The following is a 51,170-nucleotide window of genomic DNA, read 5'->3' as shown; positions in this document are numbered from 1 at the left end:
GATCTGTCATTTAGAAGAAAAGCATGAAATATGATTGATAGGATAATTGATAGAAAGCGTGAGGATACCCGAGTGGGCGCGAGGGTTAGGACGCGCTTGGTGGATGATTGATCGCTCGATATAGTCGCGATCATGTTGGCCTTACGTCCAAGGTCATTAGTCTGTGTGCGTAGTAGACATTCGGACACATGTCATTCGTTAGGGCATATGTGGCAAGTTATCCTCACGAGATTTCTATCAACTATGAGGGTGCCCGATCTGGATGGTTGTTGATACTCTTAGTGGATGACAGAGTATGATTATATTTGAGATACTCCTTGCAGATGGCAGAGTATGCTCTGAGCCTTCAGGCATGATGTTGAGACCGGGTACTGGGTGTTGACTGTGCACAGTGGTCTAGTACGATGATATGATACCGAGATGTCGGTGATGATTGTGATGTTGAGAAATGCATATGATTTTATTATCATTTGGTTATCTGATTATCGAGTGATCAATATGCATCATATATAGTTATATTTGATATCATAGTATGGTCATGGTCGGCATGTATCATTTGTCATATTAGAGAGAGAGTTATGATGATGGTATGACTTAGAGATTTATTTATACATTGTCGATGACTATGTATTTTATTAGTTATGACATGACATGTTATGTATTTTTCACTTATGTATTATTAATGGATATTCATATACTCATTCATAGCATGATGCTCTTCCTGATTCATATTATCCAGTACTTGATTTACTCTATGTTTGGCATCACTGATTCGGGGTAAGGTCTATTCACTGAGCCTTTAGCTCATGACTCTTTTGTTTTCTCCTTTCCAAAAACCCAAGTGAACTAGAGGAGCAGGATACTCCCTTAGAGATCTTGTCGGCCAATGAGGAGTAGAGTGTGATTAGTGTTATACGCCAGAAGAGTTATCTTATCTGATGTAATAGTTAACATCCTCCAAAGTGTATCTGTATTATTGTCTTATATTTTAGCAAGTGACATTGTACTTGTATAATTACGTATATACCACCGTTGTATATATGTCATTGTGAAAAGCTCTTGATGATATGTTGTGGTCTGTGTGGGGCCCATGTAGAGTTATTTGTATGATGTTGGTAGTTAGACGTGTGTTATTCTTAGTTTAAATGTTGTGGATAAAATCATGATGTTACTATAGGTTTATTTGATTGTCAGTATATAACCGATTGGTCAGGTGCTATGCACGTGCCGTGTGGGCTCGTGCCATGCACATGTTTAGAGTTTGGGTGCCACAATCTCAATCATATAATCATACCCTGCCAACCGTTAAGGGTATCATCATCAACTAGGCCAGGATACTCAACTAACTTGTAGAAATCACATAAGGATAACTCGCTACATATGTCATAGCGAACATCATGTGTTCGAATATCTATTGCTTACACAAACTACTAATCTCGGACGTAAGATCACATAATCGCGACTATGTCGAGCGATTAATCAACTCCAAGCACACCCTAACCCTCGCACCCACTCGAATATTCTCATGCTTTGTGACCAACTATCCTATCCATGAGAACTCATGCATTTCCTTCTAAATGATAGATCATATACATTTTATCTAAGAATTATAACAAGTCATGTATATTAGAAATTTAGGTGGTAGAGAAGTCAAAAGAAATATATGATGCGATGAAATATCTAATGGTACATGTATCATATGCATACTCATACTACAAATCAACTCGACATAAAGTATAGATAATCTATTCATCTCCGAACATCTCCATATATCATCAATATATTCATATTCAAGATCAGTCTAATCAAATACATGATAAAATATGCTCAATTTTAATCATCTTTATATATGATCATATAATTATGCTGGAGGTCAAAATATGTGTGTACATAATAGATAATATAACCTAATTTGAGAAATACGTCTACGGGATAAAATTACTCACCACAGATTAGAAGACCCGACACATGTATCCCTCACTTCCATCAATCAACCGTCATTCATCATTAATAAGGTTCACGGGGTCTCACATAAGTGGGTTAGGATCTAAAAATATTTAGGTAACATGAAATTAGACATTTATCTAATTAAAATCCGTTCATGTAAAATATGATGATTTATTAGGTTTTAGAATCTCTACTTATCTCTATAACTAGTTATATTTATAATTATAAATAAAAATAAAAATATAGATAAAAACTTAATTATAATTAAATTGTAGTTGTCACTCTATCTTGATTAATTAGGAATTATGTAGTCTTTACTTTATAAAATAATAAATAAATAAGCCTAGTATTTCATTTGTTACAAAATAATAATATATAATAAATGATTAGAATTACTTAAAATGCATATCATAAGAATATTAGTATATAAATTTAATAATTAATATCTAAATAATCTATTTGCATTAACAAAGAAAGAAATACCTAAATAAATAACAGATTATTGGAACCAATGCTGGGCCGAGCCTAGTAGTGTTGCAACTAGGTAGAAGGGATCGAGAAAAGAAGAAAAAGAAGAATAGGAGAAGAAGGAGAGGAAGGAGAAGAAAGGAAGAAAAGGAAGAAGACAAGAGAAAAAGGAGAAAGGAAAGGAAGGGAAGGGAGGAAGTGCAGACCAAAGGCTGGTAGGGAGGGTACTGGCCGCTCTTGACCAACCAGCAGCCGGCCTCTCGCTAGCGACTCGGCTCCGGCGAGCCTGAGCCCAATGGTAAGAAAGAGGGAAAGAGATAGGGATAGAGAAAGAAAGAGAGAGAGAGGGAGAAGAAAGAAGAAATGATGTATGGGCTATCACCAACGGTGACGACGGTGGTAGACTGGCATTAGCAAGTGGGGGAGAGGGAGAGAGAGCTCGAGAGGAAGAAAAGTGAGGGAGAAAAGTGACCAAATTAAAGAGAAATTGAGAAAGGGAGAAGAGAAGAAAGAGGATCAGGGAGAAGAGAATAGAGGAAATGAGGCTCACCTTGGCCATCATGGCGACGACGGTGATGGCAGTGGCGGCGATAGTTGCGGCAGTAGTGGCGGGTCGGCGCGGTAGTATATATATAGAAAGAGAGAGTTTGAGAGAGAAAGAAGAGTGAGATAGAGACTAAAAGAGAGAGAGAGAGGAGAGAAGAAAGAGAGAGAGAGAGAGAAAGGTAGTGGAGGGAAAAAGGCAATGCCTGTGGCGGCACCGAGGCCCGCCGCGGCCAGTTGGTTGAGGCAGCGGCGGTGGGGTGTATGGCACCCCCTACTGCAAGCTGCCTCATGGAGCTGTATGGGTACGAGGTTGGCCATAGTGTGGCCGGCCACATCCTGCTCACAAATTTTTTTATTTTAGGCTAAGTTGTTATAATTATTTTTCTCCATGAGTCACCCTACTTTACGGTTGTCTACCACCACCCTTGGCTGTCCGTCTTCCTTCGACATCTGCCACAATATCGAATATTTACTAATTTATCTAGTTCATCATGATATTTTACGTTCCAGAAAATTGCATACAATCACGTAAAAACTTATTTCCTCAAACATCACAAAGGCATTAACCAAACTAAAAGAAATATTTCTCAATTTACTGCTGTGTTTGATTATTAGAAGTGGAGTTTAATAAAGTGATTGATTTCTGTGAAGAGACTTTTTCTAAGGAAGTAAAAATGAGAAAGTCAAGCTACTTTGATATGTAAGAAAGTCAATATTTTTTTATGCAATAAAATATTTAAAATAGAAAAGTTTTACTATATTTTTTTCTCCCTCGGTATCTATTGTGGTAACTCACGGGCTAGTGGTGATAACGGGCTGAAATATGATAGCCCGGCCCGATTGACCTATACTAACAGCCACCGTGCTCCTTTTGCCCTAAACCCCTCTTCCACCACCTTCCAGTTCCTCCCTCTCGAAGCTTCGTCCTTCTGTTCCTGGAGCTTGCGCTCCATTAGAGGAGGAGAACAAGCTCGATTCGACTCCCGCCATGCCTCGGTAATCTCCACTAACATTCTCTTCTGATCTCGTCTCTGAACAGATCTCGCTTGTCCGTCTTTGTTTCTAAATTCTACTCTAATGTCGTTCTTTGATGCAGGTACTACTGCGACTACTGCGATACTTACCTCACGCACGATTCTGTGAGTCCTGACTTTTTTTTTTGCTATCCTTATTGTTATTAATCTTTTTGTCGAATGGGTGGATGATAATAACTGTTAGGAAACAATGGTAGTTATACCTGAGGTAACATTACAAGTGATCCTAAGAATTATTTTTATTCCTAATGTTGCAGGGATAAATTTGTAGCCATCTCTTATTAATATTTATTATCTTTACTGTGTATTATTTCTTTACTCTAATTAATATCCACTATCTTAGACATTATGCTCTTACATGAATTCCTTTTAGTTTTTTTACATAATTTCCATTGAAAGCTTTTAAAGTATCATAATTTTCATACATTCTTTAAATATCAATATCCCATGATCTTTTGATTTTTTTTTTTTTTTACTTCAGAATTTAAATTATGGTTCATTTTTTAAGAACTATTCATAGAATACGTCTAACAAATGCTATGGATGACCAAGACACCATTTTTCTTGAAGTCTAAAGTGTGAATTATCTAGTTGAAACTTTTCCTGTATTAAAGAAAGATTTTATTTTCTCGTGTCATGATATCTGGTAATACTAAATATTATGTGCTTCTCTGTCTATTAGTTTGTTGTAGCTCACTTTTTGGGAAGATTGATTCAAATTGTCTACTTTATATATTGGAAAAGGCTGACCTTTTTGTGCAGTAAAAAATGAGTGAAGGATCACTCTTATCATGGAGAGATCATAAATTTTTTTCATGTTTTGTTCCAATCATCATATTGGAAAGATTCCAAATCAGCAAAAACGGTGTCCCTTTAAAATAATGCACACTGTTTTGAAAAGCGGAAAAGGCGGCCACCATGGCGGGGCAGCGCACCGGCCGCCCCACCATGTTGAAAGGCACCAACAAAAGGCGGTCAAGCGCCTTGGCAAGGCAATGCACCGGCCGCCCCACCATGTTGAAAGGCGCCAACAAAAGGCAGCCAAGCGCCTTGGCGGGCTGCCTAGTCGCTAAATAGCGCTAGATGGGCCACTTGGCCAAACTTGGTGGGCTAGCGCTTCGGCCCGCCAAGTCCACATGCAATTATTAGTGAGCGGGTCAGATTTTATAGCAAATCGGGTTTAATAATACTAACCAATATAAAAAAATCCAAACGCCACATTGATCTCTCTCTCTCTGCACATCTCTCACCGGAAAATCCTAGAACAAACTCTTCCATAACCGACGGTAGCAAAAGGCGGCGACCACAGCGAAGGCAACAAGCGGTCGATGGCATCGGGCGACACCATGTGATGCTCTCTCTCCTACTCTCTCTCAGTTAATCTCTCTCACAACGATACTCATCTCTCCTCTTTCTCACTCACTCTCTCCCACTCTCTCCCATTATGAATCAATGGGTTTACTTTTTTTTTCCCAAGCTTAAATGTTCCAATTTTCCCTAGATTAATTTTTCAATTATTCTTAATCTACTATGATATATGGTTATAGGAATTAATTAGAAATTTAGAGGAGTTAATTGCTAATTGGTTTATGAATTACTGAATTAAGATTACAAGAAGGAATTTTTTTCACTGGCATGCATTATTAATTGGGGGAATTACTAATTGCTTGCTATTTAAGTATATAATTTCTGATTATAGGATTTTGAAATGTGATTCATGTGAATAAACTAGAGTTAGTAATTAGATTTCTCAGTTATTCAGTTATCACTAATAAGCAATTAGCCAATGTGATTATGTTATTTGGTGTTTTGGTTTAGTGCACTATTAAAATTTCTGTATATATTATACTTATTTATATTAAAAATGCTAGATCGCCTTGTCATCCGCTTTGTCGCTTGCCTTCTGCTTAGGTGCTAAGCAATGGGGTGACCGCCCACCACCCGCGGCCGCTTTTCAAAATATTGATAATGCATAATGGTAGTTCTTTCTTGCAAGGCGATCCTTCCCATAACTAGTAGTTCTTACATAAATTCAGGCATGCAAGCCTCATTAATAGAACAACCTTAATACTTTTTATGGTTCCATTGACCATGGGAATTCCCTTCCTCAAAAGAGATTAATTCACCAAGTTGAGCATTATTCATCCTTTTCTTTTGATGAATTATAAAATCAAGAATATTACTTATTGAATTATAGATCAAGAATATCACATACTTCGGACTAATACACTACATGTCTTGTTAAGAAAGCTTTTAATATTTCCTATTACTATCACTGTAGAGATGCTAGAAGAGTGTAGGTTAAGCTTGTTGTAGTTCATTAGCATTATTCTTAAATGCTTTGGAAGAAAAATAAACATATTATCCTAACCCCAATCAAACTATGAGGTGATATGTGTATTGGAATCTTCAAAATCAACTAAAGAACTTGTCTTAGGCGGTGATGTCCTTGTCTTTTGATGAATAACTGTGTTTGGTTGTGGGATAAGGAAATATAAGGACAGGTGTAGAATATGGACTTGTTACAGGATAAAGGATAGTGCTATCCATATCTTTTTACTTGGTTTTTGGTTAGAATAAAAAAGGATAAAACATAATTATGTTAGATAAGAGAAAAGATTAAATAGAATAGAACTAACAATCAATTTTGTCAAAACATAATATGTTCTCCATCATGCGCCACCTCCCTTTAAATAGATAACAATGCCAAACAAATAAAACTCCTAAAACTAGAATCCAATCTAGAAAAGATAGTAAAAACAATTAGGAAACTAAATATTAGGAAAGACACTAAAATTAGAAAACCTACATCGGAAACCTTTTGAGATTGGTAATCCTATGAGAGTTATAAAACATTTGAGAATAGAAAACTTCTATGAAAATTAGGGAAGGTTATGTATCCTACAATTAATACTACATCAAGATAAATGTTGCAGAATCATGATTTCACAATCATTGTTTTAGAAGTCCATGTTTAATAATTGATCAAGGTCTCTCTTTGTCATTGATGCATAGTTGAAGAAGAATATGTCACACTATTGTTTGACATTAAGCCCAGGTTCATACTTGTACCACCCAAAGTGAAATAGGGTGATTTACTGTGCTTAAATAGATTAGCAATAAGTGCACCTTGTTGTGTCAGTTTAGAGGGCCTTCAAGCCTTTAAGATGTCGACGTTGAGCTGATCCACATTTTCAGAGCAGCTATTCTAGATTTGAAAAGATTTTTGATTTTTTTCCAGTTGTTTTTTATTTTATCATGGAGGGTTGATGCAGATATAGTTAGAAGTTTTAGACTTTGGGGCAAGAATGCTAGCCTTTCAAAAATGTTAATGAGTGACCATCTTTACTTGTTGACTTGAGTAGCTTGATGAAAATTTTCTTTTGTATTGAGTGTATCCTCAATTTCCCTTTTCAGAATCCGTTTATATTGTCCAAATTCCCCTCTGTAATAAGTTCTGTTGAAGATCTTTTTCCGAGGTCTTGGCGATAATGATGGTATGATGCAATATCCTCTACCTGAGTACCTTTTCTTTTGCTGTACTAATGGTTTGCCAACTCAGTAAGACTAGTACCTTCCTCTAAAACAGAACCTATTTCATGTCTAATCTAATGAATAATAATACTTATAGAACCAATATTTAGTTCTGTAATCTCTATGGCTTGGGTATTACAAATATGAGCTAGTTTTTGTCGATCAAATTACCAATGTTTGTCAGTTAGCTCCTACCTTCTTGTAATTATCCTCCTGAAGCTTGTACTACATTTTGATATTCCACAATTCTCATCTAATGACAATAACTACCCTTTCGATATTCAGCTACTTATTAGATTCAAATGTTGGGGCTATAACTATTTTGTATTTTAGCTTCCATTGGTTATTTAGTTCTGCTATTGATGTGCGAGGTTTTCCATCTGCTATTCCTTGTGATTGGTATGGCATTCTCTGCTCAGATTTCATAGAATTGATATTTAGATTAGCTAACCTTGCTCTTCATGGTGCAGCCATCTGTCAGGAAACAACACAATGCTGGATATAAGCACAAGGTCTTAACGCTTTCATCAATATATTGTCTCTTCTTCAGCCTTTGGCACTCTGCTTCCATTATCTAATATTTTGCTTATTTAAATTCTATCAGGCAAATGTACGTTCCTATTATCAGCAATTTGAGGAGCAACAAACACAAAGTTTGATTGACCAAAGAATCAAGGAGCATCTGGGACAGGCTGCAGCTTTCCAACAACAAGTAGGTGCCTCTTTTAATCAACATCTTCTCTCTCTCCCAGGAAATGTGCAGAGGCCTCGTCTTCCAGTTTTGCCCCCACCAATTTTGCCAATTGGAGCATCTTCTGCACCTTTAATTCCAGGAGTCAGACCCCCTGTTTTGCCAACACCAGTTGGTGCTCCAGGTAGATTTGAAATATTTGTTTCTTTTATCCTTCCATGCTGTTATTCAACTTTGTGCCCTGTTATTTTCTGGGCACTTCAATGTATCTGCCGCTTTATCTTTTATTCTGATAATTCATATGGGTCACACTGCTAGAATTTATTTGGGGAATTTCAAATATTAAGGAAGCACATGATGGAAACACTAGATATGTTCAGTTAGCCGATAATTACACCATAATTTTGTTGATTTTTATGCTTTTATAAGATCAAAGTAACAATGTAACCAAGGAACACGTATGCTGACTAGCCAAGGCATTAGCTTGGTTTAAGGATGTTGCAAATGTATCTGCACCAATGTTTTAAGAAGCGTGTGGCGGGTACATAGTGGCCAAGCGGTTTTATGGCGTGTGGTAGATGGCGAGCACCATGGCAGGTGATATAGGTCCAATGGGGGTCTCAAATAAAAATCTTATAGAAATACTTTTTCTCCTATCTAATTAATAATAATTGACAAATTGTCAATATTCAACACATAATAGATATAATCAACAGATTGTGTAAAATTTTTGAAACATTTGCATATGGCATCTGGATGATGTTTCTACACTTTTGGAAATTAAACTATAAAAAAGAAGCATTAGCTGTAGTAAACTTTTGCATTTTAGCAACAAACTCAATTGTATTTCTTTACTTAGGCTTTAGAAAGTGGAAATTCAAAAGATGGAGAGAATAAGTTGGTTATTATTGGTTGGTCTTGAAGTAGTGCTGCCATTTAGCTCGCTTTGGCGAGCCTCTATCCACTAAAGCAGTCGCTTTAGTCCAAAACGTATTTCAAGCAAGCTTCGAAAAATCTGGATCAGAATTGGGATCAGCCTTCGGAAAAATGATACGTATTTGCCGTATCGGCTAGATACGACCGATCGGATCGGATCGGATCGGGCTATTTTTAATTACATAAAATTTTAAATATTAGTTTAAAATGTAGAAAAATTTCTAAAATAAAAAAAAAATGAGAAAAATGACAATAATAATTACTCACATATGAAGCCTTAAAACTAAAAAAAAGTACTAACTTACTTAAAATTATTACAAGGAAGGAGAGAGAAAAAGTGGAAGAAACGAAAAGAAAAAAAATTGTCATAGTGAAGGAGAGAGAAAAGAAAAAATTATAGTGAAGAAAAGAGAGAAGAGAGAGAGAGAAAGAAATAAAATAAAAAAATCACATAGCCAAGGTCATCAATGTTGGATTTGCGTCAGTGGAGTTTGTCTAAGCTGAATTTTTACGTCAAAGAAACAATAGCTATGGTATAGAGTGAAAGAGAGAGTGAGAAGGAGAAATAGTGAAACAGAAGAAGAGGATCGTTTGATCCTTCGAACTAAGCTTTCAAGGCCTAAAGTATACGCATTGGCCCTTTAATGGGAGAAGAATTTCCACCAAATTGGCACAATAGAATGAGAAATCTCTTGGCCACCAATAAGTGAGAACCGAGGAAGATTCGCTTAAATTGCGACTCCCTTCCCTTGGTCTCAAATACCTTTTATTTGAAGTCTTATCGAGTTGGCCTGTGTGCATCTACCTAATGCTTTTTGCCGCCTTGCCCAAAAAATTTTGAGCACTCAAGCAGACGCATTGTTGCATTCAATTGAGCTTTTTACATAAGATCAAGAAAGTACAATCATCTTTTGAAGATTTTCAAATCTCCTCCAAAAAGTTCTTCTTTAGAGCAGTAAATAGAGGGCATAGAGCCTGTTTCAGGACATAAATTGCACGATGGATCTAAATCTAGAATTGGAAAGCCTTCGAGGTGAAAAAGAGGTCTCTTGAAGGGAAAAACATATAATGCAGTTAGACTGAGAGTCAGCAAGCTACCAGAACCGAAGCTTCTGTTCTGGCTTCCCTATTTTAATTTAGTCTCAATGAAGACAAATCAGATCCTTGGCTTTCTTAGTTGACCTTGGATATTGTGCTGAACCCGAACATGAAATCTGAATGATTAGGAATTCTTTTTCAATTCCATATATCAACTGTCCTCTGTGAGGAAAAAGCATAGGTTGGCCTCCATCTATACTTCTTGTTCCACCCACAAAAATCTTTGGTTCCCTTTTGTGTTGATGGAAAATCATGATCCCAGTCTTGTACTCTCATTTCACTTGGAAAACTTGGGGAAGTCAGTCTGAAACTTTGCTGGACTGCCTCGGCATCAAACTAGAGGCTAAGTTGGTCAGGCAGGTGAAGTTCCAGCTAAGAGAAACAGCCCCAAACATGAATGCAAACTCCCCTACTGGAAATGCCAAAGGGCGCCCTTTCTTATTATCATCATTTTGAGTTTTGGGTCATAGGGCGGATGCAGAAAAAGAGAATGTCATGATTTGGGTGGTGAGGGAAGTTGGAAATGACAGAAGTCGACGAGCCTATCATTCTTCAGGTGTGCTTGAGAAATAGAATTCCACTAAGTTCTATTTTTTGGGAGGGACATAAAAAACTAAAAAAGGTACAATAACAAAATGGTCAAGTGTCTGTTTCGTTTTCCTTACCAGTGTCTGAGTGGGCATTGGTGTGGGTATTGTGATGAAAGGAATTCCTTGCCCAAAATGGTGTATGCCTTAAGACTTAAGCTAGACAGATTATGCCTTTCAATCCATTTGTGATGCATCTTGTTCAATTGTGAGCCCTTGTAAGTAATAAATATGAATAAAGCAACAATTAATAGTCATTGGCTAGGCATCAAGAATTTGCTAAGAATTCCAGATCATAGAAGCGGAAGATCCATCGGTGGAATAAAAAAGAACTTCTGGTCGGACCAAAGATTGGCTGCTGCAGTCAATCGCATCAAAGACAATTTCACTGCCAACAAAAAAGACAGGTTTAAGATTTGACGTCAATATGCTCTAGCCCTTTACCTGATGAGATGACACAAACTACGAGGATGTAGGTTATCGTTTTCTATGTTCTCATATTTATTTCTACCCAACACCAATCCGAGAAGGATAGGGTGGAGCACCTCCTCAAAGTTGAAGAATGTGCATTAGGTCCAAGCCCTCCCCAGGGATGAAGCTAAGCTTTCCTAATGGGAGAGATGAAGGTTTAGATTGCTCGTGGCTAAATATGAATTGAGCCGAAAGCGCTCCACTCCTTCACCATGCACAGGCCCTAAGCCCATCATTGAGTAATCTCTGGAAAGAGCTTGAACTGGCCTTCTTAAATCAAACTAGAGATAAGCTAGGGTTCAGGGTTAAGACACTAGGTAGACATGACATCACCATTTCTTAGTACATGAATTTCATGGCCAGCATCTGAGCGGCACGAATAGGTTGACATGAACGAAATAGCCCATTAAGTAGAGGCAGGTACATGCAGGAAAGGCCTTCAGTTCAGAAGGTGATGGCCAATAATAGGTCGACTCTAGTATCTCGCAAATCTGTCTCAATGCCCTCTTGGTAGGCTAATTTTTTCTTTTTTGAGATAAACACGTCTTCCTATTCCATCTTTCCCCGAATGTCCCTTAAAAGAAGAAATAGAAGCTCATTGAGCTGTTGCCGTTTCATGGTTAGTCTATTTCGTGACGCAGCATATTCCCAAACAATCAAATTCTTTGTTGAAGGCAAAAGTTTGCCCAATTCCTGGAATGGTGAAAGGCATATTTACTGAACTAATTTGTCGATAACTTTTTAGTCTGTTTTCCATTCCCCCATGCCTTCTTTTTGCGGTTTTGGATGAGATTCCCCAATTTAGCATTTGAGCGGCTTTCGCCCGTTTGAGTTTTGGCCCATGGCTTGGATGGGCACAGCTAGATAGGCGTGTGGGCAAACCCGAAACTTGTGTTACGATGGCATTAACTTCTAAGGAGCTCTTGAAGGAAAAGAAAGACATCAAACAAGAACCAAAGTACATGGGGTTGGCACCCATTTATATACTCAAAAAACAGGAAAATACAATAGATCCACTTTGCAAACAAAAGGCCCTAATTGCTAGTCCGTCACAACCTTATTTTGGACCACTAGTCCGTACACCAGAAAAGTTACTAGCCGATGAAGGTTTATGATGCTCATTAAAATTTGAGTTTAGCATTTAAGTTATATCTAACCTTGGCTTAAGCTAAAAGGTATTTATATGATATCTTCAAGATCTTCAAGACTTATTTATGCTGGTCTTGTGGGAAACTAATTGGTTTTGGCTAAACCATTGACTGGTAAACTTATGCGAGCAGATAATGTCTAAATAATTTTGGTCAACCAAGGATCTTATAATTGCTTTTCTCAGGACATTTACGTCAAAACTTTGTATTGGAAAATGTTATATTCTTTGAAACTTTTGATCGTTATTTACAAAAAATGACTGTCTTACCACTTACCTGTCCAAGCTAGTTCCTGTTTTAGTATGTAAGTTGACAATGAAATTCAAATTCATTGTATATGTTACTAGAGTTGTGAATTTTAATATCTTACTATGGTTCTTAGTAAAGATGCAAACTATGTACATTGATTTATGTAACTAATTTTAACTGTTCTTTTAAGTCTATTATCTATATTCTTTTGTTTGTTTATTTTTAATCTGCCTTGATTTTTGGGCATCCGCTTATGTATTGGGGAGTGCCTAAGCATTAAAGGGCTCCTTATCCACTTATGAACGGCCTGTAATTTCTTAAAATCTTGCTCTTGATATAAATCAAATATTATATTATTAAAGGTCAACAGTGATACAGTCAATGAACCAAGCAAACAAGAGATTAGGCCACATTTAGTTGCAGGGAAGTGATAGAGATGGCTATGTTCCAAAAATCCTACAGTATTTTTGGCCAAGGAAATAGACTTGGAAGCAGCTTTACTCATGAATGGAAGCCAAATACTTTTCATTCTTAATCCAATCCCATTAGAGATATAAATAGAAGAAAATGAAATTGGGTTTTTAGACCATAAATCTAACTTGTACTTATAGTTATCAAAGGGCCGATGCATCTTTAGGTGGCAAGCCCCTTAAAGAATGAGCTATATAGATTTGTGTAGACAGCTAGTGGGGTGCCTTCATGTGGAAGCATCTTGTAGTTTAGAGGTGTTTGCATTATTCTTTTATAAAATACTTCAATATAGCATAGTAATAGGGACATAGGAAATCAGATTCTAGAAAAGAGTAACAATATGTCTTGTTGTTTCTTAAAGTCAACAAAATGTGTACGTAAACATTAGTTCTCATATCAAGATATGAAATGTGAATGCAAAGAAAATACTTCGACAAATATGGTCTTTTTAACATATAAAATTTATGATAGCCAAGCAAAATGTCTATCACAATAATTTTGTAATTTCAGTGTTAAAGGAAATAGGTGCCTAGATTCGAATAATTTGGAAATCAGTTACATTCATAATCACATTAGCAAACATAAACCATAACTTAATGTTCTTTGCAAACAAGGTTTATTTATTGTAATCATATGTTGCATAAGTATGCACTACATACAAACAAAATGTGTATTGCTTGCAAAAATGAAATCATTGTGTACAAAATGTATATATTGCTTACATCAATGAACGCATTGCACACAAAAAGTACATACTGCACATGCAAAAGGATCTATATTGGACACAGTAAGTAAATGTTGCACATACAAGAGGATCTGTTACGGTCCTTGTTAATATGGGCTGATACACACAGTAAGTATATAGGTCACCTGCCATGATCTTGGATATCACAGAAAGAAACTGTGGTATACACTGTAGTGGAAAATGCCGCAAACTATCATTACAATTTCTATGACCTTTCTTTAGTAGGATACCATCAACGGTGTCAACTATTCAATTCTCTACAGCCCATTTTTCTTTACTTTGAATTTCTATTTGTTTGTTATTTTTACTGATCTTCACTGGCAAGATTGACTTGGTTGAGTTCAATTTTAAATGTCATCTGAACTTTTAGATGAAATAAAACTTCATTGTCATCAATAGGTTATGCTGGTGCTCCAACTATGTCACCAACAGTTGTACCCCCCGGTGCTACTTCAATGCCAATGTCAATGACAAATCTTCCGAGGCCCCCGACATTGATGCCTCCGGCTTCAGGATCCCTGACAACACCTAACAGCTCAGCACCTATGGGCAATCCTTTGCTGTATCAGTCCAGTTCATTGCCCTCCGCCGCAAGCTATGATGGTTATGGTGTTTCTACTGCACCAGGATCACAAGGAGCTGCTCCTGCTGCTTCCCAATCTGGCTTTTCATATTCCCAACCCTCTGAGTCGAACCACTGAGCCTTCGGCCGTACTTGTACAACTACACCTTCATGTTATGCACAATGTTTTTCATACCAAAGCAGATGATCTATTGTGCATTTCTTTCTGCTGCAAAACTGTGCTTTTTCTGTTCCAGCACCTCGTGTTTCTTAGGATATGAGTTAACAGCCCTTACTGAAACTTAATATGTAGATGGTGCTTGATTTGCAATTTGAAATTTGAAAAACTAATTTCTTAAAATGCAAAACAGAAATTTGAAAGTGCTTATGCTTTTCAAGATACATATTAATAGGAATATGATTCTTTTAATATCAAAATTCGTTACCAATATAGTTTAGCATGCCCACAAAGGTGTGAAAACTATTCTATTATTTATGTATTCTATGGAGAAATCTTGTGTGACAAAATTATAATACCTCGCCAGAACATTAGTCTTGCATAGCCACTTGTATATCTTAAAATTTGTTTGCTAAACATTGTTCTTATCTATAGTCGGCAAAGGTTTTGTTTGTTCATGTTATGCTATTTTATTTATTGCATGTTTCAGCTGTGATCATGTACTATTGGGTCTGGCAGATGAAAAATGCCATTAACTGATCTTGGTTGATTCAGAGATTGAAGTTAAGGTTTGTATCTATGATATACTGAAGTGGTGGCAAATGTACATTCTTGCTGAGCTCCGTGTGTAAATAATAAAGGGAAAGTAGGTAGAAGTTCTGCTCAAATGATCGTTTACTTTCTCAAACTAGTATTGTTCTTTGTTACAGGCTTTGTCAGAATGTGAAGAGTTGTACTTTAAACAGTACATACTTTAGCTTGTAGTAACTGTTCTTTTACATCGTACAACATAGTAGATTTGTGAATTGAAGTAGAAAACGATTTAGATTTTAGAATCTGATATTCTTATGCATTTTTGGTGGCAACCAAAGTTCTCTCTTTTGAGATGGTAGCTAATCGTCCTTAGTGATAGATATCTCTTTGTCAACTCTTAGGTAGTGTTTCACTCTTTCATCACTCTGGTATACAATATAAATAGTAAAAGTATTTTACTTTCTCAAAATTGCAATAGGATTTATCTGATCTGGCCTTTTGTCTGGCAATCTATATAATAATCCAATTCAAACAAAATGAGTACAATATGTATCTGTTTCTTGTATGAGGCATTGGGCCGATAAGAAGAGTTTTTGACTAAACTAGCCTTTTCCATTTTTTTTTATCAAAATAGACTACTAATTAAACTTATTACCAAATGGGATTTAATTTACTGTAATTCTAATAAAAATATTGATCAGTTCAGCGTTTTTGCCTAGTCTTAAAATAATTCGTGAGGTATATAAATTTTTTTAACTTAACCTCAGTTGTTAAGAAAAAAAATTGCCTGGTGATAAAAATGCTAAACTGATTAGCGTTTTTATCAGAGCTACAATGAATTAGATCTTATTTGATAATAAATTTGAGTAGCGATCTATTTCGGTTAAAATAATAAAAAAATTCGTCTAGTTTGGTCAAAAACTCCCGATAAGAATGCCCATCTGGTAATGTCTGTATAATCTGTGCATTATTGTTCAGCTATTTTTTAAGTTCCGTATACATAGTTATTTTATATTATTTTGCAGGATCGGGCATCTTTGGCTGAGGAAGACTGAGAAAGTCTGTCAAGAAATAGACAATTTTAAGAATTAGACACTGATTTTTTTCACTAAAGGCCTGTTTGGTTTGTTGTACTTGATGATGCTGTCTACTGTGAGACCCATCATTTGATTTCACTACCCCCAAAACAATTCTTTCCGGCGATTATTTACCAGTGTATATAGAAAATGACAGTATAAACTAATCTATATTAGCGCTTGGAATACATGATTAAGGTGCAGTACTCATTATTTTGTTCTAATATATATGGTGGTGTTTGATGAAATATTAATGAACATCAGAGACTATCCGGATGTTTGCAATTAAAAGAAAAACGTCAAGATAAATTAAGGAATATAATGGCATTTATAGAAAATATTGGGAATAGATTGACGTTTATATAAAATGTCATGAAAAATCACATAATATAGTGACATTTGTATGAAACATTAGCATAAATGAATAATATGGTGGTGTATTTTATAAAACTGTTAGGATAAATTAGAGAATATACTGGTAATACAATTTAAACCGATTCAATTAATCAACAGTAAATCTATTGATCAACATTTACGCAGCTAAAGAATTTCTTCTAATAGATAAACCATAGGGCCAAGCAGTATGACCAGCATTTACATGTATATATCCCCGCATCTGTGAACACTTCGGTAAAAAACCTTTACCAGCTAGGGTTTGGAGTGCATTTATATAAACACTAGAAAAAGTTTTTTCGAACACTAAAATGACTATAAAAATGCTAGCAAAAACTTATTTTGGCGTAGTACTTGTACTATCTCAAGATCTCAACACCCTTTCAATCTTATTTCTTATCTAAATATCTCTTTCCTCAACATGAAGATACAAATGACATGCCATGGTATTGATAATTGGCTACAACCATGTAGATGGATTTATATGACCTGCTAAGAAGAAGAAGCAGGTGGTGTCGTATGGCTTTTGACAGTGGAAGTTTACATTGAAGGCAACTAGATTGTCTCATAACTTTGAAATGTTTATGTGAATGGTAAGGTAAATCTAACATGAAATTTTATCTTAATACATTATAGTTAGGCCTAAATTTACCTTAACCCTGTATAATTCTATCTGCGTCACTTTATTCCATTATAGTTTATTCAAATTAGAATTATTTTTTTTCTTTATATTTAACTATATCACAGGTTGAGCTTAAAGATACTTATTAAAAATAAAATTGAAAATATATAACAGCTTTGTGAAACTGAGCCAAACCATGAGTCGGGTAAAATGCAACTTCTCCAATCCTTTTAGGAAGCCTAAGAAGTTTACTGTTGAAAATCTTAAGAAAAATAAGTACTTTGAAAAGAAGAAAAATATGGTAGGTTCAAATTCTAGGGTGGACAATAATGTTTCTAAACAAAAAAAAAACACTAAATTTAGAAAGAAAATTACAAATGTTATGATTGTCGGGGATTTGAAGGTCTCTTAGGATGACTCGAAAGAATTAGATGATAATGATTCAGAAAAAGAACAAGGGAGCTACTTAGCTTTTTACTACTTCTTTGTTATATACTGACCTATATCTTGATTCTGATAGTACAGATGAAAAAAAATCGAAGTTGCAAAAGACTTATGATGAATTATATCAATAATCTTTTAAAATGATCAAGTTGGACCATTAGAGTTGTAATCAACTCCAAGCCTAGCCCAATTATATCAAAAATCTAGAATAGCTGAATGGAATAAAATTTCTTGTCCTAAACTACAAATAAATAGGGCAAGCAAGTCAGGTCAAATAGGTCGGACTATCTATGCTCAGGTCTTCTTAAAGGCTTTAAACAGGTTTCGGTTTAATAGAATCAAGTTCAACATAAATGGGTTGACCTACTTAATTTGATTATTAAATTAGTTGTGTTCATAATTATTATCTTAACTCATTTAATACATTTATGACTCGTCAACCCGATTATAATTCAAATAATCTATTTATAACATGAATAAATCCGTTTATAACCCCGGACAATAAAGCACTTATAAGTATTTAATTCATTTAATAAATAGATAATGTTTGTGTTTAATATTACAACCCATTTAGCAAATGAGTCTATTATTTTCGTCTTGACTTGAACTTGATCCGTACCCTGCATGATACTTAACGACTAAAACAAAATGCTAAATTGTCCATCCAACTTAACAGAGCTATCACAAATTACTAAAATACCCCAGCTCTTCTTCTTCCTCATGCAGCCCTCCCACCCCCGTACCGAGCCCCACACCCCATATTAATAGTTCCAGAAAGGCTTGAGGAAGTCTGTACAGAAGGCCAGCAATGCCCAGAGATTTCATCAAACACCAAAACTTCCTAGAGACCAACTTGAGGGCACTAGCAGATGGAAGAAGAGATCTTGGTCCATAAAATATAATATAAGCAATGGAGTGAATAGAGACAGCCAAATACTTCAGGAATATATGTACTAATACAGAGTAAAGTTTAGTTAAAAAAAAAATTGGGTAAAGAGTAAAGTAATTTTAAGCTAAATACAGAGAGTAAAATGTATTTAACCTATTATTAATATATTAAGTAGAATTTGAGGCTTAGATACTAGATATATCGATGCACTTCTTTTATACATAGAATAAAACAATTCATTCACAACGTATATTTCAAAATCTCAGCGAATAATGACTAGACCAGTTCGGGTTAATTCCCTACAAGCAAACATTAATCAATTCAACGTACCAAAACTTTAATTAAAAACATTTAGACTCCTGTTCCCAGGCATCACAAATCTCAGTACTCAAACCATCGGCTCTCCAGCAACATTATCTTGGACTTCCTGTCCTGGTGTACTAAAGCCAAAAGCCTAAAAGAAAGATATGCCAACAACATAATGCATGCCAAAACATTTATTCTCAAAGACTATTATGGTTTGTTGCTATATAATAAATTCATGGTTGGATGACTACAATATCTAATATAGTTAAAATTATTGTCTTCCCTCTCCTTCTCTTCTATCTCCTAGCCTTTTGGGAAGTCCTTCAGCCTCTTGCCTATTGAGGCTTCACCTACCAGTGTTGCTGCTAGCCTAAGAGGTAATAAAAAAGAGGTACATCTGACTTATTAAGCCACAACTTCTTATATTTCACTGACTTAGATGAAAAGTCTTTAGCTTGTGTATATGTTTTCGAATAAATAGTCATAAACATATGCTGAATCTTCTTGGTTAGACCCTTCCACTTTTAGCTTCATTACTTCAGTGTAGAGATCATCAATGAAATGCCTTAATTTAGAGCCGACAAAAGCCATAATAACTTTTGCAATATACGTTGCAACATTTTCCATTACCTTTATTTCAGCATTCCTAGATCTCTTGGTCCAACTCTTATAGCATGTCGAGCCAAGACGAGGGAACTAAACCTCGGCCTTGAAGCCCATGTATTAATACTTGCCTTATTTGGGTCAGAACAAAAGTCCCAGATCCACTTTTCCTCGACATGCCTACTACCATTCCATACAGCAAGAAAAGACATCATGATTTGAGTTCTTCGACACCAAACATGGTGCTGCCCAATCCAACAATGAAACTCGAGATTGAGGGCTTCCACAAGGATACGCCAACCGCCCCAGCTCCTAATCTCATGTCCCTGATAACAATGATGCTCCGCCCACATCGAGTTGAAGATGGCCATCATAAAGAACACTTGCATTCTCCTCGAGATGAATAATTTAGACGGATCCAGGCTAGTGATCGGATTGCCAGTAATGGCTACCTTAGCCCCACCTGTCTGTAGTCTTATGCCACCCTCTTCACTGCTGTACCAGCATGAAGATATGATTCTTTCACCCATAGGACTGCCACCACATGCATTGTTGTTGCCCGCACTATATCTAAGAGCAAACAACATACCCGAGGGCAGATATTGCGTACCTATGGACTTACACAACCTGGGTGGATAATTTATTAGTTTAGCATATTTAGCCTTGGAGACCGTACCAAAGGATTATAGATAGAACTTACCATGGTTGAGGAGATTTTGGATGAGGGGATGCTGGCAGACTAGCGTTCCAAGATTTGACTTAGATTTTCGAAATTAAATTTAGCGGTCTGCTTGATTAGGTCTATCATGTGAAGTAGTTCTTTTTATACCTGGGCACATCAAGGGAACAAAAGGTGTTGCTTGCCTTCTTTTGTTTGGAGGACATCGCAATATGATGTTCCAAGCGGCACAACAAAATCGTTAGTTTCGGATATGGGACGAGTTTGCGAAAGTCATTTGCTAATGATTCAGATAGTGGGAAGGACTTTAAGGGAAATTCTCGAAGCTCACGCAAATCACTTGTATCTAGGTCTAGCAAGAGAAATTTTAGAGGATCTCCAAATGAGTTTAAGGGTGTCCTGACTCTACTCTTTGAAGTACTTTCATTAGCGTATGATACGATTCGGACTTCACCGACGTCGTCTCGAGCTTGGATTTACCTTAGGATAAGATTGAGTTTTAGGATAAGATTGAGTTTTAGGATAAGATTGTGTTTTAGGATAAGATTGAGTTTTAGGATAAGATTGTGTTTTAGGATAAGATTGAGTTGTTGGTTAGCCTATAAAAGTATGTGTAGGGCAACCAAAATTAGGAATTGAAAATTTGAGAATTGAGTTTGCCTTGCCTCCTTCATCTTCTTCGCTCCCGTTCCCTCAATCTCCCCGGCGACGCCGCTTCTAATCTCCCTCGACAGGCCAATCACCCTAGTCCCTTAGGAGTGGCCCTCTTCTCCCCCTTCTTCCAATTTATCCATCGCTATCCCTAACTTTTCCATCATCCATAACCCTTCCACCATCACTTTTACACCGGTGCCACCCCATCAACACCGGCCCTCCACAATCCACCATTACCCAGGATTTCGTGCCTTCATCCACGGAATCCAAAAACAGAGTATCCTGACGTTCGTCTACTAAACGAACGATATCTCGAGATCCCCAACTCCGATTCGCCTCAAACTAGATCCGTTGGAAAGCTCTTTTCCGGGCCTACAACATATCAAAATTTCACAGTGATCCAACGGCGGGATATTTCGGGATCTTATCTTAAAGTTCCGTGCAAGATCGTAACAATCTGGTATCAGAGCCATAGCACCAAAAGAGGGTTCGTATCAAGCTGGTATCAGAGCCTATAGCCGAGGAAGGATCGTATCAGCGTACTCTACTACAATATCCAAGTTAAGGTGAGGTAGCCAGGCTGATTCTCTCATGAGCACCTTCACACAGCTTGAGTGATAAAGGAGAGGCTTCAGACACTAAAGAATTGTTGGAAGTTACTATGGACAATGACAGACAAGTGGGAGCTGCCTCTAGTATCCACAGCCCCACTAGCGACCAAATTTGATATCACACCATTTTAAGAATAATTGCAAGCTCCTAAATAATGTCTTATAATAGCTCAAGTTGAAGAGCAAAAGGCCTCCTACTATTGCTATGAAAAGTTTGTCCGAGGGCATAAATGTATAAGACCGACTACTATTATGCTGATGGAAGAGCCAAATGAGGACGACTCCAGAAATGATGTGACTTAGATGGTTGAGCCAAACTGCAAGGCTTGGTTTCTTGAGTTCCCACCTTAAGGACAAAATGTGCGGAAGCATGGTAGAATGTTATAGTTTGGGTTGAGTCCGAGTCTTAGTTAGCTTGACTCAGTGGGTCAATTAAGTTGAGTCTGAGCTGTCATTTATCAATTATATTTTAGATTAGTCATTTGCTATTCATATTAGTTCGAGTCCATGTTTTCACGTTTTCAGTTTGAACCACTTTATGGTTGACGGAGAGAGAGATCGAAGTCTGTCATGAAGTATTTACAACTCTCTAGACAAACTTTCATGTAAGTATTAAAATTTGTCTCTTTCTTGAAGTCTATCTCAATTAGATTGCATTTACATCTATGTTTGTCTAAGATTGGTAGCTTTGTAGAGTAGAGAGGGATAGGGGTGAAAAGTGTTGTGAGTGGCGATGGCCAAAGTGAGGAGAGCTCACGATGAGTGGTAGTTGTGCTCGGCTAGATAGAGACAAAGGTTAGGATTGATGGTGGCCAATGACTATAGAGGTAAGAGGCTAGTGGTAATGTGCATCTAGCTTAAATCTAGGTTGATGGTAGAAGAAGAGAGTAAAATGAGAGACAGAGAGAAAGATTGGGAGGGAGGAGATCGATGGGCAGGAAGGGGGTCATCCACACTTATGTAGAGGCTAACTTGACTCAACTAGAATAGCTTACTCGGCTATGACCTAACTAAATTAATTAAAGTAAGGGTGACATTTTTTCAATGGTAAATTCATGGACAAAATCACATTTAATTTAGTTGCATAAATAATATGCAAGTATATGATCAAGTCACATAGTTTATGGAATGTCAACATATGCAAATATTTCAATCAATAAAATAGAATTAAATTCAGAAAATAAAATTTTAGAGTCTCGTATGGACAAGACTCAAGGTGCTCAGACAGCCAACATATATCACTTAAGAAAACTTAAGCGACGTCCAAACAGAGTAAGTGGGATAACAAAGGAAAGTTTAAATTCAAAAATAATTCTAGAGATCCATTTAGTGTCTTGTCTTAGTACGGATTTAGATGTTCCTAGCCTCCATTTAGAGAGCTAAAAACTAGAGTTTGAATAACCGACTAGAAAGAGAACTCTAGGAATTATATTATCATCTTAGAGTTCTCTAATTTTCTCATGGAGTTTATGTTTCATCATTGAGTGAGGAGAGTTCTACATATATATTATTGAGTGATCTACAACTAAAAATAATTTTGTAGCATTGGAAGAAGATAAAATGCTCGTCGACATCAAACATCATCTAAATACTTGCATTTAAAGATTGATCCATTGCTCGAGTGCTTACCAAAGAGAGGCAATCTTCTTTACTAGGGTAGTTTATCAAAGGTTATTTTAACATGATGACATTGGAGGGTTAGGAGTTGTAAGTTTTATTTCCCAAACCAATTAATATTTATTTTATCGATTTTGACTTGTGATTTTTGTTTTCATATCTCTAAATTTAGTTGGTCTAGGAATTTTCTCTCCTCCGTAAATATTTAATTAGTATCAAAGTAGGTTTCTCTTATCTTAGAGAGATTATTGAGATATGAATTTACTTAGGGAAGATTATTCTATTATAAGGCTTGATCTTTTAGATAGTTCAAAATATCCTTAATGAAAAGCTAGAAATGAGGGCCTTTCTAAAGTCAATAGATGACTGTGTATGTATGTTAATGGTATGGGTATTCTCCCTCTATGAAAAAAAATTAGGAGAAAGCATAGTACCAAAGCCCATTGATAAAGTGGATCTAGTCCCCTATTCGTCACAAATTGACAAGGGAGATCTAAACATGTAAAACAAACTATCCTAGGACGGAGGTGGGTAGTGCTATCAAAACTCAAAGAGGAAATCCTAGAAGCTACTAGTCAAATTGTCAATTGTACCATCCAATTTGTCGAACCAGCTATTATAATATGTTGTCATCCCTATCCACTAACTCATCCAGACATTGAGCTGGTGAATCAAGTCAATCAAATCTCATAGTATAGTCACTAGACGAAGCCAATCTCTAATGGAGATGCTATAGTATATCCTAGCTCATCCTCCTCATCCTCAAATTCCTTTGGTCAAGGCTACTCATGATGAACCTAAGTATCACCTTTCTGGATGGTGCTACTAGCAAACAGTTTGAATCACTGAACAACCCCTTAAATCGGTCAACAACACCTTAGATAATGTAGTATATGGAGATAAAAGGTACACCATCAATAATCGACATGGAGGCTATGGCAATCATCATGCATCCCAACATGCACTCACCCAAGTCAATGGAAACTTCCATGGCTATGGCATGCAGGAAATAAAGCCGCTCAAATTCTAGCTCGCTCATTCTCTTCGGCAGCAAGATATGGAAGCTTATTAGACTCAATATCTATAATATAGTTTCAAATCTCCTTGCCAAACAATGGACCGCCAAAATGTCATTTCCACGAAGTCTTCACAAATGACTCAATGTACAACGGCAATATCTTGAACCTAACATGCGGATAAGGGTATCCAAGATTTTCTATCCATAGGAAGTGGAGGATAAAATCAAAGTCGTTGGCCATAACCCTCAAATAAATCTCCACATATGAATTTACCATAAAAATTTAAGGGGTCATTTGGTTGATTATATTTAGAGATATATATGTATGAAAAGATAAATGCTTCTCAACTAAGGCAAAATTTAAATAGTGTAAAAAGCAAATAAAAGTAACATGGTATTCTAGCAAAGTTTAGACAGATTTAAAGAAACTAAAGAAAAGAAGCACATTAAGTCTTCCAACATGAAAATGGCATGTTATCTGAATCAATCAACTTTAGTGCTCTTAATATAAAGGGATAATTTCTTTTTCACTCCTGAACTATTATAATTTTTCACAATAATCCTTTGATCTTTTTTTAGTACATAATGACCCCTTGAAATTCTAGAAATACCTAACTTGACCTTCCATCAGGGGGTCATTATGTACCAAAAATAAAAGTTTAGAGGGTTATTATGTACAAAAGAAAATTCAAAGAGGCATTGGTAAAAAGTATGACAATTTAGGGGATGAAAAAAGAATTATCCCTAATATTAAAAAGATACTAAGACGCAACTTTTCATGTTTCACTAACATAACTAAACAAACTCTAGCTTATGTATCTTTTTTAAGCAAATGGTCATAGATACATGTCAAATCTTGCTAAATAGTCTATTGCTTAGTAAAATAAGATTGATCGGCTTTGGGTGGCTCCATAGTTTCTTTTCTTCTCTCTATGAGAGGTTTTCCATATTAAAAAAACTAGTTTTGGTGTATTAGCTAGCTATATTTGGTTTTTCATTTTCTAATTAAACTTAGATTTTCGCACGTTAATTTGTGTTTGATTTTCATTAGAGTAGGATTCATATTTCCTATTTGATTTTGGTTTTTAAAGTTCGATTCTTATTCAATTTTCTAAACCTAGTTAGACTCGGTTTCTTCAACAAAAAAATTGGATTTGTTTTAACTTTGACTTTTGACATTGATTTGGGAATTTTTTCCAAATTTTAAAACTAGTTAGTCTAGACTGAATCCTATCTCCCCGACAAGTTTTCAATTATTAGAGAAGGTTCCACTTATCTTTGAGATCCTTGAGATATAAATTTACTTAAAAAAGGTTAGGTGTTTACTGTTAGACCCCCTCTTCGGGATGGTTTGAACTATCCTTTTGGAAAAACTAGAATAAGCCTTATTAAAGTTTGGACGAATCTATATGGATGTCAGTGGTATATGGTTATTCTTCTTTTACTGAAAAAATTAGGAGAAAGCACAATAACAAAGCTCATTGATAAATGAGATAAGATTGATTATAATTTCATGAATAGTAAAGCAATTAATGTCATATTTAGTGGCATCTCTCAGGACAAGTTTAGTCACATCAATACCTTCAAGTAACAAATTAAGCTTAAGACATACTTAAAACTACTCATGAAGGTACCCATAAAGTAAAATTTTATAAACTTCAAATACTTACTACTTCATTTGAGACTCCTAGGATGGATAAGTTATAGACCTTCAACTAAGATTGATTATGATTTCATGAATAGCAAAGCAATCAATATCATATTTAGTGCCATCTCTTAGGACAAGTTTAGACACATCAGTACCTCCGAGTTACAAATTAAGCTTGGGACATACTTAGGACTACTCATGAAGGTACGCATAAAGTAAAATTTTCTAAACTTCAAAGACTTACTACTTCATTTGAGACTCCTAGGATGGATGAGTTATAGACCTTCAACTAACTCTACTTTAAATTGGGCGATATTGTTAACTTAAGCTTCAACCTTGGTGAAAGGATTACTAAAAACAAAATTGTTAGAAAAATATTTCAATCACTTCCAAAATAGTTCCAAGTGAAGGTACCATTAAAGAAGAAAGCAAAATTGTTGATTCTTTTAGAGTAGAACATTTGGTAGGTAACTTGAAACATATTGAATCTTCACTTCGTCTTCAAAAAAAAAAAAGTAAAAATATTGCACTCTCATCGCTTAAACAAAATATGCTGACTTTGAATCGCTTTATTTGTGAAAATATCTAAAAAGTTTTTTAGAAACACTACCAATATGGCAGGGAATGCAAAAGGCATTTTGAAAGGAAAGCTTATAAATGAGGAAACTTCGACTTTTACTCCGATTGCAACTTCCAAAGTTGAAAAAAAATCTGAAAACAAATCTCAAAGTGAAGGAGTACAACACTATGACTGTCAAGGTTATAGAAATTCTCTTATGAATGTCCAAATCAGAAAAATAAGAGCAAGACTATGAAAGCAACTTGAGACGACTCGAATGACTCTAGCAAAGAAGAATCCGACTTAGATTTAGACAAACATAATACCTTTACTTCCTTGTTATCCGAGATTGTTATAGAGAGAGATAGAGATGACGAGGACGATGGTGAGGATGTTGACATAGATATTCAAATGGCCTACGATATGCTTTGTCATGAATCATACAAATTGATCAAACCCAATGTGAAGATGATGGAGAAGCTTAAAGTGGCCAAGATAAATGGACATATCTCATGAACTAAATTAAAGACATTAAAGAAGAGCTTAAGAAGATGAAAGATGAGAAGAAAGACTCCATACAAAATCTAAACAATTCTCTCTTTTCTCATTCTCTTAAATCTAAAAATTCATCTATTTTGGATAATACTTAATTTTTGGAAGTGAATGTGCATGAAATAGTGATTTCAAAAGAGAGTTTGGTCTAAAATTTCTATGGCTAAATCTACCATTAATAAATTTTAGGATGACTCGGTCAAACTAAATCAACTTCTTAGAGTACAAAGAAATATCAACAAGAAGGAGGGATTTGGCTATGTTGGACACACCACCTTTGATGCTCCATCAACTTCAAAAAAGTGAGGTGATGTATATTTAACCCTTGTGAGACCATCAGATGATCATTATATGCATGCTATGAGTAGAATTGAATAAATTAAAACATTTTCTAGCCCTATATGTCATAGATATGGTATTAAAGCCACACCGTCTAGGGATTTTAGTTCCTTGAACACTTGTCATATACACTTAGGATTTGGTTGTGATTACATGCATATAAGAGTGATCCTATATTGAGTAGTAAGCCTAAAAGAGGCAAAAAAGAGAGCTACTAGAAAGACAGCAAATCATGAGCCGTTTTAGCAAGACTAATACAAACAAATATCGTGGGTAAATTCTACATACACAAGCAATTTAATCAAAAAAGATAGTGTATATGCATCTTAGTGGGGTGATCATTACAGGTGATTTGCAGAAGGTAAGTGGGGCTAGGGGGTTTTTATGAAAATTATTTAACCCTAGTTTTGAGTTTTTGAGTGGATTTTATCGTTTCCATATTTTAGCCCTTGTTTAGATTTCATGAATTTTATTAAAGTTTACTTAAAATATTTCAAATAGATTATATTCATATGATATGGTCGAGATTGTGTTTTTTTTCTTTTATTACTTTCCTTCTTTTTTTGGATTTATTTCATTTTTGAGTCCTTATGTTTTAGAAAATAAAAAAACTAAAACTTGAAAGTATGAAAAAGATTTTATTTTAGAGACTTATCTTTTCGAGTCATATTGACTACCTACCTATTTGATTTTTATACTCTAGTCTAAATAAGTCATAAATTATTCTCATGAGTAGAACATGATGTAGTTTGATATACTAGAATGCATGCATATTAAATCTAAAATTTGATCAAATATTCAAAATAATTTGTATGTCGCATATTGTCCATATTTGATCATATTAGATTGACCTTAGCCTTGATGTAACTATATGTTAAAATAAAAATTATATATTGCATTGAAAAAGCTATTTTGAAGGATAAGTATGAAAACTACCATGGCATGAGTATTCAAGGAAACATTGACTCATTGAGGCTTCACATAGTGGAGAAATTATTATAAAAAAATCTCTTCAATTTGAAATTGAAAAGAAAATGTATAAAATTGCTTTGAAAATATTCAAGAAAATGGCTACCTTATCATAAGTGTGAAAGTGTCATTGCAAATTTTAAATATTTTTATGCATCTTTTCATTGATTGGTTTGACTTTTAGATTGATTGATCACCAACATATGGATTTTTATTGAATTTAAAATTTAAAATCATGCATCATAAGAAAGTTCTTAATTTCTACATGTTTTGATCAATCTTGATGTCTCCAATCGAAGTCTAATATGTTTTTAATTTGATTAGAGTAATTAATATTAAATTTGTAATGGCTCAAATCAACAAAATTTAGAAAGTTTCATTTCACGTACCAGATTATACTTGATATATTTTGTTTTATGTGATTTTAATGTGTTTCCTACAAATTCCAATCTTCGATTTGTCTAAAAAATTATGTATAAGAATTTGGAAAAGTTGATTTTTCAAAATTATGAAATTTGGCATAATAATATTTCTAGATTACACAAAGCATCCCAATGAGTGCTAGCCCAAGTGGTGGGGCTTAGGGATGGAATGTGAATGCCCTAATCTTATCTAGACGCAAATGCTCTATGAATGTGATCAGAATTGTCCGAACACCAATGCCAGATTGAGAGCTTAAACATTCTATTTCTTGTTAGTTTTTCAAAAACTAATTCTCTCCCACCTTTCTATTTTACACAACGATTTAGTGATCTTATTTTTCCGAGGATTTTGGGCTCGGATTTCACACTTATTTGATCTAAAGTATTTCCCTCACATTTTTATCATTTACTCAGTTTCAATTGGATTTTAAAATATTGGATGTTTCATAGGATCTCTTTGAATCTAGACAATGGTACCTCCCAAGGGCAACGTCACTTCACTAAAGACTTTCATCTTTGAAGAAACCAAAATCTAGTATCATATCTTGTTCAAGCACATGTCAATCTTGGCTGACAATGAGGGATTCTATTGATGGGAATATCCCCCACATATTTACCGCTTGTCGATGGAATGGTTTGTTCACACCACAAGGTCTAGCATACATCAAATTAATTGAGAATTCTACGTGAATGCATCATATACTTTCGATTTAATGAACAAATACGGTAAAGGAGTAAAGCAGACAGTTACTATAAAAACATTTGCATTGATCTTCCACTTCCCTCAAATTGCTTAGCCTAGATAACCATATCCACTTTAACTCCATAAAAGGCAACAATTCATCGATTGACTATGATGACCCGGTTGAAATGGTTCCTCGACGGACTATGAATCGATAAGGGATTTGAAGCAATACTATCACTTGAGTTTAACCAGCTTACATATCTTGTTTCCAAGAAGAAGACCAATGAGCTTGATTTTGGTAGGTTATATTTTATTCATGCCATCACCAATGGAGTTCCTATGATCTAGAGTTTCGGATGCTCACTTACATGATGAGTGCTATTACTTCGGTGTCTACTATAGAAAGCCTACCCTATAGAGCATTCATCTCCAAACTCTGCATCATGGATGACATTGCTGTGGACCGAGCTAAGGACGTTGTTCAATGCCTAAATCCTATTGCTAGTAGCACAATTCTGAAGAGTGCTACCTAGACCCATCTAGTTCGACCTCAATGTGAGGAGATAGAGTTAGAGGAGTAAGATAAGCCTACTTATCCAACTACACCTGCTACAGAGATTGGATCTTCATATCATTCATCAACTATTATGTTAGATTTGATAGACTTGATGCATCAATACAGCGGATGAATCAGATGGCAGCACATTAAGACAACATATTTGATATATTGAATGGCAACATTGACAATTTGACTACCAGCTTCTAAGATTTCCTCTCAGACTTTTGGTAGCACTACCCACGACCGTCCTATGGTAGTTTGTTTTTTTCCGTTAATTTTTGACAAAATGGGGAAGTAGAATTTATTTGCTATCTCTAGCTAGGACTTGGGGGAGTAGTGTTCTTTATCATGACATAATATTTATTAACATATAGTTTGATGGGCTTAACTTATTTGCTCTAGTTGAATTGCTTCGTTATGGTATGATCTTTTGATATGTTTGATATATTTCATTGGTATGATCTATATGTACTAGGATATATTTGATAGTCTTTGACTTAGTCTCATTTAATTTGAAACATTGATACTTTGTTGAAAATGGACTCATGATATTGTTTTGAAATTATGATTGATGCAACAACGATATTTTTGCTGAACACAAAAAACTTCAAAATATATTATATAATCTAGATTTATTGTAAAGATCAAGACATAAGATTTCTTTTTTCAATTTTACTCCATGCCCAAACCTGTGGTGATGATCTCTTGCACTCCATGCTAAAACTCTTTCCAGAGTCTCCCTTAGGAGGAGCTTCATAAATGAGCATAATTAAGAGAGAAAGAATAGAGGAGCGTTCAAACTCTTTTTTGAGCGTTTAGACAATTTGAACTGAGAGAAAAGTTTGCTTAGGCATTCGAAACGGGTTTCAAGCATTCCTCGTTCAAATGGCCACCTAAAAACAGTGGTTGAAATAATGGTTCTACTTAGTCCAAAAGGTATTATTTCATGTGGGATGTGTCTCGTTATAAAAAAAGATGTCTATTCCTACTAAATACATCTCTAAAACTCGTTAAGTAAAGAGAGAGAGAGAGAGAGAAATAAAACAACAAAGATTAGTAGCTTCAATGTTTATTTATGAATATTTGAAACTTGGGTAATAAAGGCATCATATCCTGAAGATAGAATTTTAAAGAGTTTATTTGTTTATTGGTAGGAAAATTATTATCTTAAAGAAAGCTACAAATATCTTGCATTTACAATCAGGAGAGGTGAGAGAGACTGCTTGAGGTAGAGAAGGTAAAGCTAGAAGAAAGAGAGGTTGCATGGGTTAGAGAATGGATTGACATAGAGGTGAGAAAATAGGCAAGGGCATAAAGGAGCGAAAGGAGACCAAGGAGAGGCAAAGTTAAGAGTGGAGAACTCTCCTGGAAGGGATGAAAGTTGGGGAAGACACACCTAGGTGAAGAACTCAAAGAAGGTGATCAACTAGCTAGCTATGCACTGCTTGATGTTTCCTCTCTGCATACAAGTAGAAGCATCAGATGACTTGCTGATTAGATTTGTTATGCAAGAAAAATATATTATTATGCACACAACAACATGGCATGTAATAGAGTGGAGTTTGATCCAGTCTAGCTCTAACCGAGCTTGAATTGAAATTAATTTTAAGCCTATATTTGTTATTAAGCTTGAGTTAAAATTTTTTCAATTCAAACTAATTCCAAGCTCAAGCAGAGCTCGATACTAAACGAGCCTCTCAATAAGCAATTTCAAGCCTTAATCAATTTAAGCCAAATTTTAAGCCTAATTAAGATTAAATTAAATTAAACTTAATTTAGGCTTAAATTAAACTTGATTTAGGCTTAAATTAAACTTGATTTAGGCTTAAATCAAACTTAAAATAAGACCTAATTCAAAATTACAAATTAATAGAATTAAAATTAGAACTAAACTCTAAATCAAAATACATAATAATTATTTCAAACTTTATCAAGCCTTATCGAGCTTATTTGATCGAGACGCTTATGATCAAGCTTGGTTTGAATTATTTTCAAGCCTATTTTGAAGATCACGCTGCACAACTCATTTTCGAGCCAAGCTCGAGCTGGCTTGATTATTTGACAGCCCTAGCAACATGCAAGCAAAATTACTTAGAGCATTTGGGCTCCAAATATGAAGCCAAAAATGGAGCAAGAGCCCGGTGCACTCCAACCGAGCTCCATATATATTAAAATAATAATATAATATATATTATTATATTACCTATTTTAAATTACTTAATAGGTCATCTTAGCGTTATTATTTTTAATAAAAAATATATGGTTAGAAAACTCTCATCGAGATCTTTAAAATAAGACTAATATTTAATAGTTTCAGAAGTAATTTTAAATTACTAATTTTTTAATTAAACGCATCGAAATTATATTACACTAAATAAACATCGAAATAAGCATTACATGTCATTAACTAAAAATATCAAAATTATATTACATAAAATAAGTAGAAAGTAACCAAACATAATAAAAATAATAGATGTTTAATATTCTGGTAAGTCATCTCCGTAGCCACCGATTCCGGTTCCATAGCCACCGATTCGATTCCAATTTTATTTTTAATGTATTTCATATTTGATGTATTTTATATCTAATGTATTTTAATATTTAATATTTACATTGAAAATAATTTTGAGTAATTATATTTTAGGACACATAATTTATTAGACTTATTTTTATAAATAATAAAAAATTTAAAATTTAAATTAACTCAAAAATAATTTAATATTAGACTCATTTTAAAGGTCTCGATGAGACCTTTCCAATGGTATTATTTTTGTTAAATTGATTAGTAAAACTAATTATATACTCAGTTTAACTAACTAAATTATTTAATAAAAGATATAAATAAAATTAAAATTATTGAATGTAATAATTATTGGGCAATTTTAGTATTTTAAAAGGTTGAAATAATAAATGAAGCTGGGCTCCATTTTCATGGTGGAGCTCCAAATTTGAAGCCCAGAGCTAGATACAGTTTATTAAATCTTTAACAGAAATGCACAAAAGTAGATATCGAGATCAAAATACAGAGATAGAACTATGAAAACACCTGTTTTATTGTGAGACACCAAGAGGGGTAGAGCAGAGTATGTACATAGACTTCATATTTACAATTTGCTTCACCATGATTCTACTGGATGATTTCTCCAAAAAAATAAACAAAAAATAACTATAACTGATTAGTAATTATGTTCGATTCCAGGGAATCTAATTGTCAGCTGCAACACAGCCATCACATGAAAAAGCCTATCCCTCGATAAAATTATCTAGAGAGAAAAGGAAAAATGCCGCAGATGCAGTATGAAAAGGCAATCCAGGTTAGGAGAGTAAACTAGGTGTTTCAGTGGGATTCCGTGAATGGTCATGTGGACGATGATGCTTGGTCATCTGTACATCGCGCGTAAAGTGGGTCCGAGCTTTAGCATATGGAGCTTCCCTTGCTGCAAGAGAGCAGAGTTAAGAATTGGCAAAGTCTTGGGGCACAAATATGCTAAAGCTTTCGAACTTCTTACCAGCGGCCAATTTTTGTGCACGAAGGATGTTCTGTCTTCGTTTCCACCAACATGCTGCAAAAATGACTACAAACAAGAAAGTGACGAGTGACCCAAACGCGACGCCTATTTTGGCAGCAACAGACAGATGAGGCCCGCATGTAGGTAGGCCAGGAATCCCACATAGGCCTTCATTACCGGTAAAACTGTTCTTCCCATGGTTAGTATTTTTAACTGGTAGAGACTACAAATGTTCGAATATGAATGAAAGAAAGAAGCATGAAGTATCTGGTGAGCTTTTAATATACATGTTCTTTTATGTGGTAGAATTTTCAACAAATTTAAATAGTCTATGCGTAATATCAATAATTGTTCAAATTTTCAATGCATAACTATATCTTGCATATATCCCCTTTATTAGATGTTTGATGTAACTCCATCACAATTTAACTTGAAATTTTGGATTTAAATTAAGTATCGTAATTCATGAAACTAAATTTTAATCATTGAAATAAATTACATTACAAAATGATAACATTTATCTACTATTAATTGGTATAGAAGTTACATGCAATTTCATCTTGATTTGATATAAGGTTTGTGTTCAACTTGCAAAAAATTATTAACTCAATGTTTAACCATTGATTCAATTAAATCTAAAGAGCCTGTTTAATACTTTTTCCACAACTTTCATTCTAATATTATGGGTTATCTGTTAATCTGTTATCTGGAAGAAAGAAATACTTTCAGTAGGTGCAATAGTATTATTTTATTTATTAAACAATAAGTGACTATGGTATTTAAAATATAGAACCTCCACTATTTAAGTCAAATCCACTCCTTAGGCCTCGAAAAATGTCTCAACTCTCAACTCTCGAGCCAAAAAATGAGATTAAGTATTAGAATATAAAAAGATAAAAACTACTGTTCTCTAACAGCTTAAGCTTTTAAAACTATTGGAACTAATAGCTATTTTAGTTACCAAGCTACAATTTGGACATGTGACTAATGACACTGTCATCTGATTAATAAAAACTTCCTTAGATATAGCATTAGTAAAAATATGTTAGATTGACCAGTCTTTCTTTTTAACTATGATCGGAATAAAAGATAAACTATAGATGACCAACTAAAGCTCTATCAAGATATGCGAAGAAATTAGATTTGAAATAACAAGTAAAATGAAACCTTCTTTAGGCATATTGAAAATGAAAAAGAAAAATTAATTATTTCCATAGTAATAGCTGCTTACTTGAAGCTAGCTCTGTGCAGAGGTCTTCCTCCCAGATTGGCAGGGACTCTTCCAGATAGATAATTCCCATTGAGATTGCTACAATATAACATTACTTTGTATCTTAAGTAGACAGCTCATGCAAACTCCAACTAAGAAAGAGATGTATAAGCAATTTTCCTTACAGTATTTGTAATGATGTCAACTGTCCAAGACTCTCAGGAATAGAACCATTAAATTGGTTGTATGAAAGATCCCTATATAGAAATTGCTAACAGTCAGGTACTTCTGAAAAAACATGTTGGTGCATAGACTCTTTTGACCGAATGTAGAAATGATTTGAATAATGCTGTTGGTATAAGTTAAAAAAGGAAATTTGCATGCATATATGCTACAGATATTATATGATTGAATTGCATGCATATATCATACATATATGATAGAAGTTCTGCCTCAATTCATAAAAGGCTATAAAAGAAAGTGAATGTGCTAAGTCAACATAGAATATCAGCAAGAGAGAGAGAGAGAGAGAGAGAGAGAGAGAGAGGAATTTCTCTTTGAGTACTCTTGTATTTAACTATTTATTAAAAGAGCAGAGAAAGTAAACGTATAAGGAGATTTAGTCCCACATCGGAAAGTGATAAAGAAGGTAAAGAATTTATATAGATTCTTGGGCCTTCACCTAATAGCATAAGTTTTTAGATTGAGTTAGATTCTAAGGTTTGTGTCAAACCGTATTTTACTTGGACTGGGACTCCTCGTTTCCATAATAATTGTTACTAGAGCCCGATGGTTCGGTAATCCTAGACTACTCTTTGAATTGTTTGAGGCAACTAATTTGGTAGCTCTATTGAACATGCGGCTATACTACTAATTATTATTGAGACGGGAAGTAGTTTTTGGGTTGAGTTGGATTCTAAGATTTGTGTCAAACCTGAGAGAAATTGAGCACAAGATTGGATTGAGAGTAGTAGATTGGACTCAAGGGGGAAGCAATTAATATTGGATTCACATGTGAAGGAGGAGATTGTTGAGTATCACATATGAGATTTTAGTCTCACATCAAAAAATGAGGAAAAATAAAAGGGTTTATAAAGACTCTTAGACCTTCACCTAATAGCTTAAGTTTCTAAGTTGAGTTAGACTTGGTTTCTGCCAAACCCTATTTGACTTGTACTAGGACTCCATGTCTCCCCAAAAAGTTCTATGTTGAATATTATTAGATAACCAGTTAACTCAAAAAATTTAGCTGCTAGCTAGGGAGCAGGGAGGTGTCCGTGTCCGACACGGGTCCGGAGTATCCGTAATTAAAAAAAAATTAAAAAAAGGGGACATGTGCAGGACACTACTGGGACACGGGCAGGATATGGTAGGAATTTTGGCTAATATTTAACGGGTCAGGTTAGGTCAATTTTTGTTAATTTGGATCCAAAGCCTAAACCCAAAACTAAAAACTCTCCAAACCTTCCTACCCCACCCCCTTGAAATGAAAACCTAAATCTCTCAGCCCCAAATCCCTCTCAGCTGAAGACGATTGTGTGCGACGGCGAGCGGTAGTGCGACGGCGAACGGCTGCGCGACGACGAGCAGTTGTGCGGCGGTGAGCGATGGACGACTGCAACGAACGGCGAGGTTCTCTCTTTCTCTCACTAAAGCCTTTCATAGTTTCATTTTTCCTTGTTTTTTTATACCGAGAGGGCATTAGGGCTTAAATTTAAATATTTGTTGTTTATATTAATTCTAATTAGTGTGATAAACTGATTATATTAAATTTAAATATCTATTGTTAAATTATATTAAAGCATCTCTGCTCTATTAAAGTGTTAAATTTCTAATACATATTTCTTTTTAAATTAGTTTTTACAGCTTGATATATACTTCTTAGTTCTTCGAACGATACTTCTTAGTTCTTATAGTTTGATGGATTTGTATTTAACACTATTAGATTACAAACTTTTACTTTAGATGTATCAATAATATATTTATTTATTTATTTATTTATTTCGTCGTGTCTATGTCCTATATTTTCAAAATTTGCCGTGTCGCCGTGTCGGTATCATGTCATGTCCGTGTCCGTGCTTCATTGGCTCCTAGGTAACAGACCAAAAAGTATATCATGTCTTTAACATGCTCCCTCAATTTGCCCACCTATACACTAGAATAGCTAATATAAAGTAGGGACAAAATGAGATTTGACAAGGTTTGAACTCACGATTTGTAGGAAAACTAATTTTAATACTATGTTAGATAACTAATGACGCAAAAACTTGATCTATTAGATAATAGACAAACAATGGATATCATGCCTTAACAGGTACACTTGTATTTATGTCTCTCAAAAGAATGAGAGCTGATTTACCACTTATGTTCATCTTTTGACATTATATAACCACCAAAGGCTATCGTTGTACGAGGGAAGAAAATATTACGCAACAAAAGATTGTTCACGACGGCAAATTCACAATATCAGCAGTTTCAACTTTGAAGGGGATTCATGACTCAAATCAAATTAATACAAAATTCTCCAACCAAAGGAAAGTTATTTTCTTTGGAACACTAAAAATCACATGCCATTTGCAAGACGAAGTAGAGAACAATCAAAAATTCTATTCTGTATGCATATTTAGGTTCTAGAAAGCAAAGGGTTCAACCATGAAGAATAAGTAACCAAACAATTGTTTTCAAAAATTAAGACATACAATCTACATATGTATTCATTTCTTATGTAATTAGGGACAAAACAAGCTACTTTTTCTAGTATATGATATTCAGATGAAGTTCCCAACTAAGGTACATCACTCTCCAGAATTTTGCATTGTATGAAAATCACTAAACAACTCAAAGTCAATGCTAAATACATTGATTTGTCAAATTACCAAATAACAAGAATTGCCATTTTGAAAAGACCATTTAGGATACTGAACATTCTGTGAAAGCAGTGTACAACACAGCAATAGATGTGATGCAAAAATACTCTTATAAATTAACATGATTACGTGAAAATTCCCAACTCATGATTGAGTAGATGGAAAAGGAAAGAGTTACATGCACTGAAAACAGACTTTCCAGTCAGCATGGCAGTTGAAGATGAAACACAAAAAGTTTATTTGCATAAGATGATAAAGAAGTTCTTAGAGCACTGGCGTACTCACAGTATCTCCAACCCGGTAATAGTACCAAGAGAGTATGGAATGGGCCCTTTGATGCTGTTTTCACTCAAATTTCTGTTGAAAGCAGGAAAGGAATATATTGTGAACTAATTAATGAGGATTGATACACATGAAATTTACAGATAGGTTACAAGATTAATGTGCCATATTGAACCAAGACCAAGAATGTGAAGCTTTCTGAACTGTCTAACTCAACCAGCATGATGGCCTGGAAGATCCATTGTCTTAAGTAGGCTTTGGAAAAGCATAGCTGAAATTGAGTGCTCTTGGCTTTATGTGATTGTTTACGCTATGGCCACTAAAATCACTATCATTGAAATAATCCAATTGAGATGATAATGAGTCATGTCGTGCTTGATTCTTATAATCCAGCTGAACATTAAGAGCTCATCTTATTTTACTACGGACAAAGGAAACTAGGTCATTATTGAGCTGAGCTTGCTCTACTAATAAGCAGCTCTGATTATATGCAGCCAAGTCGTGATGTTTAAGGGATGCTAGAGACTCAACGTAGGTCAAATATGTCTTGTGAAGGCTCTCAATAATATATGTCTCTTTGGTGAACTCACATATTTTGCAGATGTTGTAGCTTGGAAATATCAGAAGGCAAGAATCCCCTTAGACCCTGGTTGTCAAGACCTCTGCACATTCCAGAAATAATTGGTTTCTCTCAAATAACAAACAAATATAATATTTGATACATAGTTAAAACATGAAAAATGCAAAATAAGATGTCATTCATTCATGTATTGCAAGTTATACTTTTGTGCCATTATGTAAATCCCATAGAAAAATACCTTATGAAAATGATCAGTTATGTCACCCTAGACTACCTATGTTGTTAACTTATCCTCATTTATATCAAGACACACTTAATTCCACAAACTTATATATGAGCAATATTTTCATGCTTCACCTGAAACTGCATAACCACAATTAACCATTTTAAGTTCTGGCTGTAACTAATGAGAAAATCATATCATGTATGGAGGCGTAGGATAAAAATTTAATACATAGTTATATATGATTTTACACCAAATATTCCTACTGTATATCAGTTTCCTCATTTCATTCGTCTAATATGAAACCAAGCAGCATTAAGAAGCTTCTGTAAGCAAATGTATCAGTCTAAACTATATGTTGGGTTTGGGATATCAAACTCATCCAACTTAACCTATTTGTCTTATGTTTGTCTTAGTTCTACAAACTTATAAACAGGTTAAAGTTGGTATTGCAAACTTGACCAATTAGCATCTAACAAGAAAAATGGTATAGAAGGGCTCTGTTGAATAAAACAAATGTGCTGTTGGGAGAGTAAGGGAGAAAGCTTTTTGTCTAGGTGTTTTGACTTGTAGAGAAGAAGAGGATTGGGGTTTATTTCTGTCTTCTTGTGCTTGTTACATATCCAAGGTGGGTTGAAATTTGAAAGCGATTCTTAAAGCTTTCTAGAAGAGAAATTTGCTCGACTGAGAATAGCTCGACTCCCAAGGAGGGTTGAAAAGGAGAGGTTCTCAATGTGGTGATTTTTTACCATTGTAGTAAGAGAGGTTGTCTCTTCTTAACTTGTATCTCTTGTCCTTGATAGCGGATCTTATTTTCTCTGTGCCCTCATAGACATCTGAATTTAGCTATATATATACTTGCATACCCACTAATATTCTGGACTACAAAATGACTACATTTAGTGCAGCATCTTACCTATTCTGTGCTAGTGTGCTATTTAACTAAATTTGATTGGTACATGACTCAGATTTTCACATGTCAAAAGATTTGATCCTTAATTTCCAATTGAAACTACAAACACGTCCGTCATGTTCACAACTGATTAAATCAGTCACATAACTAGATATGCCATGATTTCCATCTCTCAGATATCCCTTTCCCTAAAAAAAGAAGGCAAAATGCATTTTCCTTTTCAAGTTAATGGACAATTAATGAAAGATTAATATGTCAGAATTATTAGTGATCTTAAACTGCTTCTATATCATGGAAAGACAAGCTTGTATGGCTACTAATTTACTATATCTTGTGATAATAAGGAAATAAAGGTTGAGAAAGTACAGTCCATCTATAACCCATTTGCTGTATTTATTGTCAAATTGACAGTCCACTCCACTCCAAGGATGTTGTTGAGGAACACATGGGTCACCGTTCCAGCCAAAACGAAGAGGAAGCCCCAATGAGTTCTTCAGAGTTTGCAAAGCTTTGACTATACAATGGCATATAAATATGGGCTGGTGAGACATAATATTACAGAAAGTCTAAAAGATATTGACAATGATTAATCAAAAGAAGTACCTACCGGGATGCATGTTCATTCGTCTATAATGATGAAAAGATTCAGCTAGATGACTAGATCAGCTTCAATGGTACGACAAAAAGGTGGCTTTTTCACCACCCCAAAAGTATAAAAAGAATCTTGTTATTATGCAAGATTATTCACTAAAATGATTGTTCATGGCTATTATGCTATTGCTAAGTGCTAGATGCCTCAAATACTTGACAGCAATAAGAGAGTAAAAATTCCAATTAAACCATGTAATGAATTCAAATTTCAAAAATGAACTTTTGCAGCTAAAACAATTTCTTGTACTTCTTTTCTTTTGCTTGCTTCATCGTGTATGCAACTCGCTTTGTACTAGAAGTTTAACAAGAGTCGACCACTAGCTTCCATATTCTAATAGTTTGTTCTAGCAAATAGAATCTAAAAGAGGGTCAATCAAATTACAATCACCTGCATTCATCAAATTATGATCCCTCCTTCAAGTATTTAGTCTTGAATCATTTTTCTATTATGCATATGCTTATTTTTTATGTTTAGGGTAGTATTTTCTTTTTACAGTTGTTTAGGGTGTCATTTTCTTTTTGTCATTGTAAGATCTATATATAGACTATTTTTTTATCCAATCAGGGTTAATAAAGAATTTTGAGATTTTGCCTCCCTTGTGAGTTTTGGATGTGAAACCCTAATTTGACTATAGAGGTGTGAAACCCTACCTCTCTTGATTCCTTCCACCCACCATCTTTCCTAGAACTCTAGCAATCCCTATTGTTTCACATCACATCTATCAGGCCAACTGTAAGGAATATGATAGATCCATCCAAAGCACATTGCAGATTTTTCTCTTTTAGTATGTAACAACTCAGGAGATTTTCTAAACTTGATAGTCTATTAGCAACGTTAACGCTAGTTTGGGGTGTACATTTACTGAGCAGATGTTAGATCCAGTGGATCTAAGCACATCCTAGACAAACTCCTGTGAAATTTTCTATGCTCCTTTTGCATGTTTAAAGGTAATTAAATTTTGAATCACTAGGAAGAAGCCAAGGCCAGCTGAGGAATGTGCAGGAACAGATGTGCAGCTAGAGTAATAAAATTTAAAAGTACAAAAATGAAGAATCAAGCCAATCAAAAATAATTGGGAGTTGTGGATTTTTGATGTTGAAAAATGATGAGTCAAATCACTAGCAACAGTCAAAAGTAAAAAAAGTTTCATGTTTAATGATATATTCAGTGACAGTATTAAGTTCAAGGGAAACAATAGTCATGCTCAGGTTATAATCACATAATTGAACAAGGATAAATCACATTACCGAAGGCAAATTTCATTTGTTCATTTCATTAATAAAAGAGAAGATAAAAATAGCATCCACTAGAACATACTATAAGTTCATTATTAAATCATGTTCGATGAGAAATGGAAAACTAGTCTCTTCCATGTATACTAAGAGTGAATGCCCATGGATCTCTTCAAGTTTGACCATTCTTCACATTTTCACAACGTTAGTCAAAGAAAATGAGGTTGAACATAGACAATTATCCTTTAAATTCAGACAAGTTACCAGGTTAACTAGAAAAAGAAAATGACAATGTCATAGTAAATCAGACAATTGGATAATTTGGTAGGAACAAATAATATAACTTATGGTTGTTACTAGAGTGGTTATTCACCAATGCACTAATGATCATGCTACTTAATATAAAGTGGAAACTGGAAACATTCTTTTCCATCCTTGGCAGCTATAGCTAAAAAGCCTAAAATTAAAACCGTCGCACTAATATAGGTGGAATTAGGGCTCCTCTGGTGCTTTCTTGCTCTTTTTTTGTTCTTATCTCAACTCCGCTACTCAAGTTACCATATTCATTATGTCGATGAATGCACTTCCATCTTAAAATAAGATGAAAGTAAGAAAAAAGAAATTAGTAACACAAACTTACTTTCTTCAATTGAAGTTGTCATTTCTGCTGTAATAATCTCAAAGACCTCAATAGCATTGACAATGGCATGCGATCCATTGGTAGCCCGCAACATTATTGTCAATGTCTTCCCACTCACAGCAACCGTTGTATTCAGAACAAGAGCAGTATATTGTTCCCCAGTCCTGCGAATTATGTCAATATTCGGGAACACAATATCCCCATTTATCAGTATATCAAAGACTCTTTCTTCTTCCATATTTATTATTGGATCAATCTCAGCAAAGTGAAGCCATATTGAATAGTTCTTGTTTGGATCAACCTCCATTTCAAAGGACAAGTCAGGCTGCCTATCAGTACCCACAATTGCATATTGATAAAGCTTCTCTGGGTAATAATTTGGTGAATTTGATACCTCTGCTATAACATTTTCTGTGGATATAGATTTATCAGAGCTAGCAGAGAATGTTTTGGTCCCTAACCAGAATCTATCCCCACCCCAGTGATTGCCATCATAATCTTCATCAAAAGCCGGCTTCCCCGAACCGCAAGCCAATCTTTTGATGGTTTTAAGTACTGTTCCCTTTCCCCATGAGGGGCCAAAATTATATGCACTATCATCAACTTGAAGAACTTCAATCGAAAGGATGGATGGATCTCCATGACCAGTGCTATGGAAACAAATAGAAACAGATGTATCTTTAACAAATATTAGGGCTTCAGCAAATGATTGCTCGTCACTTCTGCTCCAACCTGACCTCAGAGAATTTATTAGGGTACCCTCAACAGAGACATCAAATATTGGCTCACTGTCAAGATTAGGATCTGCTACAAGAGCAAAGAAAATTCTAACTTCATAGTGTCCATTAGGAACATTGTTGATGTAATAACAATTTTCAGGGCCATCAGACATTGGAAAATAACGCAGGGTATTAAGTGGAGGGATAATATAACTTGGGCGTGTCGCATTTGCAAACCTTCCACCAGTATAACCAAAATCTCTATACCACAGTGTATCGGTAGGTTGTGTGTGAACATCCTCACGACTTCCACAGCTAATCCGAATGCCATATGGTTCTGCAAATAATAAGACACTGAAACAATGATTAAACTGAAGAAGAAACTAATAGTAGTCCATAGAAATACATGTACTTTTTTCACAAGTTTGTTCAGACAAGAGCAACAAAGTTAACTAATAAAAAATCTAAACCATTGTCTTGTAAACCGAGTTCTCAACCATTATATCATCACGGTGCCTCAACTCATGAGGGATCACATTTGCAGATCAGGGTAACTTCTCATGCCACACCACACTCTTCTTCTTGCTTATTCTACTTCGACCTAGACTATCTCCCCTTCCTCCATTTAGTAAACCATCAGCGCCTGTCTAAGAAGCGACTCCCATAGTGCATCCTCCAATTTTAACCAAGAAGTACAATATTAGCACTAGATCTTGCTCAACGTCCGGCTGACTTCTACAATGCCACATCTAGGTATCACAAATCTACCAGTCAGCCCTAAAATGAGCTGAACTGCACCAAAAAAGGACTAAATTTCCAACAAGACTAATAATGATCCAGGACTAGTAGGAAGACCTTTCTTGATTTGGCAACTGACGTAGGACCAACAACCAATGTACAAATCGGGTTAACCCATCTCTTAGATCTCTGAATCTAGTATAATCATGAAAGGAAAAGGGCAAAAAGAACAAAAAAAATTAGTAGAAGTATCAAGAACTTACCCTTATCTTGAGCAGCCAGAACCCATACTAGAGAATTGCTTGATAGAATGATTTGCAGCATCAGCAATTGGAGAATGCAGGATCCCAGCATTCTGCTGATTGCCGTCCGCTCCCTCTCTCTCTCTCTCTCTCTCTCTCTCTCTCTCTCTCTCTCTTTCTCTCTCTCTCTCTCTCTCGCTCAGATGGGTCTCTGGAGGCTTGGATTATTAGAATAAAGTAACCAAAAATTTGTTGTCATATTAGCGATTGTAGTGATTAGAAGGTCATTGTTTTAAGATTCTCTTTATTAGCGATTGCGAGAGAAGTAATTAATTATCTCTGGGGCAGGCCAAGGAAACAGAAGCTTTTGACTAGGAATTCTTTTTGCAGTGGGGAAGGGGGGGGGGGGGGCAGGACAAGATAAAACTACCTCATAATAACCCCCACTCCACTATAAGTGTTGGGACTTTTTTGCACATAACCACCCAACTTTCAATGTTATTGTTAAGAAACCAACTCTCATAAATTATGATTTCCTTATGTTATATTTGTTAGCCAATCATTCTTCTCTATTTCTATTCCAACCTTTTAAGAGAAATTAATATGTTATCTTTTTCTTCTTTCTTATTTATAAATTATATTTACCGCAAAACGAATAAATCTATGAATTGACTCACAAACTCAAGTAAAAATATGGATTTTGGTACTATCTAGGAGAGAATCTATCTTGACCTTCTAATTGATATATTATTTTTCAAAAAGAATAGAATTATATAGAGGCATATTTATATAAAAAGAGAAAGTGAGAACATTTGACAAGAGTGCTCGACACGGTGGTTCTTCGTAAATTTACTCATGAAAGGAGTTGTTGGGTATTTGCATATACTAAAAGGGAGGGAGGGGGTTAATTGTAATAAGACCGAACCGTAGGTGGCGATATGCAGAAGTCCTCAAAGGAGAAATAGATTTTTAGGGAAATTTGCAAAAACACCCTACATTATGTGAATTTTATGATTCGACCCCCACGGCCCACCTTATTGTTTTTTTCTTAAAAAACCCCTTTCTTTTATAAAAATATTCCGAAAAAATCCGAGTTAAGTTATACCTCATATTGCTTCTTCTAATATTTAGATTAATATTTTTAAAATTCTAAAGTTAACCTTACTATCTTAATTTTAGAATTTTAAAAGTATCAATTAAGCTAATATGAGGTTAAATTAACTTAGGGCTTTTCTGAATATTTTTGTTAAAAGAAAAGGTTTTTTTAGAAAAGAAAAACAATAAGGTAGGGGCTCTTTTGCAAATTTCCCTAAATTTTTAACAACGACGAATCAAAGTTGGGGTAGTTATTTAGTGCATGGTGGACGATACGATGGCCATAAATGATACATGGATCGTCTCGTGTGAAGTGAAAGAGAGTTGAAAATGGTTAAGAAAAATAATTAAAAGAAAAGAAAGGGATCAAAGTTGAAATGGAGCAACTTCGTCTTCTCCGTCCTTCGCGGCCCTGATGACTCGATCGAATCGTGCGAGTTTGACAAAATACGACGTGCTCCCACGTGCAGTCATTATAATATTATTATTGTTTTAGAATGCAATATATATTTTTTTTAAAATAAAAAAGGCTAAATTATATAGCATTCGTTATTAGAATAATTCGTGTTGTTCATCAGCAAACTTTCAAGTTTAAGTATTAAGTTTTTCCATATGAAAGAGAAGGTTTATTGGAAGGATGTGGAGCAACCTGCCTAAAGGGAAGAATCTAACTTAGAAAATCGAAACTGAGTAGGAGATAAAAATCTAAATACTACTCAATTATGAAAATCAAACTTGAGTTAATGCGCGGAAATCTGAATAAGAGTAAAAAGATGGAAAGTCAAGTAAAAATAGAAATAGTAAAAGCACGACAAACACAATGAAACATTTATTTTTAATCAAAAAAACCTCTCAACACGTCGAGATGACATTATTATGAATCGGCCTAAACTGAATTAATTTATATCTTATCGTTCATAGTATTAAAAAGTACTTACAGCTCTCTATATGTTAAAATTTGCATCTCTTACTCAAAGTTCATCTCCACTACCTACTCTATGCTTAAATTGGCTTCCTATTTAGCTCGTAGTACGCATCACTCCTCAAAACTCTTCATAGGTTGGTGATAGTACACGACTTGCTTTAGCTCCTCGGCTACTTCAATAACTACTAGTGAAATTCCAACCAGTGGACAAAAGAAAGCTCTCAACTTCAATAGAAAATAATCTCTTTGAGGAAAGTAGAACTCTCAAATATTTAATCTATGATCTCTCTTAAGTTATGTGCTTTGATTCCTTTCATAAGTGTATTGTCACGTCCTTGATTCGTTCTAGGAGAATTAGATTAAGAAAATTCAAATTTGAAACAAAAAAATTGAAGTTTCCTTAGTCTACTAGCCTGTCAGGTGTGCATCTAACCCCAAGTTACATAAGGAGTCATACTTAATTTTTATTCCACAGTGCACATTGGACTGTTCTAGGTGCACACCTACTCTGCCGAACTGAAAGTTTATTATTTTGACTTGATTTCTTGATCGATCTTTGATATTCTTCACACAAGCATCTTTTTTATAAGATATGTCTTAATCTTACCTTAAATCTAGATTGTATATTATATTTTAAAGTGTTTCATATCCAGGAACTTGTCATTACATAAAGTTATGCTAACAAGAAACACTCTCATAAGACAAAAATCCTATAAACCTCACTCATACTCATCCTCTTCCCTTCTTTGGCCTTTCCTACTCATATGTTAAGTGGAACAAAAAAAGGTGAAGATACCAACCTTCCTATTCATCCCCTTCATCTTCTAAGATACCCTCATATTCTCTCTTTAAAAATTATATGTGAAGAAAATGAAAAGATCCAATAGGGAACTAGGTCTCCTATGTATCATCTCAAGCAATTGCTCCAATTCCCCAACTACAGTAGAAGTGAATTTCTTATCAGTGTTAGATTTCTATTTCAGTCCCTTGAACTTCCTCTCCTATATTGTTTTCTTTGTTTAGACACAATGCAGTAAATCGGTTTTTGGGTTGGGCCCTTCTAGTCTCTTGGTCTCCAAACCCCCATCTTTCTTGGGCCATCTATAGCAAGCCCATTATCCTTAGATCCTTTTGGGTTATGGCCCATAATCGAGAAGTCGGCCCAACCTAGGTCCACAAATGTGTCTTGGAGGCCCTTTAGCAACTTGACCCAAGCCTTAAAAGAAGGCCTAGATATTTAATAGGGAAAGAAAGCACTAGGTACCCTAGATACTCTAATTCACCTTGAAAAGTCATTCTTAGCCACATATATGATGCAAAAAAATTATGAAACTAACGTAAAGACTTACACAAACAGAAAGAACAAAAGTATATGATTTTGGTTAGTAATCAAAGTCTGCTCTGCTTTGCAAAAGAGTATGACATTGTTAGCAAATTAGAAAATGGGCATTCTGCCATTTAAATCCAAAACCGATTAAATAAATCTCAATTACTAACCTAATCATTCTAGATAGGAGATCTAGGATGAATAGTCGATTTGAAAGGGTGTGGATCTGACTGATCCATCTATGAGGGACTGGTACTTTAAAGAGGTTTATGAGAAGACATATTGATCCACTGAATCAAAGGCTTTGTTAATCCAATTTAGTTACCAAATCATTTTATTTTTGACACATCATCTAGTGAATGAGTTCGTGAGCTATGAGAAAATTATCTAGAATATGTCTTTCTTTGATAAAATATAATTAAGAAGAAAGACTAAAGTCATCAAGAAACAGAGTAAGTCGATTTGCAAGTACCTTGGTAAATATCTTGAAAGAACTATTGATTAAGCTTATGGGTCTAAATTCATTGAAATTCTTTGTTCCATCTAACTTGGGAATGAGAATGATGAAGGCTTTGACCCATCCCTTAAAAGATTATCTTTGTGATGAATGTCTCTAAAAACTCTCGTGAAATCATTTTTTATAGCTGACTAGTAGCACTGAAAGAAGAGGGTTGGAAATCTATCTAGTTTGGGTGCCTTCTTATGACCGTGATTGATGATTAGTTGTTTATTTTTATCATCAGAGAATAATTTATTCAGGTCTTGAAGATTAAAGGACGCTAGGTCAAAGGGTTTGACCCAATCAAGATAAAAAATCGACCATCTACTAGGTTGAAAAAATTCTGGAAATATTTTTTAAATAACCAGAGGATCTATTGTTGTTTAAAAAAATATGCTCATGCACCTCAATGATTATTTTTTCTCTTCCATTAGCAAAACGGTGGAAAAACTTAGTATTTTATCCCCCTCTCTAAACTAAAGTAGTTTAGCCATTTGTCTCCACATAGTATCTTTTTTAAGGAGTGTTTTGCTACAATCCTTTAGGAGGAAATTTGACATTAGAAGTCTGCTTCTGAGAGTGGGACAAACTTCTAATATATCAAGGAAAGTCGCGTTCAGCTTCTTAGTATGATATAAATCGGAGGCACACCATTCTTTGATTCTATCTTAAAGGAATCTAAACTTGAGTAAAAAAATTAGCTATTGAGTTTTCGCGAAGGGGTGCCTCATCTCACCAAGAAGCAAAGAGGAAGTCAAAATTCGGTTGGGTCATCTAGACTTTCTCGAACTTAAATAGTCCAAAAGGCATCACTATGTCTTTTGTGTCTAACTCGATGAGAGAGTGATTCAAGGCAAAAAAGGAAAGGATCTAATCCATTAACACCACAAAACAGTTCAGCTTGTAAATAATAAGTGTAGGTTGATTATTAGATCATATGAAAAAAAAATTATAAGAAATGTTAATCAAATCATTTGATATACGGGATTGAATATGTCATATTCAATCGTATAAGAGGTAGCAATGTTGCAATCTAGTGGGATCTTATTGAGTTGAAGTTACTTCAAAAGCACTAGGGTGTACCATCTTCTTGTGTCAAGGTGTATAGTTATATTTAAAATTCTCTTTGAGGTCATCGTCAATAGGACCATACATATCTATAATTTGGCAATTGCAATTATAATCTTTGTCATAAAGAAGAAAAAGTAAGTAGCGACCTTCACCCCTGCGAATCTCTAAGAAGAGGGAAGATATGCGCCCAATAATGATCCCCCCGTTGATTCATTTGTATCATGTCATTCTCAAGAGTTCAACATACTAGTCTCAAAAGAGAATAAGAAGGCAAATTTAATATTGAACAAACATAAAATATTACAGTTTGAGAGGAAAATCATATCATATAGATATTATTTCACTTATCTTTTTCATATTTTACTTAGAAATTTTCTAAGCCCACATAAACTAGTTTTGTGGGTGAGAGCGCACAAAGAAAAGAACACTCATCTTATTGGCATTTTAGAGAGAAAAACTGCTAATCTTGATAGCATTTTAAGCATAAACAACTAATCTTATTGTTATTTTAGTGATTTGATTTTTAATATGGTTTAGTGTTTATATGTCATATCTCATGTTTATTTCTGATTTAATTGTTTGATGTTTAAGTATTTATATGTGATATTTTATTTATTAGATTCTCATATTATAAATGATTTGATTGTGTTGATATGTTTATTTGTTGTTATCTCTTTCAAGAATTTACAATTATTTATAGTATAACTCTTTTAGGTGTAATTAATCCCCTATTTTAAATTTTTTATTTTTACATATAATAGATTTTAACAATCATGTGTGCTTTACCTCATGATGATAAATTTTAATAACTAATCAATTTTAATATACAAATAATAAATTGTGTGGGTTTTTTAAAAAAATTATTTATCAGAATAGTCCACATATCAAAGTTATTACCAAAAGTGACATGTTTTGGCTAGCTTAGTTGTCATATCATAAGTCGCCCTAAGAACCACTGAAGTGTTCAGTTGTTTATATAAAAGATAAATTACCGAACAATTTACATATAAAGTAACTTAGTATAATTATAAAACTTTGCATACAATATGGAAGATTAAATGTTGAATTATTCAGCATTTTATATAATAGTGAAAACTATTGAATTGTTCGATGGTTTATCTTCTATATAAACTACATAATAATTTAATAATTTTTTAGCGACTTATGATATAATAGTTGATCTGATCAAATCAGATCTCCTTTAATAAAAACTGACATATGAATTAAAAAGAATTTGCAATTTAATTGCATTTCATTTATCGATTTGCAACAATAGATTTTAGTATATATCACATATATAAATTATGTGCACTCCATTATAATAATATGTATATCGACAATTGAAAATATATACACTTAGTTTTATATGTTAAATCAAAAATAAATATAATTAAATTTCAAAAACACCATAAGTAAGTCTTGAGAATTAAAGTATACCTCATACACTTAATTAGTCGATTTTAATGTAAATAAGCAAATTGTTAACGAAAATGGGTATTCTTAAAAAATTATTTACTAGAATAGTCCACATATTAAATTTATTACCAAAATTGGAGCTTGTTTCGGCTAGCTTAACTATCATGTTATAAGTCGCTCTAAGAACTGGCAAAATTTTCAGCAATTTATAGAGAAGATAAACCGCTGAATAGTTCAATACTTTTATTAATAATAAAAAATATTGAACAGTTTAACAGTTCGCATATAAAGTAACTCAATACAATTATAAAACTTTGCATACTATATGGATGATAAAACGTTGAACTATTCATAGTGAAACCACTAAATTATTCGGTAATTTATCTTCTATATAAACCATATAATAATTTAATGGTTTATTCGACGACTTACGATATAATAGCTGAGCTGACCAAATTAGACTTCTTTTAATAATAACTTTGGTAGATGGATCAAAAGAAATTTATAACTTAATTGTATTTAATTTTTTAATTTGCAAAAATAGATTTTAGCATCTATGACATATATAAATTATGTGCATTTTATTATAGTAATATATACATCAACAATTGAAAATATATATACTTAGTTTATATGCTAAATTAAAAATAAATATAATTAAATTTCAAAAGCACCATAGGTAAATCTTGAAGATTAAAGCATAACTTATACATTTGACTAATCCATTTTAATATGCATATAATAAATTGTTGGCTAAAATAGGTTTTCTTAAAAAATTATTATCAAAATAGTCTACATATCAAAGTTATTACCAAAGGTGGGGCCTATTTTGGCTAGCTCAGCTATCATGTCATAAGTTGCCCTAAAAATTACTAAATTATTCAACGATTTTATAGAAGATAAACTGCTAAATAGTTCAATATCTTCTTAAATAGTAAAAAATATTGAACAACTTTACAGTTCACATATAAAATAACTTACTACAATTATAAAATTTTGCATAATATATAAAAGATAAAACGTTGAACTTATCAGCATTTTATATAACAATGAAACAACTGAAATTGTTCAATAGTTTATATTCTATATAAACTACATAACAATTAAATAATTTATTTGGCAACTTTATAATAGTTGAGCTAACTAAATTAAACTTACTTTAGTAATAAGTTTGGCAAATAAATCA

The 51,170-nt window shown here is 34.4% G+C and overlaps 2 protein-coding genes across 3 annotated transcripts; one reads left to right on the top strand and one right to left on the bottom strand.

Moving 5' to 3' along the window:
- The first annotated feature begins 3,764 nt into the window (after nt 1-3,764).
- On the top strand, nt 3,765-14,868 carry LOC140796888 (U1 small nuclear ribonucleoprotein C). 2 transcript variants are annotated; one of them, XM_073150054.1, is made up of 6 exons: nt 3,873-3,957; nt 4,058-4,100; nt 7,413-7,492; nt 8,000-8,041; nt 8,134-8,404; nt 14,325-14,868. In XM_073150054.1, the coding sequence occupies exons 3-6, from the start codon at nt 7,487-7,489 to the stop codon at nt 14,624-14,626; spliced, it is 621 nt and encodes a 206-aa protein (XP_073006155.1). In that variant the 5' UTR covers nt 3,873-3,957; nt 4,058-4,100; nt 7,413-7,486; the 3' UTR covers nt 14,627-14,868. The 2 variants fall into 2 exon arrangements, with proteins under 2 accessions (XP_073006154.1, XP_073006155.1); XM_073150053.1 differs by lacking the exon at nt 7,413-7,492 and having other exon boundaries at nt 3,765-3,957.
- Nucleotides 14,869-32,875: 18,007 nt separating this feature from the next.
- LOC140796405 (receptor-like protein 4) lies at nt 32,876-43,880 on the bottom strand. Its single transcript, XM_073149443.1, has 9 exons — nt 43,673-43,880; nt 41,953-43,008; nt 39,795-39,942; nt 38,303-38,374; nt 37,716-37,787; nt 34,749-34,820; nt 34,585-34,662; nt 33,354-33,538; nt 32,876-33,281 (listed from the first exon to the last, which is right to left on the bottom strand). The coding sequence occupies exons 1-9, from the start codon at nt 43,761-43,763 to the stop codon at nt 33,160-33,162; spliced, it is 1,896 nt and encodes a 631-aa protein (XP_073005544.1). The 5' UTR covers nt 43,764-43,880; the 3' UTR covers nt 32,876-33,159.
- Between the last annotated feature and the right edge of the window lie 7,290 nt (nt 43,881-51,170).

The sequence above is a fragment of the Typha latifolia genome, chromosome 10 (assembly GCF_019914945.1).
Source record: "Typha latifolia isolate L0001 chromosome 10, TyphaL0001v2, whole genome shotgun sequence".
Lineage (NCBI taxonomy): Eukaryota > Viridiplantae > Streptophyta > Magnoliopsida > Poales > Typhaceae > Typha > Typha latifolia.
Note: the sequence above shows the minus strand (reverse complement) of the source record. Positions and strands in the feature narration are given on the sequence as shown.

What these genes read in the sequence shown, in the direction of transcription:
- LOC140796405 (XM_073149443.1), bottom strand. Translation starts at nt 43,763, where the DNA reads ATGCTGGGATCCTGCATTCTCCAATTGCTGATGCTGCAAATCATTCTA. An exon ending in TTGACATCATTACAAATACT is followed by an intron (nt 34,663 to 34,748) that starts GTAAGGAAAATT and finishes GTTATATTGTAG; the next exon opens with CAATCTCAATGGGAATTATC. An exon ending in TGCACAAAAATTGGCCGCTG is followed by an intron (nt 33,282 to 33,353) that starts GTAAGAAGTTCG and finishes GCTCTCTTGCAG; the next exon opens with CAAGGGAAGCTCCATATGCT.
- LOC140796888 (XM_073150053.1), top strand. An exon ending in CTTACCTCACGCACGATTCT is followed by an intron (nt 4,101 to 7,999) that starts GTGAGTCCTGAC and finishes TTCATGGTGCAG; the next exon opens with CCATCTGTCAGGAAACAACA. An exon ending in ATGCTGGATATAAGCACAAG is followed by an intron (nt 8,042 to 8,133) that starts GTCTTAACGCTT and finishes AAATTCTATCAG; the next exon opens with GCAAATGTACGTTCCTATTA.